This window comes from Apium graveolens, chromosome 1 (assembly GCF_009905375.1).
Source record: "Apium graveolens cultivar Ventura chromosome 1, ASM990537v1, whole genome shotgun sequence".
In the NCBI taxonomy this organism is placed as follows: Eukaryota; Viridiplantae; Streptophyta; class Magnoliopsida; order Apiales; family Apiaceae; genus Apium; species Apium graveolens.
The window spans coordinates 186,689,438-186,761,526 of NC_133647.1; the positions used below are offsets into that span (position 1 = coordinate 186,689,438).

General features: G+C 36.9%; 5 protein-coding genes and 1 long non-coding RNA gene across 18 annotated transcripts in view; 4 read left to right on the plus strand and 2 right to left on the minus strand.

The window, feature by feature from the left end:
• LOC141673330 (putative nucleolar protein 5-2) overlaps window positions 1-3,505 on the plus strand; it is a 4,633-nt gene extending 1,128 nt beyond the window's left edge. The window contains exons 4-9 of the mRNA XM_074480066.1: window positions 1-58; window positions 159-323; window positions 917-1,117; window positions 1,838-2,335; window positions 2,429-2,563; window positions 2,875-3,505. The exon at window positions 1-58 is cut by the window's left edge and continues 122 nt beyond it. Coding sequence (XP_074336167.1) covers window positions 1-58; window positions 159-323; window positions 917-1,117; window positions 1,838-2,335; window positions 2,429-2,563; window positions 2,875-3,252 — 1,435 coding nt within the window. The 3' untranslated portion in view covers window positions 3,253-3,505. The remainder of the gene's footprint in view (window positions 59-158; window positions 324-916; window positions 1,118-1,837; window positions 2,336-2,428; window positions 2,564-2,874) is intronic.
• A 915-nt stretch (window positions 3,506-4,420) lies between these two features.
• LOC141713292 (protein LIGHT-DEPENDENT SHORT HYPOCOTYLS 6-like) lies at window positions 4,421-4,957 on the plus strand. Its single transcript, XM_074516639.1, has one exon. It carries the CDS (start codon window positions 4,421-4,423, stop codon window positions 4,955-4,957), a length of 537 nt encoding a protein of 178 aa, XP_074372740.1.
• Window positions 4,958-5,727: 770 nt separating this feature from the next.
• On the plus strand, window positions 5,728-8,658 carry LOC141713299 (uncharacterized). The gene has a single exon (XM_074516649.1). It carries the CDS (start codon window positions 5,728-5,730, stop codon window positions 8,656-8,658), a length of 2,931 nt encoding a protein of 976 aa, XP_074372750.1.
• Window positions 8,659-32,420: 23,762 nt separating this feature from the next.
• Window positions 32,421-49,893, minus strand: LOC141673341 (pentatricopeptide repeat-containing protein At4g21300). Of its 13 annotated transcripts, none has more exons than XM_074480102.1 (10): window positions 47,238-49,893; window positions 46,447-46,527; window positions 44,936-44,976; window positions 44,755-44,827; window positions 43,921-44,012; window positions 42,596-42,669; window positions 41,881-41,973; window positions 39,397-39,674; window positions 33,106-33,383; window positions 32,421-32,477 (listed from the first exon to the last, which is right to left on the minus strand). In XM_074480102.1, the coding sequence occupies exon 1, from the start codon at window positions 49,813-49,815 to the stop codon at window positions 47,287-47,289; it is 2,529 nt and encodes an 842-aa protein (XP_074336203.1). In that variant the 5' UTR covers window positions 49,816-49,893; the 3' UTR covers window positions 32,421-32,477; window positions 33,106-33,383; window positions 39,397-39,674; window positions 41,881-41,973; window positions 42,596-42,669; window positions 43,921-44,012; window positions 44,755-44,827; window positions 44,936-44,976; window positions 46,447-46,527; window positions 47,238-47,286. The 13 variants fall into 13 exon arrangements, with proteins under 13 accessions (XP_074336203.1, XP_074336184.1, XP_074336185.1 ...); XM_074480083.1 differs by lacking the exon at window positions 44,936-44,976 and adding an exon at window positions 43,794-43,828 and having other exon boundaries at window positions 46,447-46,576; XM_074480084.1 differs by having other exon boundaries at window positions 46,447-46,576.
• Window positions 49,894-54,609: 4,716 nt separating this feature from the next.
• On the plus strand, window positions 54,610-55,141 carry LOC141722912 (uncharacterized). Its single transcript, XR_012575913.1, has 2 exons — window positions 54,610-54,656; window positions 54,867-55,141. It is a non-coding gene; the product is annotated as an uncharacterized LOC141722912 (long non-coding RNA).
• A 10,177-nt stretch (window positions 55,142-65,318) lies between these two features.
• On the minus strand, window positions 65,319-66,084 carry LOC141713312 (uncharacterized). Its single transcript, XM_074516672.1, has 2 exons — window positions 65,952-66,084; window positions 65,319-65,870 (listed from the first exon to the last, which is right to left on the minus strand). Exons 1-2 carry the CDS (start codon window positions 65,973-65,975, stop codon window positions 65,319-65,321), a joined length of 576 nt encoding a protein of 191 aa, XP_074372773.1. The 5' UTR covers window positions 65,976-66,084.
• Window positions 66,085-72,089: the final 6,005 nt, after the last annotated feature.

Genomic DNA, 72,089 nt, shown 5'->3' on the forward strand with positions numbered 1-72,089 from the left:
TGGTGAAACATTAGCTGTGGCTGATTCTAAACTGGGAAATGCAATCAAGGAAAAACTTGTAAGCTAATTTCCTTGTCATATTATAATTGCCAGGCCTCACTTGTAATTTATTTACTCAATCTGTACTCTCCTAACTTGGGTTATTAATTTTTTCACAGAAAATTGACTGTTTCCACAACAATGCTGCTATGGAACTGATGAGGGGTGTGAGAAGTCAATTGACAGAACTCATTTCTGGTTTGGGAGCTCAAGACTTGGCTCCAATGAGCTTGGGTTTATCTCACAGTCTCTCCAGATACAAACTTAAATTCAGCCCTGACAAGGTGAAGTGCACATTGGCATTATTTTTTTGCTTGCTTACCAGCCCTCTTGCTGATTAGAAGCAAAAGATAAAAATAAAAGCTAGTCATGAAGTCCAAACAGTTTTTGTAATCGAATGATAGGAACAGATTATACACAAAAGTCTATGAGGTCCCGTTCCCTGATAAGCTTGTAAGTATGTGAAATCATTGTGACTCTGCCAAGATGTGGGATGAGAAACTGATGTCAAAATTGATTAGGTTGTAAGTATGTGGAATCATTGTGACTCTGCCAAGATGATATGAGACGGGAAACTGATGTCAAAACTGTTGTCCACAATTTCCATTGAAGAGTCCATGCTTAAAGTTGTTTCTTTAAATTTTTTCGAATGAAAATGATGTCAAAACTGTTGTTCACGATTTCCATTGAAGAGTCCATTGTCAAAGTTATTTCCTTAAATTTTGCCGAATGATCCTCGGGCTATAAGTCATGAAAATTGGTATTTTCTTACTTTGCAAAAATAGGTTAAGGAAGACTAAACGGCCCACAATACAGAATGAATTCTGTTGTCTATATCATTATACTTAATTTCCTTGTCCAATTTCTGCATTACCAGGTGGATACAATGATCATCCAGGCAATTGGTTTGTTGGATGATCTTGATAAAGAGCTTAACACCTATGCTATGAGAGTCCGGGAATGGTATGGTTGGCATTTTCCAGAGCTTGCAAAGATTGTGCAAGACAACATTCTGTATGCAAAGTCTGTGAAGCTGATGGGTGATCGTACAAATGCTGCAAAACTTGATTTTTCTGAGGTATACTCTAGGGCCATGTCTGTTTTTGTTGTAATTATAACACCGAGACTGTAAACTCGTTGCTCTAATTTTTTTGATATATATGATCCATTAGTTATTTTGTTTACTAAATTGTTTAATTTTTTCATTCATTTTTATGGCAATAATAATCTATAGGTAGAGAGTGTCAGTAGTAACCCTAAAATGAATTAGAAAGTGATTAGCGCATTCAGGTCCCTAATATTGCCATAGTATACAGCATATAACTTCATAGGACTTTCTTCCAGTAATTAGTTCAAAAACTAGATTTTAAAGGAAGCATCTCTTCTTATTTCCGTGCAGTAAGCGTCAATGTTATGGTGTACTATGAATACTCATTCTCCGAATGAGATTGTTATGGGGTACTCTAAATACTTCTTACATACTCATTCTCTAGATGAGATCATTATAGTGTACTCTCATGTTGATGGATAAAATCCTAACCTTCTCTTGACGTAGTTCAATTGTCTTGAAGTGTAAATCGGATATATCAGTTGTTCCTTTTGTCTTGCATGTCTTGCATTATCTATTTTGTGTGATGTAACCGAACTCAAAATTTGGATCTATTTACATCATATCCTCGAAGCTAGTTAATGCTATTCTCTAGACTTCCCTTTTTTCCGTAACATACATTTACTTAAATTGCAAGTTGTTTGGAAAGGTGTTCGAGTCTAAAATACAGCTGATCATGAATATTTACAGGTCTTATCTGAAGAGGTTGAGGCTGAACTTAAAGAAGCCGCCATGATTTCTATGGGAACTGAAGTTAGTGATATTGATCTGATGAATATTAAAGATCTTTGTGACCAAGTTCTATCTCTTTCAGAGTATAGAGCTCAATTATATGATTATTTGAAGAGTAGGATGAACACTATCGCTCCGAATCTTACTGCTCTTGTTGGTGAACTTGTTGGTGCTCGTCTCATTGCTCATGGTGGCAGCTTACTGAATCTTGCAAAACAACCAGGGAGCACAATTCAAATTCTTGGTGCAGAAAAAGCTCTTTTTAGAGCTCTCAAGACAAAACATGCAACTCCAAAGTATGGACTCATCTATCATGCTTCAATAATTGGTCAGGCGGCACCAAAACACAAAGGAAAAATCTCACGTTCCCTAGCTGCTAAGACTTCCCTGGCAATCCGTTATGATGCTCTCGGAGATGGGGAAGATAATTCTATGGGTCTGGAGAATCGAGCTAAGGTACTCTACTACTAACTATAGTTTTTTGTTTGTGATCCTTGTTCGCCATTCATTGCTCTTATATATATGTTCTTGTACTTTTGACATTTGTAGCTTGAAGCACGTTTGAGGAATCTGGAAGGTAGAGAACTAGGTCATTCTGCTGGTTCAGCTAAAGGAAAGCCAAAGATTGAGTTCTACGATAAGGACCGCAAGAAGGGAAGAGGTGCAATGATAACTCCTGCTAAGGTTTGTAATGTACATGGGCCTTTATTGCAGTACTTTTTTCATGAACACATAAAATTACCATGTCAACTTTTTGAAATCATATTTAAAATTCTTAAACCTAGCATGTTTCTTGTTGATTCTGATTGATAAAAGCATGGATTCTAGGGATATGTGGTTTGTTGCAAATAATGCTTGTCCAAATTCTATTATCCCAAATTAGGTTATATTTATTTGTATCTTTTTTATTAATTAAAAAAAAATTAAATACCACTACAGCTCTAGTTTCTTCAGCTTGAGTAGTTCAAGAATAACAATTTATACTTTAAATGCAGACGTACAACCCATCAGCCGATTCTATTCTTGGAAAGACAGAACCATTGCCTGAGAAAAAGGAGGAAGAGGAGATTGTCGTGGGAAAGAGGAAGAAGAAATCAGAAGAAAGTCAGACTGAAGAAGCTCCTGAAGATAAAAAAGAGAAAAAGAAGAAGAAAAAGGCAGTTGATGCAGGTGACGCTCTCTTGCCAGAGGCTGAGGCTGAAGATGCAGGCAAACAGAAGAAAAAGAAGAAGCGCTCAGCTGAAGAGATTGAGGTTCCGAATAAGGAAGCTCCGGAAACGGTTGAAAAGAAAAAGAAAAGAAAGCATGCTGTTGAAGAAACTGAAACTCCTGCCAAGAAGGATAAGAAGAAAAAGAAAAGAAGTGAAGAATGAGGAAACCACTTTGATATTGTGTGGGTGCTCATTAATTTTTGGTATGTATGTTTACATGTAGTTGAGTTTGTTGGATAGAGTGGATTTCAAAATCTCAAATTTGTTGACAAACTCCATAGGAGCAGCAGTTAGTAGGGGGTCCTTCAGGCACAGGTTATGTATGTTTACAGTTGATATTTCAACAGTAAAACACTTGAAATTAATTGCAGAATTATTGTCTAATATGTACTTTATATAATCCTTTTTGCCTGAATCTCCCTTTTATTTTTTAATTTTTTGGGTTTGATTAACAGAGTTAGCTGCCGAAAAAACAAAAAGAAGGGACTTTGATTTACGAAAATTATTTGATTTCTTGGCATGTCTATAGGTCTAAGCGGGTGAGGTATGGACCTCGATCTTGGCATGCTAGGAAATGAGAAATGTGCCGGAACATTAAGAAGCAATTGTGACGGTATGTTGAGCAATAATTTCATACTGAATGTCTTAATATCTTGTAATCTTTCCGTATGTGTAGTAACAAGTATAAGGCTAAGACAGCGTGGGTTTTAACTTTTAATTCTTACACCCAATACATGCTCGAACACTTCAAAGTTAAAACAATTAACTTGATTAAAAAAATAATTAACCAATGTTGAGCCTATATGTGCAGCAACTTAACAATTTAAATAAAGAATGATTAATAGTATACTAGTAGTAGATTAGTATCCCAAAGAAGCAATTCATTTCATTTTTTAAACTCACTTAATGTACTAAAGAACACGCTTGTTCATTAAACTCTCATTTCAAATAGATAAAAGCAATAGCGTATAACAGCGGTTAGGGTCAGCGTGAGTATGAAATATAGGCTGTTTGTTTTTCATATTTGTGCCCAGCAAGCATCACACGTAACCGCGTTTATTTATAAACTACTACTTCCCCCATCATTAACAACTAATTATTCAAACAACCCCTGAGCCCTCTCTACATATATATAAATACTCTCTCTCTCTCTCTCTACAAGAATCCCTCCCTCTCCCCCCCTCTCTACAAAAATTGTTGTCATATCTCTCCGAATTTGAAAGCATATAGTAGTATAAAAATCCTCTATAGAAAAGATATATCCCATACATTTTTATGCTTCCTAAGCATATTACAAAAAAACACAACCATCCTTGTTATCCTTAAAAGAATGTCAGCTGCTGCCGTTGCTGCTGCTGCCTCAGCAGCCGCCCACGCCAAGCGTCGTAACTCCACCACCACCACCACAAAAAAAACCAACCACACTCCCTACATCCATCATCTTTCATTTCCATCATCACCGCCATATCATCACAACCGCTACGAGATTTATAAACGCCAGGACTGGAATAAATTCGTGCAGTACTTGAAAAACCACCATCATGGCCACGGTCAGCCTCCTTTCTCCGTGCGTCGGTGCAGCGGGTCCCACGTGCTTGGATATCTCAAGTACTTGGACCAGTTTGGTGAAACCAAAGTTCATAATGTTAGTTGTAAGTATTATGGTCAGGCTTATTCGTCGGTTGCATGTTCATGTCCGCTCAAGGAGGAATGGAGCAGCCTCGAAGGCGTTGTCGGACGACTCCGAGTCGCCTTCGAGGAGCACGGGGGCTCTCCGGGAACCAATCCATTTGGTTCACCGGTGGTGTGGTTGTATTTAAAAGAAGTTAAAGTTTGTCAAGCTAAAGCCAGAGGGCTAAGTTATTGATGCTGAAAATGAAGGAAAAAAATGGTTACCTAAGTTAAGCTAAATGATTAAATTCATTACTTAAAAATGATTGAATTGTCAAAAAAATCAAAATCTTGATTTCATGATTTTGATAAAATCATAATGCTTGGTTGCTCTAGCTAGCTCCAAGATTGTGTACAGTGATGTCGATTGTTCGAACTCTTTACGTAAATATCAGAAAATGGTGTAATCAGAACAAATGTTTATCTTTGGGCAAAAAAATCTGAGATTCCTTTGGAAGTATCGGATGGACCATAAATCCCCTAACTAAAAGTTGATATTTCAAAATGTTTGGCAACTCATTTGCAATTTACAAACGTTCAAATCAATTTAAGTTGGCACTGCTAAACTCGAATGTAAATCTCAAAGAATCTGAGTTGTAGAATTGGGAACTGCTTGTACAGATATACTGTAGTCTCAAACTGTGTTGAAGTTGTTGGAACACATTGTACAAATGCACAAGTTTGTAATGAAGAATGTTATGTGTTGGACCAAGACAAAGCGGCCCAAAGAAGTTATAGTTAGAATAGTTGTAATATGTTATGTAAAACCCAAGAATGCCCAACTTGTAAGGAAAAAACCCATTTGGGACTTAGTATAAATAAATGACAGCAATCCCATTGGAAGGGGTTGACAAATTAAGCAAATAAGATCATTTCCTAAAATTATAATCTAATAGTAATAATAATATTATTGGAACATCATTTGGCGCTAGAAGGAGCTTTGCTTTAACAAGATCCAACCAGAAGATGATTGTAGAAGAGCTTGATCCGGGAACCGCCGGACCGACTCAGGTAAAGGAGTTGACGGCAGAAGTTGCCGCCGACCCCTCGACCCACGGCGATCGCGAGCTCCCTAAACAATCGGCATTGAAGCCGAAGTGTTTATTCCCTCCACATGAGGCTCCTCCAGAAGACCAATTTCTGGGCTTGAAGGACTCACTCCAAAGGGACAGAAAAAGAAAAATTGTATCGGATCAGCGTTTTAGAGTTCAAACATCTAAAGGAAAGAAAGTTCTCTCGAGCGACATGCGATTGCATTTGGAAAATAAAGAAAGGCTAAAAGCCCAAAACCAAGAAAATCCAGAAGACTCACTTGATTCAGATGAAGAGCTCGAGTTTCTAGAGCACGAAGCTCAAAGATTGCAGGCCAAGCTTGAGCGAAAACGCGAGATTCACCGTCTTCGTCGAGAGCTCCAACAAGCCCAAGTTCAAAATGAGGGTCAAGACGATGAGTTTTATGACGAGGACGATGCCGAGTATGAATATGAACCGTCGGCAGAATCGACATATTCACAACCACGCGAACGTCGACAGAGGACAGTGTCATCTGCCGACGTTTCGCGTCAAACAGAATCCACAGAATCCATATCTCACGAGGAATTCGCTAAAATGCAGGAGGAAATAGCCCAGATGCGTACCTTGATGAGAAATCAGGTAGGCTTTGAAACCGTTTCCGAAAGTCCCCTATCATTAGTGCTCGAGAAGGCGCGCATCGACAGGTCGTTGAAGACACCTGCTCTCGATCATTTCGACGGATCCTCGGACCCGTTAGCATTCCTCAACACATTCGATGGTCGCATGGCTTTCTTCGGCCATTCGGAGATCGCTAGGTGTCAGTTCTTCTCCACATGCCTCCAAGGCACGGCTTTGCGATGGTATAGTAACTTGCCACCTCGGTCAATCGACTCGTGGACAACTCTGAAAAGCAAGTTTCAGGCCCGATTTTCTAGCAACTACAAAGGAATCAAAGTTACAGCATCCTTGATGACAATGCACCAACGCTCTGGTGAAAGTCTAAGAAGTTTCCTAACCAGGTTCAGAGAAGAGATAGCAGAAATTCCAGACTTAATAGAACAGATGGCTGTCAATTTCCTGACAGCCGGCATTGATAAGTCTAGGCATGGCCTCCTTTTAGAAGAGATCTTTGAAAAAAGGCCGAAAACTTTGCAGGCCGCGTTCCAGATTATAGAACACCGAATGATGCTTCAAGAAGCGGTAAGCTGTATACAGTCTCCACGGAGGTCCTCAAAATATGAACGACGCCGAAGCTACAGTCCACGTTCCCCCGCGAGGGAAAGGCGCCGAGAGCGCCGTAGGTCTCCTCCACCACGCACTTCGGACCTTCCCCCGAGGGATAGAAGTGAAAGAGATTGGCAATCTCATAACCGGTCGGAAAAAGAGTTCACTAAACTCAACACCGAAAAAGCGACAATTTTGGCGGTGTTAAAAACAGAATCGGATTATCGCCCTCCAAGACCCATGAAACCAGGAAGACCCCCAAGCTCCAGATATTGTGAATATCATGAAGACACTGGTCATACAACGAAGCAATGTTTCCAGCTTAGCAACCTCATTGAAGGAAAAATTCGTCGAGGACAACTAGTCCATTATGTGCAGCATGATGATGAACCCAGACGCCACCATCGAGACGAAGATGATCGAGTAATCGACGTTATTTTTGGCGGCGTAGCCGCCGGAGGTCTTTCCCACAACTCTCGCAAGATTTATGCTCGAGAAGTCTTTAATGTCAATCCCATGACAGCTAAACGCCCTCGAACGAATCCCTCCCCAGTCATCTCTTTCTCCGATGATGATTATCGTCCCGGTCTCATCGAAGGCCATCAAGATGCTCTAGTCATCACAACACGTGTGGGAAACAACACGGTTAAGAAAATGTTGGTCGATAATGGTAGCTCTGTCGACGTGTTATATCATCACGCCTTTTCCCGAATGGACATAGGAGATCGAAGGCTTGAGAACTCCCGAACCCCGTTATTCGGGTTTACAGGCAATGAGGTTCACGTGGTAGGAACCATCGACATGCCAGTACTTTTCGGTTCCCCACCATGTCAGATTTGGAAAATGGTCAAATTCCATGTGATTAGTGCTTCCTCAAGCTTTAACGCTATTTTGGGACGAACAACGATCACCGCACTCCGAGCTATAACATCTATCTCCCACTTAAAAATGAAATTCCCCACAGATTTCGGTGTGGGAGAAATGATTGGTGATCAGGTAACACCAAGACAATGCTACCTAACCACAGTCTCTCCAAGAAAGAAAACAGAGGAAGAGTTGGAAGTCAATCAGGTACTTGACATCGACCCAAGAAAATTGATCGACCCATCCACAAGCAATTCATGCTCCCCCCTCGAGGAAACAGAAGATATAGAAGTATTTGAAGGAAACCCCGATAAAACAACAAGAATCGGCAAGAATCTCTCATCGGACCTCAAAAAGGAAATCACAAACCTCATCCGGGAATTCTCCGATATTTTTGCTTGGGCCCCAACAGACATGTCTGGCATCCCAGAGACCATTGCTCGACATTCGTTGCACATCAATAGGGACACCAGGCCTGTGCGACAGAAACAACGCATATTCTCAGCCGAGAAAAGAGCAGCCATCGACCAAGAGGTCAACAAGCTCCTCAACGCCGGTTTCATCGAGCCCGTGCAATTCCCCACATGGATATCAAACGTGGTTCTGGTCAAGAAGAGCAATGGGAAGTGGAGAATGTGCATTAATTACTCAGATGTGAATAGGGCATGCCCTAAAGACTTTTACCCTTTGCCCAACATCGACCAACTCATCGACGCCACAGCGGGAAATGAACTCCTGTCCATTATGGACGCCTTTTCGGGATATAATCAAATTAAAATGGATTCCCATGACTAACAACAAACCGCTTTCATCACTCACAGGGGGGTCTTCGGATACAAAGTAATGTCCTTCGGGTTAATCAACGCGGGCGCTACTTTTCAGCAGACGATGGATAAAATTTTCTCCACGCAGATAGGGAGAAACATGCTAATATACGTCGATGACATGATCACAAAGTCAAAAGTTGCCTTCGACCATGTGACAGACCTTCGAGAAACGTTCACCAACGCAAGGGCAAGTAACATGCGACTGAACCCTATAAAGTGTTCGTTCGGCCTTACTACAGGAAAATTTTTGGGGTTCCTGATTACCCAGAAAGGAATCGAAGCCGATCCAGCTCAGACAAAAGCTATTCTAGAAATGAGCAAACCAAGGTCCATTAAAGACTTACAAAAGCTCACAGGGTGTATAGCCACTCTTCGAAGGTTCATCCCTCAATCTTCGAAAAGGTGCCTACCATTTTTCTCTGCAATGAAAAAAGCTTCCAGATCATCACAGTTTAAATGGAACGAAGACTGTGAGAGAAATTTCACGGAGTTAAAGATGTTTTTGACAAACCCTCCAGTTTTAACACGACCCTTAACAGGTGAGCTGCTACGGGTATATCTCTCAGCTTCCGACGAAACTGTCACGGCAGTATTGGTTCGTGTCGATGAGGGAAAAGATGTCCCTGTGTATTACATCAGTCACTAACTCCGAGATGCGGAAACAAGATACCCTCAAGTCGAGAAACTCGTATACGCTCTCGTTGTCGCGAGTCGTAAGCTACGTCATTATTTCCAAGCAAGAGAAATCCATGTTTTGACCAATCTCCCCCTGAAAAGAATCCTGCACAAGCCCGACATAACAGGCAGGCTCGCTGCTTGGACCATCGAGTTAAGCCAGTTCTACATCGAGTATAAACCTCGAACGGCGATCAAGGCCCAAGTTCTCTCAGATTTCGTCGCCGAATGCCAGTTCCAATCCAAGACACACAAACCTGAAGAGGATCAGTCTCGTCCGTGGCTTCTGTTCGTTGATGGTTCCTCGACATCCAACTCTGGAGGAGCAGGGGTCATATTAATCAGCCCAGGAGGATTCAAAATTCAGCAGGCTCTCAAGTTCAGGTTCTCCGCCACAAACAACGTGGCCGAGTACGAGGCACTCATTGCCGGGCTAAAGCTCACATCCGATCTCGAAGCAGAGGTCATTGACATATTTGGGGATTCTCAGTTGGTTTACAAACAGATAAGTGGCGAATTTAAGACACATAATGAAAGGATGGCCCGATATTTAACAAGAACACAAGAGCTTCTTAGCAAATTCCCTTCATGGAAGATGTCAAACATCGACAGGGAAGAGAACCAGTGGGCCGACCCTCTAGCCAAACTAGACTCTTCCAACCTCCCCACTAATCTCAGCCCAACATACGTCGACATTTTGGAGACCCCCTCCGTCGACGAAGAATCAATCAATCAGATCCAGGCTAGGTTCGACTGGCGCCAACCCTTCCTTGAATACATTATCGACAACAAGTTGCCTGATCTTAAGTCCGAAGCCCGCACTCTTATGTTCAAAGCCAGGAACTACTGCGTTGTGGGTTCGGAGTTATATCGACGTGCCCTCTCTGAGCCTCTACTCCGTTGCTTGTCTCCAGAAGATTCCCTCCAAGCGATCGTAGAAATACACAAGGGAATCTGTGGTGAGCACCTAGGAGGGAAAACATTAGCCCTCAAAGTTATCCGACAAGGCCTGTTCTGGCCTACAATCCGGAAAGATTGTGAAGATTACGTCAAGAAATGTCAAGCATGTCAGCTTCATGGAAATGTAGATCGTCGACCCACGACTGAGCTAAACTCTATTCTCAGCCCATGCCCCTTTTTCTAATGGGGAATAGATATTGTGGGTCCCTTTCCAAAATCCAAAAATCAGTGCCAATACATCGTAGTCGCCGTGGATTACGCAACCAAATGGGTCGAAGCAAAACCCCTTGCTAAAATTCGAGAAAAAGAGATGATAAAATTCTTTATGGAATACATTATCTTTCGCTTTGGGATCCCCAGAATCTTAGTCTCTGATAATGGTACTCAGTTTGTTGGGAAACAGTTTGAGGAAACACTGCTTGAATTAAAAGTCCAGCACATCAAAGCATCTGTAGCATACCCTCAAGCAAATGGACTAGCAGAGGTAACAAATAGAACCATCCTACAAGGCCTGAAGAAAAGAATTGAAGAAATACCCCGATGTTGGGTCGACGAACTCCCGAATGTATTGTGGTCGTATAGGACAACTCCCCGAAGTGCGACAGGCAAAACTCCCTTCCGACTTGCCTACGGAGTCGACGCCGTCATACCTGTCGAGATAAGTCTCACTTCACCATGGGTCGACGTATTCGATCCTGCTCTATCTCTCGCGGGACTTCGCCTTCACAATGATCTGTTAGAAGAAACAAGGGAAGAAGCCCGAATGCGGATGATCGCCCAGCAAGAAAAAACTGCAAGGTACTTCAACAAAAAAGTCAAACCCAAAGACTTCAAGGTCAACGACCTTGTCTTAAGAGATTCCGCAGCATCACAACCCACTGTCTCAGAAAAATTCAAACCAGCATGGGAAGGCCCTTATCGGATCTCGAGACTTGTAAGTGCGGGGACCTATGAGCTTGCTCACCTCGACGGGAAACCCATCAAAAATGCTTGGAATGGAATTCACCTCAAAAAGTTCTATCAGTAATTTAATCTCAGTTGTAATTTGTTATCTTGAGGCAGTGAATGCCATTTCAAAGACAAACCCTCGATGTAATGGGGGTCGTTACGAGGCTCCCACCGAGGGGTGTTTAGGTTATGATGAACAAATTCCTTTAATTTGGAAAAAGCACAGACTTTCACTTTCTTCGCTCCTTACTTAACTAAAATATATATATATATATATATAACTCAAATAATCGGAGACTCGAAAATCATTCATTTCTAGGCAAATATTTATACAGCCTCTTCACGTCGACGGTCTGGGCAATAAAATCTCTCTCATAATGTAAACACTCGACCACGAACTTGATAAACGGCTTAATATTTCAAACTCGAGACAAATAGATGTTAAAACCAGCCAATATGTAACTGCTTACAACATGGAAATAAACTTAAACAATGGATCGCATACCTTAAACTTGATACAAATCCATCATCCGGTGTTATCAATAAAACCCTTAAACACATAAAAATATTCAAATCCGATTACAAAAAACCACAGGGCATACCCTGCCTTCATGCGTTATCACCCTTCGATGCCAGGTCACGAAGATAGTCATCAAAGGTGTTAGATATATTTGATAATGTCATGGCTAATATGTTTTATGTTTAGATTTCAGATCTTATTTGAACAGAACAAATCAGTACTTAACTGATCAGTACTTATACTGGACGTCAGAACTTAAGGGATATCAGTACTTATGTTATCAGGAGATAAGCATCAGGAGATAGATATCAGAACTTAAGTGCTGAAGGACGATCAGATAAGGACAGTAGCTGATTAAAGTTAAGAAGATCAAGATAAACATAAGAAGAGATATGCATGAAGAAGGAATTCCATAAAGAATGGAATACTTGGAAGGAAAGATATCTGATTGATATATATTAGGAAGCAGAATTATATTCCATATCAATTAGCGATTATCTTGTAACTGTGTAATATATAAACACAGACATAGGGTTTACACTATAAGTGTTATCATTATCGAGAATATTATTTACTGTAACTCTAGCAGCTCTCGTGATATTTTGTTCATCACTGAGAGATAACAGTTCCAGATTGTAACAGAGTTTATTGTTTCAATAAAGTTTGTTTTTCTGTTACATAAGTTCTTGAAGTTTGATTTGATTGTAATAAACACTGTATTCACCCCCTCTACAGTGAAAGTGTGACCTAACAAGTGGTATCAGAGCCTTCTGTTAACACACATACAGTTAAAGATCCAAACACAATCATGTCTGACACAGAAACTCCAACTAAGCCTACCAAAACTGAGGAATCATCAAAGACATCAACTCAGAGTCGATATGAGACTATCAGAGTTCCCATATTGAGACCATCTGAATATCCCATATGGAAGGTAAGGATGACCATGTTTCTGGAAGCAACAGATCCAGAATACCTTGATAGAATCAAGGAAGGGCCTCACAAACCTACCAAGCTCGCTGTTGTAGTTGCAGGTGAAGCAGCAAAGACCGTACCAAAGGAAAAGAGTGATTACACTGCTGAAGATATAGCATCTATTGCTAAGGATGCCAAGGTACGACACTTATTGCATAGTGCCATTGATAATGTAATGTCAAACAGGGTAATCAACTGCAAGACTGCTAAGGAGATATGGGATGCACTGGAGACAAGATGTCAAGGAACTGAAATAGTTAAGAAGAACAGGAAGACAATACTCACTCAAGAGTATGAACACTTTGACTCTAGGACTAATGAGTCATTGACTGATGTATATGATAGATTTGTCAAACTCTTGAATGACTTGTCATTGGTTAATAAGGAGTATGATCTTGAAGATACAAACCTTAAATTCCTGTTAGCTCTTCCTGAATGTTGGGATTTGAAGGCAACAACAATAAGAGACAACTACAATCTTGATGAAACAACTCTTGATGAAATCTATGGAATGCTCAAGACTTATGAACTTGAGATGGAACAAAGAAGCAAGAGGAAAGGAGGAAAGTCAAGGACAGTTGCTCTCAAGGCTGAAGAGGAATCCCCCAAACCACCTTCCTCAAAGAAAGACAAGGGTAAAGCTCTTATCATAAAGTCTGATACTGAGTCATCAAGTTCTGAGAGTGATGATGACTCAGATTCTGAAAGCTTGCCTGAAACTGATGCTGATGAGGAGATGATGAAGCTATGTGCTCTTATGGTGAAAGGAATCACAAAAATTGCATACAGGAAGTTCAGGAAGGGAAAGAAGTTTTCCAGGAAAGGCATAAGTTCTGATAAGAAGAATTTCAGAAGATCTGAAGGAAGAGGAGGAAAGTCTGACAGAGGAGATTACGCTAATGTTAAATGTTATAATTGTGGTGAGAAAGGCCACATATCTCCTGATTGCAAGAAGACCAAGAGTGACAAAGGCAAAGCTCTTGTCACAAAGCAGAAAAGCTGGACAGACACCTCAGACTCTGAAAGTGAGGAGAACTATGCATTGATGGCAAATGCTGATAAATCAAGTTCTGAGAGCAGTTCTGAAGCTGCTGAAACAAAGGTACCTCAGACTACTTATGCTTTTCATACTGATGATATTAATGAGTTGAGAAGATATCTTAAAACCATGTTTGTTAGTTATAGAGATCAAACTTTAACATGTGAAAGATTAACTTCTGAAAATCTTGCTTTTAGGAAAAGAAATGATTTCTTAGAAAAAGAGTTAGTCATGTTCCATCAAACTCAGAAGGATAGAGATGATGCTTTTTATGTTAGGGATGAAGTGCTAAAAATGAATGAATCTCTAAAAACTGAGTTAGAAAAGGAGAGAGAGATTATCAGAACTTGGACTAACTCTGGCAAAACAACTCAAAATTTGCTAAGCAGTGGAAACTGGAAAGAGGGCTTAGGTTATGGAGAAAATAAAAATGAAAAAGGAACTGTAGAAATTAAGCCTGTTGATAAGCAAAAGCCGAAGTTAAAACCTGTTAAGTTTGTAACTGAAAAATCTAAAAATGAGAAATCAGAAGTTAAAAAGGAATTAGCTTCTGACAAACTAAAACAGGAAAAGACAGCTGAAGTTAACATAGGCTTAATGACAAAGAAGCAGCTTAAGCATAAGCTGAAAGATGTTAAGAATGCAAACAAGGTAAAATCACCTAGGAAAAACAGGAATGGAAAGGAAGGTGTGAATAAAATCAATAACTATAAATCTGTTCCTGATGCTCCTAGAAAAGCGTGTCATAACTGTGGAAGTTCTAACCATCTGGCTTCTTTTTGCAGGAAGAATAAGAATATTAACTCCTTATCTACAAAATCAGGAGTTAAGAGTCAGTCTGTTAGATACAAACCACAAAATCCTTGTTTTCATTGTGGTAGTTTATGGCATTCCATTTATACTTGTAAGGAATATCATAGTTTGTACTATGATTATTATCAAATAAAACCTTCTTTAAAGAAAGTTTCTGTTGTTCCTTCTAGTGTAAGTTCTGATTCAAAGTCTGGTAGTATAAGTTCTGATAAGGAAACTGTTAACATAAAATCTGATGCTAAATCCGCTGCAAATGTTAACAAACCTAAAAAGGCCAAAGGATCCAAGCAAGTCTGGGTCCTTAAAACTAATAATTAGTGGTCTTTTTGATTGCAGGGCAACAGGAAAAATATTTTAGTTCTGGACAGTGGATGTTCAGGACATATGACTGGAAATAAGGCCCTGCTATCAGACTTTGTGGAGAAAGCTGGCCCAAGTGTTTCTTATGGAGATGGCAACATTGGAAAAACTTTGGGATATGGCAATATCAATCTTGGGAATGTCATCATTAAAGATGTAGCTCTGGTCTCAGGACTTAAACACAACTTACTGAGTATAAGTCAAATCTGTGACAGAGGTTATCATGTTGATTTCTTTGCAGAACATTGTGAAATAGTTAGTAAATCTAAAGAAAAAATTGTTCTGAAGGGATTCAGGCGTGGTAACATTTATGAAGCTAAGCTTTCAACAAGTTCTGATGGTTCTGCAATCTGTTTAGTGAGTAGAGCCTCAACTGAAGAAAGCTGGAATTGGCACAAGAAACTCTCTCATTTAAACTTCAACAAGATAAATGAACTGATCAAGAAAGATCTTGTGAGAGGACTGCCAAAATCAGTGTTTGTTCCTGATGGTCTTTGTGACTCATGTCAGAAGGCTAAACAAAGAAAATCTTCGTTCAAGAGCAAGACTGAATCATCAATTCTTGAGCCTTATTATCTACTTCATGTTGATCTATTTGGTCCAGTGAATGTCATGTCTATTGCAAAGAAGAAATATGCGTTGGTCATAGTAGATGAGTTCACCAGATACACATGGGTGTATTTCTTGCACACAAAAAGTGAAACTGCATCTATCCTGATTGATCATGTCAAACATCTGGATAAATTGATCAAAGATTCTGTGAAAATTTTGAGGAGTGATAATGGCACTGAATTCAAGAATCTGATAATGGAAGAGTTCTGCAAAAATCATGGAATAAAGCAGGAATTTTCTGCTCCTGGAACTCCACAGCAAAATGGAGTTGTTGAAAGGAAGAATAGAACTCTCATTGAAGCTGCACGAACAATGCTTGAAGAAGCAAAGCTTCCAACCTATTTCTAGGCTGAAGCTGTGCAGACTGCTTGTTTTACTCAAAATGCAACACTCATTAACAAGCATGGAAAAACACCATATGAGATGGTGAAAAATAAGAAGCCAAATCTCAAATACTTTCATGTATTTGGATGTAAGTGTTTTGTTCTCAAGACTCATCCTGAACAGCTATCCAAGTTTGATCTAAAAGCTGATGAAGGAATCTTTGTTGGATATCCACTTTCTACAAAAGCCTTCAGAGTCTATAATTTGAGAACAAAAGTGGTCATGGAATCTATCAATGTCTCTTTTGATGACAAGAAGATCACTGGACTTGAAGATTGCATTAATCATGATCAGCTGAGATTTGAAAATGAAGATTCATATTCTGATACCTCAAGTCCTGACAGTCTAAGTCCTGATACTGTAAATTCTGATGGATTAAACTCTGATGTTATTGAAACTGTGGTGACTACGTCAAAGGAAGATGCACCAATGCAGGGGGAGCATACTCAAGATATTATCACATCTCAAGAAGCATCAGAACATACATCTGGCTCTTCAAATTCTGATTCGTCAAGTTCTGATAAGCCAAGTACTGACAGTACTGAAAATCTAAATACTGAAGGATCCAACTCAGAGAGCATAGTTTCAGGGGGAGCATCAGAAAATGAAACCGAAGACAGCATGAATCATGGGGGAGCATCCAGTTCTAGAGAAAATCTTCCATCTGCAAGGAAGTGGACAAAATCACATACACCTGATTTGATAATTGGAAATCCTGAGGCAGGTGTCAGAACTAGAACAGGTACTTCGAATGAATGTCTTTACAATTCTTTTCTCTCTCAGTCTGAGCCAAAGAAAGTGGAAGAAGCTCTTCAAGATGCTGATTGGGTGCAAGCAATGCAGGAAGAGTTGAATGAATTTGAAAGAAACAAAGTCTGGACCTTAGTGCCAAGACCTAAGAATAGATCGGTTGTTGGTACAAAGTGGGTATTCAGAAACAAAACTGACAGTGATGGCATAATTGTAAGGAACAAGGCAAGGCTGGTTGCAAAAGGATATTCTCAACAGGAGGGAATTGACTATGATGAAACATTTGCGCCAGTTGCTAGGTTAGAAGCCATAAGGATATTCATGGCTTATGCTGCTCACAAAAAGTTTACTGTCTTTCAAATGGATGTGAAAAGTGCTTTTCTCAATGGAGAATTGGAAGAGGAAGTATATGTTGAACAACCTCCAGGCTTTGTAGATTCCAAACATCCAGATTATGTCTACAGGCTTGATAAAGCACTTTATGGACTTAAGCAAGCTCCTAGAGCATGGTATGAGACTTTAGCTCAGTTTCTTCTGGAAAGTGGATTCAACAGAGGAACTATTGACAAAACACTGTTCTATCTCAACCATGGCAAGGACTTACTTTTGATCCAGATTTATGTTGATGATATTATTTTTGGGTCTCCAAATGACAAACTTTGCAAAAAGTTTGCCAAACTAATGCAGTCAAGATATCAGATGAGTATGATGGGAGAACTTAGTTATTTTCTGGGCCTTCAAGTCAAGCAGAGTGAAGAAGGAACTTTTATTTGTCAATCTAAGTATACCAGAAACTTGCTGAAGAAATTTGGAATGCAAGACTGTTCAAGTGCATCCACTCCCATGGCCACTGCAACAAAACTGGATAAGGATACTGGTAATTCAGTAGATATTACTGATTACAGAGGTATGATTGGCTCACTTCTCTATCTAACTGCTAGTAGACCAGATATCATGTTTGCTACCTGACTTTGTGCAAGATTTCAAGCAGATCCAAGAGAACCTCACTTAACAGCTGTAAAAAGAATCTTTAAGTATCTTAAAGGAACAGCTGATCTAGGATTATGGTATCCTAGAGAATCAGATTTTAAATTAATAGGTTACTCAGATGCAGATTTTGCAGGTTGCAAAATTGACAGGAAAAGCACAAGTGGTAGCTGCCAATTTCTTGGAGGCAGATTGGTTTCTTGGTATAGCAAGAAACAAAAGTCAATTTCCACATCAACTGTAGAAGCAGAGTATATTGCTGCAGGAAGCTGCTGTGCACAGATTCTTTGGATGAAGAATCAGTTACTGGATTATGGGTTAACATATTTCAAAATCCCTATTTACTGTGATAATCAAAGTGCTATTGCTATGATAGGTAATCCAGTTCAAAACTCTATGACAAAGCACATCAGCATCAGGTACCATTTCATCAGGGAACATGTGGATGAAGGTACAGTGGAATTGCATTTTGTTCCCACAGATCAACAAGTAGCAGATATCTTCACAAAACCACTGTGTGAAGCTACCTTTACAAAATTGGTAAATGAACTTGGAATGATTTCAGGTTCTTTCTCTAAATCTGCTTAAACTTGTTCTATGTTATCAGACTTTATGATCAGTATTTACAGAATTAATCTCTTTGTATATTCTGTGCATTAATTGATAAATGTTTTTAAGTACTGACTGTTGTCTGATACATATCTCTTAACTCTAATAAGTGATATATTTGTTTAAGTAATCATTCTATCCTATGAGGATAATTGTGCTCGATACTGACCTACTAGTCTTCAATAAACAAATGATCCCATGAAAGAAGTAATTATTTCTGTGGAAATCTTATGACACAAGCAAATTCTGATACTTGAGCTTAGTTTAGTTTACTTTATTCATCTTATTACTAAGTCCCAAATTAGAATAATGCTACTCATCTGTTTAAGTTCTGATTCTAGTAAAACTGCTGAATGTACTAAGTGCTGATAAACCTCACTTATCAAAAGAAGAAGAACAAGAATCAAAGAATAATATCAGGTACTCCTTTGAGATCTAGAGTAAAAATGTGAATGGGACGACCCAAGTGCATAGCTGGTATTAAGTAAATATGCATTAGAAAAGCAAAATATTTTTCTTGGTGACTGTTCACACTCTATGATTACTGGAGAAATACACTGATAATAGCATAAATTCTGATAAGCAGTCGTGACTCACTTACACTGAGAAGCCACTATAAAAGAGAATTTCAAAGATGCATAAAATTAGCACAAAAACAGTTGAGGTGGACTCATGCATGAACTCATTTATCAGTAGGTTTCAGGATAATGACAGCTCTTTAGCAAAATTTTAATTATGACTTATTTCTAAGATGTACTGAAGTAAATCAGACTTTACTCTTTATTAGTTATTTAGCTTAATGCACACACAAATCACTCCATATGAATGATGAAATTTTTGTGGTGGTCTATGTTCTTTTAGACAAACAGTCACTGTGTCCCTTTGCACAAATTCTGAGGACACGTTCTAGTTATATGGTCTGATGATTAAGTCCTGAAGACTATAACTCAGAACTTGTATGAAAACTTACTAAGATAGATATTCCTTGTTCGAGTTAAGACATTATGTTCTGATGACTGTTAAGTTCTGGTATAGGTCTAAGTTCTGATTTTTCAGTCTAACCCTTTACTTGACTTATCTGTGAGTAAAATTTGGTAACAGTCTCAGATTAATTTCGAAATATTGAAGTGGAAGATTAATAGTCTATGGTTAAAACATAATGGCACTCGTCCTTGAACAGTTCACTCTTGTTACATGTGCACATTCCTTTTCCAATGACTATTATTCTTTTTCAAGTCTAGGGAGACGAGGTAGACTTAACTCTATCTGTCAGCATTAACTATCTTCGCGTCTCCTGGCATTCTCTTGCCTATATAATCAGCCACTTCACTTTAGCCCTTTCATCAATTTTTCTCACAATCGTAACTTCATATTCTTTTTCAAAAGCATCATGGTTCGATACAACATGTTTTTGAATTACCAAAATTTTCATATGGAGCTTAGCTGCGCCGACTGGCAGCAGGAGTGGCATGTAACTGCCATTCCTCAAGAGATATGGGGCTCTGTCCCACAGGCGGTGCTGAACCAACTTCTGTTCTTCGAGATGGACTACCAGCTTCATCTTGATCGATTGGAGGCGGAACGGCGGGAAGCTATCCGTCAGCAAGAGCGAATCATTCGACTCGCTATCTTGTTTGTCGAAGATAGGAAAAGGAAGATGACTTAATCTCGTCTTCTTCCTGTTCTTCTTCATCCTCAGCGTTGTCAGGCTTCTTAGCTAGGACTAAGGCTGTTGATGTTAGATTTAGAAGCTTAGGACAAGAATGTAAAAGTTCTGATGTAATTTCAATTTCATCAATGTATTATTTTGATATATTAATGGAATTTGTTTTAAGTCTTATGATCTTGTCTCTGAGAAATTTTGATACGCATTGATAAATCCTGATAAATATTCTGATGATCGTATAAATTGTGTCTGATTTTAAGTTCTGATAATGTTTTATCAGTACTTACTTAACTGATTGATTTTACTCATTCTCACACACAGTTTTTTTCTCGGAATATTAATATTGCAGAATAAAATATTTGAATTAGTGGGAACAGTTTCAATTTTAAATTAAAACTGATTCACCTTGATTAATGGAATCTAGGTAAGTGAAACGGTTTGTTTTTCCTTGAAAAACTGCAAGTGGGTGGTACTTATTCCTTATTTACCGTGCCCATTACTTTTTGCTTTCTCTATGTAAAACAGGTGTCAAGGTATTTCCCACTACTTTTAAATGCATGTCTGCCATGTGTCCTCAACGGTTACTTTTTGTGTATAAGTAAAAGAGAGCAAAGATTGTCAAATCTTTTATTTACCATTATATTTTATCTCTCTCTTTACTTTTAAACTCTCTCATCTCCTGACGATTTTCTTTTCAGAGGCATTTTCTCAAACACATTACAGGTTACCGTTTTCTTATCAAAACATAATGGCACCCAAGGACATTCTCTTTGATGGAGCAAAGTTTGTTCCTAATAACTTCTCTGCGATACTACACACTACAGAGGCACCCTCTGAATTTCATTTTATTCAAGACTTTCTCACAAGTTCTGATATTGGGTTTGCTCTAACTGAGCCTACATCAATTTCTGGGGTTCAAGTACTGGAGTTTTGGAGGAGTGGAGTATATGACAATGGTGGTGCTCACGGGTCCCCAAGTTTAATATTTTCATCAGGGGAAAATGAGTATGTTGTGACTCTGTCTACGGTTAGACAGACATTACAGCTTCCTGAGGACTGTGTTTATTCTACTGTTGATGACTCAGTTCTTCAAAATATGATGGTTAGTCTGGGATATGAAGGAACATTGACCAAGCTTGGACAGTTGAAGAGATCCTTCATACGGAGGGAATGGAGTTTCTTCTTTGATTGCATTACCAAAGCTTTCGCCAACAAATGTACAAATTTTGATGCAATTCCCATATTCAGCCAACAAATCGGGTATGCACTTCTAAATCACACTGATTTTGATTATGCACGTGCAGTTTTGGGTTCTATTGGGGATAGGATGACAGAAGATCGCAATACTGTATATTTTGCAAGATTTTGTCAGCTTATTTATAATTTTTATTGTAATTCCCCCCAAAATTTTGGTGATCTCATTCCATCTTTCAGAATAGCTAAGAGAGCTTTTACTGATTTATTATCTTCTGATAATAAAAAGGCTGTGTTAAGACCCCTCTTAATACCTTTATCTGTCAAACAAGCCTTAATCACCTATGATCCTGTTAAGTACACTGCACTTTATCCTGATGTTCAAACATCAGAACCTGGTTCATCAGCACCTACCATCTCTACTCAGCCACCTCAAACCTCTCAACCATCTCTCAGAACATATCTCAAGTCCTATGTGAAACCTACATCTTCCAAGCCAAAGAGAACAAAGACTGTTTCTCACACACCTCAGAAGAAGAGGAGGATCACCTTGAGAGATGACTCAGATTCTGAGGAACCGATTCTTTCTTCAGAACCTGTGGTAACTGCAGCTGAGAAAAAGATTTCTCAGAAGGATTCTGAACTTGGAGGATCTAAGCTTCTCAAGAGGCTTAGAAAAATGACAATTCCTGACACTTCCAAGGACTCTAAATTACCAAGGACATACAAGAAACATAGGGCAAAAAGGCCAGTTTCAGATGATGATGAGGAAGCAGCTAAGGAAGGGGATCAGGAATCTCTGATCTCACAAGAAAAAGAATTTGCTCCAGTTACTTCTTCTCCATCCACTCCATCTCAGGAAACTGTATCTGACAAGGCTAATTTCCCATCTGTGTCTCTTGGTCATCAAGGCACAAGTGCTGATAATGCTGATCAACACTTAGTTGTGCCTCGAGTAATTTTCTTAGAAGCTCCAACAACAACAAATCTTTTGCCAACAACTGTTACTGATGCTATTAAAACTCCGGAATTATCTAAGTCACCTTCTCTGCATCTAGACACTGATGATCAGACTTTAGGTGAGCATCAGGATTTGGCTGTTGATCAGAACTTAGCATCAGATCAGCAATTAGAGGATGCTGACGCCTCCATTGCTACTCACACTGCTATTATATCAGATGATACTGATTCTATAAGTTCTGATGCTGCACATGCTGGAGATACTGGTGATGCTGCTCCAACTGCAAATACTGATGCAGCAGGTCCTTCAGGACACATTCCTCTTTCAAAGTCTGAACTAGTAAAGAAGTATGTTACAGAGGAACCACCAGTGCCTTGGAGTGAAACTCCTGCAGGACAGGAGTGGACTAAGGAATGGAACTCAGTCTCATGTATTCCATCTGCGTTACATCTTACTGAGCACTTTACTAAAGCTGATGAAATGTTAAATTCTGATGATTTCAAAGCTCAGCTTCGTGTCACTGCATTGAGTACTAAAAATCTACAAGGTCTTCATTCAATTACTCATGCCGAAATACACAAGATTCAGGAGAACTTTACCAAACAAGAACAAGTTTGGAAACTTGATAAGAAAAAGTTCTTTCAACCATCTATGGAAAGGATTGCTTATATTGAGAAGACTCAAGATCGACAACAAGCACAGATTGATAAAATTCTGCAAAATCAAGCTTCTCAGCAATCACAACTGACAGAAATCCAATCTTCAGTGGAATTGCTTATCTCTCTTCTACTTCCTGCTGATGCCAAAAAGGGGGAGAAAGTGATTAAGTCCAAATGCAAGGATGATAAAGGAAAGGATGATGAAAAAGATGACCAAGGAAACTCTGGAATGGGTGGAGGTCATAGTCAAAATAAAAGATTCTCATCAAGAAATGCTGAAATTGCAAGTCACAGGATAAGTTCTGATACTGGGAAGAGATTAAGTTCTGATACTGGTAAAAGAATAAATTCTGATGAACTTCTAGATCTTGATGAAGAAATGTCAAGACAGTTATTTCTTCAAGAAAATCCAGGAATGGACTTGGAAAGTTTAAAGGAAGAAGAAGCTAGACTTAAATCAGAGAAAGTCACATCTAAATCCGAAGCTTCTGGTAAAAAGTCACTTCCAAAACTGAAAGGTATTGTGATTAAAGAAAAGGCACAAACTGAAGCAACATTTGCTAAATCACAACCAAAGATAGATCCAAGATCCAAGGGTAAAGAAAAGGTTGGTGAACCTGTTAAAGTCTATGTACCTCCTGAAGATGAAGAAATTACTGATGACAAAGATAATCTTGCTCTGACTTCAAGAAAAGTTCTTAAAACAACCTCTGACACAGCTCAAGTTGTTCAGAGTCAAGAAATTAAAAGTTCTGATATTCAAAAGAAGCAAGTAACCTCTGACACAGCTCAAGTTAACTTGATATCAGAAGGAAGATCAAATACACTCCTACCAGGATTCACTAAAGCAAAACAAACTCAACCTTTGAAGACTACTGCAAGTCGTTTTGAAGCTAGAGTAGTTACTGGAAAGAAAGCAAGAGATAAAACTGGATTGGGAAGTGCTGATGAAAGAAGAGTACACAACACTACCAATGATCCAACTTCCTTGTGTGAACCAGGAATTGGAGCAACTCCTGAAAGATTGAATCAATTGGAATCTGTACAAATGGTTTACCATACCTACTTGAAGGAACACATCTTGTTGTATTTCATGACAGATGGTAGGGTTTATCATATAAGACAAAATGCCATTCCATTGAAGTATTTTGAAGAATTGGAGCATGTATTATTCTTACTTCAAGTGGATGACAGATTGACAGGGACTGCTGCAAATTATTTGAAAGAACAGATTCAGAGACAGAAAAGACTTTATTCTGTTAAGTCTGACAGCATATATGTTCCAAAGTACAGAAATCACAATGGTGATATTGTTGATATGAAGCCTAATACTGCACAGATCAGAACATATCTTGGTATTAAGGGGCTTGAATTCAATCTAGAGTCTAACAAAGCTTATGTCATAAGACTAGATCGGGAGTTGAGAAGAGCAAAGATTAATGATCTCAGAGCTGCAATATTTCAAACTGGTAAAGATACTGCAGAGCTTAAAGATGTCAAACGGAGAATGATTGATGAACTCAGATATGCTGAGAAATGTTTGTTGAAGAATTATCTCAGAACAACTCCTGACATCAGAGAGATCAGAAAATGATGAAGCCAAGTCAAAGATCTATAACTACTTAAATTCTGATGTGTATACAGACTAAAGTTGTTATCAGAAGTTGAATTGGTAAAAGCTTTAAGGACTGTAAGTTGTAGTTATCTTGTCTATTTCTCATGCATTTGTACTTAATGTTTTTGACATCATCAAATATCTGTTAAACTTGTATATTTTGCTAATTTACAAGTTGGGGGAGATTGTTAGATATATTTGATAATGTCATGGCTAATATGTTTTATGTTTAGATTTCAGATCTTATTTGAACAGAACAAATCAGTACTTAACTGATCAGTACTTATACTGGACGTCAGAACTTAAGGGATATCAGTACTTATGTTATCAGGAGATAAGCATCAGGAGATAGATATCAGAACTTAAGTGCTGAAGGACGATCAGATAAGGACAGTAGCTGATTAAAGTTAAGAAGATCAAGATAAACATAAGAAGAGATATGCATGAAGAAGGAATTCCGTAAAGAATGGAATACTTGGAAGGAAAGATATCTGATTGATATATATTAGGAAGCAGAATTATATTCCATATCAATTAGCGATTATCTTGTAACTGTGTAATATATAAACACAGACATAGGGTTTACACTATAAGTGTTATCATTATCGAGAATATTATTTACTGTAACTCTAGCAGCTCTCGTGATATTTTGTTCATCACTGAGAGATAACAGTTCCAGATTGTAACAGAGTTTATTGTTTCAATAAAGTTTGTTTTTCTGTTACATAAGTTCTTGAAGTTTGATTTGATTGTAATAAACACTGTATTCACCCCCTCTACAGTGAAAGTGTGACCTAACAAAAGGCATGACCCTCGACGGCAATACCAGCCTCTTCCATCCGTCGGAGACATCGTCCATAACCGTCACCCAGAGCATCAGCGATATCTTCAACAACTTTCTCTACTTCTTTCTTCAAATCTTCATTTTCCTTCACGATCAACTTATAGGAGCCATCCATTCCTTCGACCTGTCGGTCCAAGCCTTGGTGCTTGCTTCTTTCCTCTTCAAGCTCCCTTTCTACCTCGAGAAGTCAACCCTCGAGTTCTCGTATCCTCCCACTCGACACCTGCTCAGCAGCCTCCATCTCAGCAACCTTTTTCGACAATGCGGAATTTGCCTTAGACAAATCAGCCACCCTATGCTCGAGTTCCGCAAAACCCACCGCAATCTTCTTCTTTTCCCCCTTCAAGGCAGCAACCTCAGCTTCGAGCTTGGAACAAGCCTCACCATCAACATCAGCCTTGTAATCCTCCAGTATATGCATAAAATCGGAAAGAAACTGCAAAAAAAAAAGGACATGAAAACAGGGTCGACAACTATGACTATAAACGACTATGACCGAACATGAAAACAAAGGTACATGCACATAAAAAAGAGAGAGAAGGGAATGCACGTACCCGCCCAGCCCGGCTCTTACATCGATCAACAAGGTCCTCACGCTTCCTCCCATCGTAAGCAACCAAATCCTGAGGTAAGTTAAAGAGATTAAGTGCTCTCAAGGGCACGGTTGATCCACCCGTCCATCGCTCCGTGGGCTGGATCTCGACCCTCATCACCTCTTTCTTCGATCGAGGGTCGACGGTCTTTCCATAAACCCTTTCCCCGACAATGGCCACAGTTTTGTTCACACCCTCGACTCCGCCCCCCCGTCCTCCAACAACTACCTCATCATCCTCCCTCCGAAACCGCTTTCGAGGATTACCTTCCACGCGGACGAGATCTGAAACAACCCTCTCATTGTCTTCAATTACCTTGTTTCCCTGGTCATCGAGCAACTCAATTGAAACTGAATGAGGAACCCCCGACGGTCCAGCCCTGGCCGCATCAGCAGGCTTCCTCGCGGCACGCTGCAGCAACAACATCATTGCCTTGTCCATTCCTCCTCGAATCCCACCGTCTAAAACCTTTTTAAGTGAAGCACCTTCCACTACAAAGAAATAAACAAAACAACAAGTCAGCCACCCTATATATAGGCACTTACGAAAATTAAAATAAGCAAGAGCCGACGATGACAAGTACAAAAACTAAGTACATGAACAAAATAAGGGCAATAACAAGTAAAATATCCCCATTACAATCGTGCATCTCTAAAAAACCAGAGTCCTTCAAATCTAAGTGTGTATACCACGTCCTCGACCCATGAAACTCATCGAGGTAGGCAGTATCGTGTTTCTCCATGTTATTTAAATAATCAATCGTGCCCTGACTAACTTTCCCGCAAGGATTTACAAATTCCAAGTCAGGACCCCCAACGTACAGCCATTGGGAGTGATAACCGGAGTTCGATGACCTAACACTAACAATCTTCATCCTTCGATGTCGGGAGTCGAAATATACTTGACCGCCATAGTACCGCACACCATAAATAGAGAAAAACAATTTCAGAGTCGGTGATCGACCCTTATCATAGCACAGCGCCACAAAACCACTTAACTGAGCAACAGAATTCGGGGTCAGCTGCCCTAGACCACAACCGATAGCCTCATACATCGTCAGGAAGAACGGATGCATCGGCAAACGAAGCCCAAACTGAAACATAATCATCGCAACCCCATGCATCCCGAACTCGGGCATCATCCACACCCTCTCATCTGCTGTCGGCACTCGATACCGATATCCATTAGATAAATTCATGTAACTCTCCAACTTACTCACGGGTGAATCGACAGTGATATAGTAACTAAGATAATTCAGACTAGGCTTGCCCTCGAATTCGACCCTACCTAACCGAAGACTTTCCTCGACCGTTCTATTCCTAAGTTCCAGGGTACGAGGACTTAGGGGTGGAGAGGGCATAGGACCTGTAGGCACCCCCTTCAAAAACTCATCGCTCCCTAAGAAATCAAAAGATCCACACTGACCTAGGTCCGGGATCTCTAGATTATCCAAGTTCAAAACAGACTCCTCGTCACCCTCCTTTAATGGTCGCTTCTCGGGGTCCCGATTGGTGGCACTATGCGACGACGACGACGAAGGTAAGTTGGCCATTATAAATTGGTAAACTAAAGATAAACACGACCGACCCGCAGATAAAAAGGAAAAGGAAGAGAGAGAGTAGACAACTTACAATGCGAGCCAAGAACGCGCAGCAATCCCCTTTTAGATACCTGGAGAGGAAGTCGAAGAGGTTAGCCCGACAATCTGCAAAAAAAAAAAACCTGGAAAAATAAATTAAAAAAAGCACATGAACGGATATATATGTCCCAAAAAAAAAAGAGGAGAAGAGAGAGAAAGAAAACAACAACAAGACAAGAAAGCTTTGCATTTATTTCTTTCCTTCCTTCAGGCACACACGGTTGACTCCTATCCCGAAGTTTCAGTTATTTCTTTTTCCTTTTTTGTTTTGTTTGTTCGTCTTTTCCCTATTATTCCCTTACATTTTATCACCCTGTCCAGACACTGACTTTATCCAGGTATCAAAACAAAAATCCCGAGATCCAAAACGCAAAGGCGAAAAAGCAGGAAAACGCAAATCTAAAGATATTGCGCAGAAACAAGGAGGGGGACAAATGTTGGACAAAGACAAAGCGGCCCAAAGGAGTTATAGTTAGAATAGTTGTAATACGTTATGTAAAGCCCGAGAAGGCCCAACTTGTAAGGAAAAAACCCATTTGGGACTTAGTATAAATAAAGGACAACAATCCCATCGGAAGGGGTTGGCAAATTAAGCAAAGAAGATCATCTCCTAAAATTATAATCTAATAGTAATAATAATATTATTGGAAAATCATTATGTCAAATGTATATATTTTACTGATTTTAATCGAGAAGCTAATGCTGTGTCTACTCAGTCCAAAAAAAAACACTTGAATACATACAATTCAATAATGAAATTTGTTGGCTCCCCACCACTATAAATGTCGACTGATCAAACAAAATTCTTATGGAAGAGAAGTACTACAAGAAATCTCATTTTTACCAACAAAAGTTGCTGACGGAAATCTATCCGTTAGCAATTACCAACGAATTGCCGACCAATTGCAAGCTTTTGAAAAGTCGATATAACATCAACGGTTTCGCAACGTGTTACTTATGAAAAGTTGCCAACGAAATTTTCCGTTGGTTAGACCAAAAGTTATAACAGAATTACTAATGAATTGACAACAAATATTTAACTACAGAATACTAATAGAATAACAATAATTTATTAACAGATTACTAACTCAATACTAACCACATTGTTCGTTGTCAGTTCCACCTGTCCAACTTGTATTCGGTTAGTAATCGGTTGATAATTATAGATCGGTCATCTGTTTTTCCTTATTAATCTGTTATAATTGTAGATCGGTTATATTTATTCTGTTACTAATCTGTAGCAATTCTAGATCGGTCGTGCATATTTTTGTTACTAATCTCTTGTAAAATTTTACCATATATATATATATATATATATATATATATATATATATGTCACACCCTATTATATCACAACTATAAAATCAATTACTGTGCACACCCTTATTCATTTTCTTTCTCTCACATCTTCTCTCCCACCTCAACACTATGCATCCAATTCAATTTCTGTATTCCCAAGTAGGGGTTTGAGTTCTAGCGGCGAATCGATTAAGTTCCTAGCTATTTATCGGCAGTTTCATCTTCCTCATTTTTTGTCCCCCTCCTTATCACCCTTGCACACACACAAGTTAAAAAATATTGACATATTTTTGTTGGGCGTCATTTTACAACACAAATCAAGAATTAAAGAAGTTGTTCTGACCATTTGATTCAGTTACAGAAGGTAATCATTTATGACTACAAATATATTGATTGTAACTGTAGTTTTGGGTTTTATATATGACTAGTAACTAAATATTGTTGCAGCTAGACTTACACCGGATGAAAGAGCACAAATGCGAGTTGGGTTTGGTTTCGTGACATCTGAAACAAAGATTGAAACTCAGAATGCATTGAGTACTCATGTTGTTATTATCAAGCACTAGTATCAAATGGTTGAACCAATTTTGTATAAAATATGAGTATCTTCTGAGGAAGTCCTAAGTTTTGTAAAATTTTATATATTGAGAGTGTTGTATGTAATTTTTGGTGTTAGAATTAATGTTTGTAAAGTTATATTTGACTGACTGTAAAATATCTTAATTTTTTTGAATCTTTCATTTTACCTTACTGTGAGTTGTAATTATAAATGGAGTTGAATATTTTGAGGGCAAAATGTTCTGCGAATATAATATTAGAAATTATGATTATTAGGAAGGTCTCCCAATTGATTAACTAGAGATTTCTCGGCAAAGAATTCAGACCAAAATTGAGGATGGTAAAAGGGTTCAGTTGTCAAAATTCTGATAGTATTTTGTTATTTTGTTACCAAATGTAACAACAAATTTTTTGTTAGCAATTTGTCATTAGAATTACCAACCAAATATTCTGTTGGTATGGTGGTGTTTTTTGATTACTTTATAAGTGTTATTAGTCTGTTACTATTATGTTGCTAACTTAGTTACAGACAGCTAAATCGGTTAGGAAGGTGCTTCCCAACTACGTTTCCTCTAACGGTACAGTTTAGTGGGCAATCCGTTAGGAAACGTTTTTACCAACAGATTTTGTTAACTTACCAACAAAATATGTCATTGATAATAATGAAATTTCTTGTAGTGGTATTGTTGTAATTTTCCTAATTTTCTTTCTTTGAATAAAATAAATTTCAACAGAAATGGAGGGGATGCTATAAATGTTGGGGCACACATGTTTGTATAATTTATGGAATTGTCAATTCTTCATGATAAAACGTTGCTCTCAATCAGTCTGTAACCACACACGTCCATTTTTTGTTTCTTTCTACTAACTGATATTTTTTAATTTTCTTTTATCAAGTTAGTTATCTTAGTAGTAATTGTTATCAGTACGAAAGGGTTGATAAGAGCTCATAAACTGTAATGTAATAACGTAAAAGTTCGATACGAGACTACTCAGACTAGTACTCCCCTGAATTTAGAAGCAACCGCCTCCGGCAACTGAAAACCGTAAAAAAATCTATAATTTTTCAGAACAAACTTTCGATGACGAACCAGAACATCAAAAAGTCTACAACTTCTTACAAAATATGGGCCGAAAAAACACTTAATTCGTATGAATTATGATGTGTACTAACCAACCAATCAAAAGAATGAATAGATTGTTTTCACAGTAACCCCCTATAATTATGAGACTATAAAACATACCGAATATCCCAAGACAGATTGAATAGGAGTGGACTGCATACAGAATAAGAACATCAATAATACAAAAAAGAAAAGAAAAAGAAAAACCAACCTTTTCTTTTCGTAAAGGCAAATTATTATAAGAATAAAGTAAGTTTCCAGCCGAACCAAACAGAAAATATTAGGTTTGTATCACTTCAGTATCTACTTGGCAGATATCAGAACCGAACATATACCAGATAGATGAGACAGACCTTTTCATAAATAACTGCAATTTCTCCGATTCAGCAAAAGAAGAACAAGTTAAATTCTCTGTCATTTTCTTAACATTTAAACCGATTTATAAAAATTAAAAATGTCATTTTTTTAACTAAATATATTAACTATGGTTAATAGGGCTGCTGAAATACGACAATTTTGAACACCTATACGAATATAGACAGATCCGTACCTGAAATATCCGGGTGAAGAACAAATTTAGCCTATTTTTACGTAAAATGAACAAAAATAACCAATTTCTGAAAATTTGGCCAATTTTAGCCGATGGAATACCAAACTGTTAATGGATATTCCCTTTATATGAGATACCCAAGTGTCAGTGGAGTGTTCCTATATAAAATACCCAAGTGGAGTGTTCCTATATAAAATACCCAACTACCTAGAGTATCTTATACAAATTAAAATACCCAACTGACATTAGAGTATTCAATCGACTAAAATTGACCACTTATGTCTATTTTGGTTAAATTTATTCAAAAATTGACTATTTTTATCATTTTTTCAAATATCCTTTTGACAGCAGGTCTACTGACTAATAGGCAAAGTAGACGTAGAATGTCTATATCCCTACGACAGAATGTGATGCAAAATACTCGTTGGAATCAGTTACATGCGTAGGAAGATGTACATATGAATTAGATAAGCAAGTAGGCTGTCATCAATCATCATCATCGTCTCCAAACTTGACAACTGATTGTACACTATAAACTGTAAAAACTTCTTTCAAACAAACTTCGTTCGTTAACGTCACGCAACTAAATTGTTGCACAACATTATTTGTATACGTCGTTGCTATTTTGGATGAATAAGGTAAACATTTAGGGCATTCCACCTCTTTATTTAAAAAAATAAATAAAGAAATCTGTGACTCCTTTTTTCACACTCTTAAAACAGCCAGTAAATAGACTGCACACATCACAATCGAACATAATATAAGAAATTAAGAAATTTGCGACTTTCTAGACTCTCAAACGGAGTAAATATACCTGCAGATGTACACTATCAAACAAACACGATGAATCTCACACGGAAGTATGGTCTGTGAAACGTGATGAACAATACTTTTTGATTTGATAATTTCTGCTTAACCTTTGAGAACAATACAATGCATCTTGCTAATAGCAATTACAGACAGTTATGAGGAAGATTATGGATATTACTCGTGGAAACTTGAAGCATAATTTGGAGGTTGATAATGCCAGCTGCTCCTGGTTAAAAAAAACTTGTGTCCATCGTCTTCCTTCAACCAAGCTGCAAATTCCAAGTAAAGCTTAAACATGATACATCCTGATGATCCATGGTGAAATGAGGTGACAGGAAAAAAACCATGCCTGCCAAATATTGTAAGTAAATTCTCACAGCTAAAAACAAACACGCAAACTCCTCTGTTTTAGATCCGAATAAGTGGTAGTGGGATGGCGAGGCAGCTCGAGTTTAATTGCTTTAACTGGCCAATACTTGCATACCCATCCCAAAAAAACAATTAAATGTGTTCACTCTGGTCCTCTTGGAGCATGTCTGCCCTAAAAAAGTTGGTGGCGTCGTCTCGCTGGCTCGGGTTTGTAATATAGGTCCCCAAAAGGCCAAAATTGTACACAACATCTTCCAATTCCACCTGAACATCACTGGATCACATAGGGAAACATTATTGATGTAAATATCCTAGCTTTTATTCCAGCTAAAGGAAAGTTCAAAACCTGGTCTTCGGATATGGTAAAAATTGTAAAAAGTATCTCATAATATAAGTTCAAGCACATAGCTATTTTACTTCTATTTCACTTTTTGTATGCACAGTAAATTAAGTGTATCTGTTTGTCACAAATTATTAATATGACTGTCATGGGAGAGTCATATCAACTATCAAGTGAATAGCACGAAGTAGAAAACCTGCTTGGAGGCTACAACTGTTGTAGACACATAATATAAATTAATGAGTAAACTTAATTTTAAAACCTGATTTCAAACTATCATGTAATAGGGAATGATTTGCTTAAGTGAACAAATCATTCATTTTTTATTTTTTATTTTTAAGAATATTCATGTTGAAAATATTAGTTAAAAATGGCAGATCTTGCCTCGTGGCAAGGATAGAAGAGACATAATTGTTGTAAACTTCACTAACAAATATTGCAACATGGAGGCAAGTGTATAAAGAATTTAGCAAGTTCAGGCCAAGACCACAGTCAACAAAACAAAGCATGCATGTAAATAAAATTAGTAACTGAAATAACGAAGAGAGAAAGGAAGATGTACCCGAAACCATAGCTTTCATCAGTGTCTGAAAATAATGGTACATAGATACAAAAAAACCAAGAAAATATGATCACAGCTGAGTCACCAGGCCTTGCTCGAAGTCCTGGCTGCTCTTGAAGAGAATATTGCCCCCTACCTGCTGCGTTTGGGATGCGTGCAATATCTCCACCAGGATAAAACAGCTCGGAGTTGATGTTAACAGCAACAACAAAACCTCCACATCGACCAGCACCTCAGTCGCCGGAAAAACCAACCTACAGCACTTCGAACTTGTGTTTCTGGGAGAGAAAATGCAGAGAGGGAGAAGAGAAGAGAATGTTGTGTGGTGTGTTTCATCAACAACTTAGGCCCTCTATTTATAGTAGAGGCTAAGTGTAATTTACAACCTTGACATTAATAGACTTTAATATAAATTAATATCAAAAATCAAAACTGCTCATTTAATACATAAATCAAAACTGCTGATTTTGAATTTAAATAAAATGGGGTTAAATATCAAAATGGTCACTCAACTTAAGGTCATATATCAGTTTAATCATCAAACTTAACGGGGTATCATTTGAATCACTAAAGTAATAATAAATATCAAACAGATACCTCAAAATATGTGCTCGAGAATTAAAATTTATTTTATGGAGTTCTAAACATTTTTTTAAAATCTTATTACAACCAAATGAAAAGTTATGGATTCATAGTATTTTAGATGATTTTTTGAGATTTTTAAAAATTTATCTACTAATTATTTTTATTTAAATAAAGCAAATGACTACAAAATTAAAAATAAATAGTAGATAAATTTTAAAAAATCTTATTATATTATAGAAAATACTAGAATTCATACATTTTCATTTGATTGTAATAAGATTCAAGAAAAATATATAGAACTCCATAAAATAAATTTTAATTTTCGAGCACATATTTTGAGGTATATGTATGATATTTATTATGACTTTAGTGATTCAAATGATACCCCGTTAACTTTAATGATTAAACTGATATATGACGTTTAGTTGAGTGACCACTTTGATATTTAACCCAAATAAAATGTAACAGCTTTTGTATTTAATCCACACATTAAATCAGTTTTAATGTTTTTAATTATGAATCTTTATTTATCAGTTACATGTCCAGATTCATTGAATCTGACTCAGCCCACTTACAAAGTGTCCAAGCCCAACAGAGACAATAACCCAGCCCGACTGATAAATTAATTCTAATTAAAAAATTAAATCACAAGTAAATAAAATCCTCACTTTATTTATTTTCAATGTGGGACAAATGACACATTCTCCATTTCAAGCTTTTACAAGCTACTAGTTTTAACTCTATTTCTCTATGGTTTTCATTAAGAAAAATTCTTAAAACCATACATGAAAGTTTAAGTTCACATATCATGGAACAACTTCCAATCATTAGATTTTAGGATTATTATCAAGAACATAATAAAACTATGATCTAAAAATCCAATTTTTCTAACAATCCCCCACAAATCCATACAGAAATGCGATCAGGTTTTTCATCATGACTTGTTTTTCAGAGTAGGTACCCTTCCGGGTTTGAACCCTCCTAAGTCCTCTACTTCAATGGTTACCGGATTCAGATGGAATGTTTCACCTTGAATCTTAATCCGTTTAGTATAACCATGTTCCATAGACGACGACAAGTCAACGGCTATGATGCCAATCTACGGCTTTGAGACATTAAAGGTCTTGTCTCGATCCTGTTCGTCGAACGTTTCAAGGAATAACCCTTTCCTCTAATTGCGACCACACAATTACATTCGCTTAGCTGGGCATCTCCAGAGATATACTGCCTCTATCTCGTCAAATGACTTGACCTCATTCAGAGTTATAACACTCTTGCTTTTCTAGCAGTGTCAGTACCTTCTAGGTTTACAGGGGATAGACTCAGATACTATAGTATCAACTATGTAGCAAAGGTACTACCAATTCATCCTTACAGCTTGTTATTACCCATTGAATACACTTCGAGGGATCTCCTCTCATGTGTATTGGGTTCCCACTGTTGATGAATTATGATGGGTTGACAGTCCCATCCCCAACCTTGACTTAAGGACCACTGCAGGTTCCAGTCCTTTAGTAAGAGGATCAGCTATATTATTCTGAGTTCCTATGAACTCTATAGCTATGATCATATCAGTCACTAAACCCCTTATAGACTTGAGTCTAACTTGGACGTGTCTCTTAGTTTTAGCATTATGCTTTTTACTGCTAATCTTGTCCATAGTTGTTCGACTATCACAGTGAATAGCAATAGCAGGAAGCGGTCTGCTTACTACAGGTATTGCAGACATAAGTCTGTGTAACCATTCAGCCTCCGTCCCTGTGGCATCAAGTGCACACAACTCAGCCTCAAAAGTAGACGGAGTAACTATAGACTTCCAGGATATTGCTCCACCAGCCAAGGTGAACACGTATCCAGTCACTCCATTGGAACCAGACTTCTTAGCTATCCAACTTGCATCACTGTACCCTTCAAGCACACCAGGAAATCTCCTGTAGTGTAAACTAAGGTACATTGTGCCTTTTAGATATCTAAGTACTCTATCAAGAGCATCCCAATGAGTTCTGTTTGGACAGCTTGTATATCTAGCCAATTTAGACACAGAATATGAAATATCTGGTCTAGTACAGTTAGCAAGATACTGCAAGCTCCCAATAATCTGAGAATACCTTAACTGGGACACAGGCACTCCTGAAGTATTCTTGACAAGGGCAACTTTCGAATCATAGGGTGTACTAGCGATTCTACACTGTGAATAACCATATTTCTCAAGTATAGATTTCTCTATATAATGAGATTGAGTCAAGGTTATTCCTTCAGTGGAATGAATCAGTTTGATTCCAAGAATTACACTTGCCTCACCCATATCCATCATTTCAAAATGCCTTTTCAAGAACTCTTTAGTCTCGTTAATAATCTCAATATTGGTTCCAAACAGTAAAATGTCATCCACATATAGGCACAAAATAACACACTCATTACCTTTAACTTTAGTGTAGACACACTTATCACTTTCATTAATCTTATAACTGAAAGGCAATACAGTTTCATCAAACTTTTTATGCCAATCTCTGGGAGCTTGTTTCAAGCCATAGATGGATTTGATCAACTTACATACTTTCCTTTCATTGCCTGATGCAACAAATCCTTCAGGCTGATCCATATAAATCTCTTCTTCAAGTTCACCATGAAGAAAAGCCGTCTTTACATCCATCTGATGGACGATAAGACCATGGACTGAAGCCAATGCTATAAGCATTCAGATTGTAACCATTCTTGCAACCGGAGAGTATGTATCAAAGTAATCAATTCCTTCCTTTTGCTTAAAACCCTTAGCTACCAGTCTAGCTTTGTACTTGTCTATTGAGCCGTCAGGGTTCAACTTCCTTTTAAAGATCCATTTGCACCCAATAGTAGAACACCCAGGAGGGAGATCAACCAACTCCCATGTTCCATTAGAAACAATAGAGTCAATTTCACTCTTCACAGTGCCCTTCCAGTGCCTTGACTCAGAAGAATCCATAGCTTGTCGGAAAGTTAAAGGTTCGTCCTCGATATTGTAAGTGATGAAATCACCTCCAAAATCCTTGACTACCTTTGCACGCTTACTTCTCCTTGGTTCCTCTAGTTCCTTAGGAATAGAGCTACTACTAGGTTCTGCCCCCACATTTGTCATCTTTTCCACATGATCAGGAATAGAACTTGATGTGTGAGTAGGATCTTCCTCAGAAGTCGTTTCAGGTATTCCAGTCTTCATATGGTAGACATCCTTAAAGAATGTCGCATCTCGAAATTCAACTATCGTGTTTGCCACTATACCATCTTTGTCAGATTTTAACACTAAAAATCTCATAGCTGTAGTGGTTTCAAGATAGCCCAGAAAGATACAGTCAACAGTCTTTGGACCTAGTTTCTTTTTCTTGTGTTCAGGAACAAGCACCTTAGCAAGGCACCCCCACACACGAAGATACTTAAGACTAGTCATCCTACCTTTCCATAACTCCAAGGGTGTCTTATCCATGTATTTCAGAGGGACTCTATTCAAAATATGGCAAGCCGTATTTAGAGTCTCTCCCCACATGTATTTAGGCAACCCATAGTTAATAAGCATACTATTAATCATATCTTTAAATGTTCTGTTTTTTCGCTCAGCAACCCCATTAGACTCAGGTGTGTATGGTGGAGTAACTTCATGAACTATACCATTGTTTGCATAAAATTCATTAAAAGCATTACTCGTATACTCACCACCTCTATCAGATCTCAACCTTTTAAGTAACTTACTAGTTTGTTTTTCTACTTCAGTTTTATATATAATGAATTTACTAAGTGCTTCATCCTTATGTCTAAGTAAATAAACATAACAGTATCTACTACTATCATCTATAAAAGTAATGAAGTATCTAAACTGGTCCTTGGTCAACACACCACCAAATTCGCAAATATCAGTGTGTACTAAATCTAACAAGTCTGAATCCCTAACAACGTTATGAAAAGGTTTCCTTATTTGTTTAGCAGACACACATACTTGACATTTAGAATTCTTTTCTATGATATGTTTTGGAATCAAATCTAAGTTCATCATGTTCTTGAGAGCACCAAAGTTTAAATGACCTAGTCTAGCATGCCATATATACGAGGATTCAATACAGTTAACAGAAGGAATAACATTATTATTCAAATTTCCCAAAACGGGATCCGCATTAATAACAAATAAACCATTTGACAAGTAACCCTTGCCAAAGAATGTACGAGTGTGAATAAGAACTACTTCATTACATTTGAACGAAATTTCAAAACCACTTAAAACTAAACAGCTTCCACTTATTATATTTCTACGCATGTCAGGAACATGATGCACTCTCGTCAGAGATAAAATACGTCCTGAAGGGAACTTCAGATCCACGTTTCCAACTCCATGTACTTGAGCAGCACTAGCATTCCCCATCTTCACAGTCAAGCTATGACTCTGTTGATAAGATACAAATAAACTAATATCAGCACAAATATGCACATTAGCTCCAGTATCTATCAACCATTCATTTGACAGATAGGTAGAAAATATCACAGGGTTGTAGGATACATACCGGTCAACGTCGGTTTCAGAAGCCGTAGCCTCACCAACGACCATGTTCACTACAGGCCCACTTGCGGTTCCAAGCACAACATTCGCTTGCGCTACCTCGATTTTCTTCGCTTTCTTCGTAGGGCAGTCCTTACTCCAGTGCCCAACCTGCCCACAAGACCAGCATGGTTTGTTTGCCTTGGGTTTCTTGGCCTTGTCCTTGTCACTCTTAGGTTTATTACTATTAGCTTTCTTAGCAAAAGCCTTCCTCTTCTGTCCTACAGTTGCTATGTTTACCTTCGAGGTACCGTGTTCAGTTGGCATCACATGTCCCTGTTTGGACTTGTGTTGTTCTTGCACCGAGATGTCCAACATAAGGTTGGTCCAGGTGATCTCTCCTTTCTGTCTTTTCGGGGAGAGAGAGAACTCTTCCCAAGACTTCGGGAGCTTTTCAATCACACTCATCACCTTGAACTTCTCCGGGAGATTCATTCCAGACTCCTTCAAAGCATGCACTATCATCTCGAACTCATGCACCTGCTCAGTCATAGACTTATTGTCCACCAGCTTGAACTCGAGGAACCTTACCACAGAATACTTTTCTAGACCTTGTGAGTCAGTATTATGTGTCTGGTCCAGCTTCTCCCATAAGAGTTTTGCAGAGTAGGCATCAGAAGAATAGACATCAAACAAAGTGTTTGTTAGTGCCGCTAGAATGGCCGCCCTAGCCACTCCATCCTTCTCAACCCACTTCGCAAAAGCCTTAACTGTGTCAGCCTTCTTTTGATCCACTACTGGTTTCTCATATTCCACAACCGGCCACAGACCCTTTATAGTCAGCCACAACTTCATCCTTTTCTGCCAGCGAGAAAAGTCAATGCCCCCGTTGAATTTCTCCGGTAAACCGGTTAGTTCAACAGCTTGTGGGAAACTATAGGTGGTCCAATCAATGGCCCCAGCAGTTGCACCCGAACCGCTACCACCACTAACGATAACCTCACTTTCGTTAACCATTATGCTAAATTCTAAATAACTAATATTCTCTTCAAGAATGTTGTAAACTTCACTAACAAATATTGCAACATAGAGGCAAGTGTATAGAGAATTTAGCAAGTTCAGGCCAAGACCACAGTCAACAAAACAAAGCATGCATGTAAACAATATTAGTAACTGAAATAACGAAGAGAGAAAGGAAGATGTACCCGAAACCATAGCTTTCATCAGTGTCTGAAAATAATGGTACATAGATACAAAAAAACCAAGAAAATATGATCGCAGCTGAGTCACCAGGCCTTGCTCGAAGTCCTGACTGCTCTTGAAGAGAATATTGCCCCCTACCTGCTGCGTTTGGGATGCGTGCAATATCTCCACCAGGATAAAACATCTCGGAGTTGATGTTAACAGCAGCAACAAAACCTCCACCTCGACCAGCACCTCAGTCGCCGGAAAAACCAACCTACAGCACTTCGAACTTGTGTTTCTGGAAGAGAAAATGCAGAGAGGTAGAAGAGAAGAAAATGTTGTGTGGTGTGTTTCATCAACAACTTAGGCCCTCTATTTATAGTAGAGGCTAAGTGTAACTTACAACCTTGACATTAATAGACTTTAATATACATTAATATCAGAAATCAAAACTGCTCATTTAATACATAAATCAAAACTGCTGATTTTGAATTTAAATAAAATGTAACAGCTTTTGTATTTAATCCACACATTAAATCAGTTTTAATGTTTTTAATTATGAATCTTTATTTATCAGTTACATGTCCAGATTCATTGAATCTGACTCAGCCCACTTACAAAGTGTCCAAGCCCAACAGAGACAATAACCCAGCCCGACTGATAAATTAATTCTAATTAAAAAATTAAATCACAAGTAAATAAAATCCTCACTTTATTTATTTTCAATGTGGGACAAATGACACATTCTTCATTTCAAGCTTTTACAAGCTACTAGTTTTAACTCTATTTCTCTATGGATTTCATTAAGAAAAATTCTTAAAACCATACATGAAAGTTTAAGTTCACATATCATGGAACAGCTTCCAATCATTAGATTTTAGGATTATTATCAAGAACATAATAAAACTATGATCTAAAAATCCAATTTTTCTAACAATAATTGTAATGCTCCATAAATTAACTCTGCAATTGTGTTAAAGTTTAAAAAGAAAACTAACTCCTGAACCCGTGCAAAGCACGAAATTGTTCTAAATCTGCAAACATAAAAATATTGTTCTACGGTTATAATCCTTACTGACCCGTCTATAAATACAAAAGTACATATAAAAGTTAGAAGTTAGATGAAATGGATGGAAAATTTGATCTGCTAAACAATCAAATGAATTTGTTCCACTTATAAGAGGGAAAAATGTGTGGTTGTGAAGGGGAAGCTAAAATGTACTACACAGGCTAATTAAAGATTTCTGGATGCCCAATGGAGGATTTACTAATTCATAACCGATGCTTGGTGGGGAGGAATAAGATCTATCAATTGGTTGCTAATTGTAGCTGAAGAATGTACCCATAGTTTCAGCCCAGAGGAGTTAGAGAACTCGCAGAACAAAAGTTCAAGCGTGTTGGAAATAATAATTCAAAATTATTAAATTATTTTTTGATATTATTTTGATTATGTTGTTAGAAGTAGTTTTTTGAATATACATTAGATAATATAGTTTTTGAATTGTATATCAGATTTTAGTTACTAGGGTTAACTATTTTTAAGGTGTATTTATTGAATGTATAGCCTAAATAAAGAAGCTTACAACAAGTATTTTATAATGACAGAATCAGATAATAAAATAGGTTTGTTTTAGAATACTTTAGTTTACTTTTTATCAATTATCATTTACTTATAAAAATCTAACATAGTATTCGAGCTATGTTCGATTGAGTAACTGGGCGTCAAAAATCTGTTGCGTATAGATGAATATATGGAAGATAACGATAGTTCTGATGGTATTTCTTCAAGAGATCCTCGTGGTCATGAAGAAACATAAGTGCGTCTCAAGAAAATCATAGCATAAGTGATTGTGAAAACAAACAATTTTTTTTTTTTGAGTTATTGGTGATTATGTGCACCATTAAGTTATTAGTGATTATGTGCACCAAAAAGAAGCTATTGGAGAGAAGTGCTCCATGTGTTAGTTGGTGAGAACTGCATCAACATGAAATAGGAAGAGAAGTGATGCCGGAAGAAATTAGGGAGACAAGTGCTCCTTGAAGAAATCGTGGAGAGAAGTGCTCTACAACAATGGTGATGGTGATGAGAAGTACATTACTGGTTAAGTAAATTTTAAAATTTTGAATTAAGAGGGAGTGTTGGAAATAATAATTCAAAATTATTTGAACTGTTTTTTGAATTTATTATGATTATGTTGTTAGAAGTAGTTTTTTGAATATAGATTAGATAATATAGTTTTTGAATTGTAGATCAGATTTTAGTTGTTAGGGTTAACTATTTTTAAGGTGTATTTGTTGAATGTATAGCCTATATAAAGATGCTTACAACAAGTATTTTATAATGATGAAATCAGATAATAAAATAGTTTTGTTTTAGAATACTTTGGTTGACTTTTTATCAAATATCATTTATTTATAAAAATCTAACAAAGCGCCCAATTGACTACACCGTATTCTACAGTGTGAAGAATGCATATTTAGTATTACCAAAATCCAGAATTTACCTTGGTCATAAAACAACGGATCAGGCAGCAACGGTCCCCGACATTCATTTGTGTGTCAAGACATATGAGTGATCCCTTTATGTAGGCCTTAGCCTGCAATCAAATGAAAATTATAAATAATATGGATTTTTTTTATCACAAATAGATCTCATTCTACCTTTTATGTAAATATATTTGTTTTCATTGGAAAAGTTCTATGGAGTCTACTATTTCATCAAAGACTTGGAGACCACGTATATGTTCTGCAATCAAAACACTATAAAATATATTATTTTGTTAAATATGTTCTAGAAATATCACTAATTCATTAAAATTGTTAAAGATGGTTTAAGTTTAATAAGTTGAATGCGTACTTTCTGCAATCTGAACCGCAAACTATGCATGTTTCGTAGAATATAACATTGTGTAATGTTCTACGTGCAATACATATATGATATTCAAGATTTTGAATAAATTAATAGCATGATTCAAAAAATAATACATTTTGCAATATTTTTATGCAATATTTTACGTGCAGAACATAAGTGGTCTCCATAAAAAACGTGGTCTCTATAGAACTTAACTCTTGTTTTCATAAATCAGTTTTAATAGTATCAGTCATTTTAATGCGGTAAATGGCATACACAAGAATCTGGATTAATTTATGGAGGTCATATTTTATTAATTCGAGCAGGAATCAACAGGGGAGCTCTTAAGACTAAATCGTCAAACATACATGAACTTAGGAAAAATCTGGTGGAGGTTCTCAAGGAGAAAGCTGTCTTTACATCATATGATATATCCTGGTCCCTGGAAAATCCAGAAAAAAAGAAAAAGCAAACTGAATTAACTAACAGTCCTCACTCACACTCTTGCAAAACGTATGCTACTTGATTTCAGTAGCTCTTTGTATGATAAATCACGATGCCATGGCTCTTTCACAAGCAATCAAGTCCCTCGCAGCAAAACTAACACTAGGTGAGTCAGGAAGCTTAAGAAGGCTGTCACATAAGGGTTCAGCACTAAACTCTGGCAGGAGGCTTATTGATTATGTATTTTACCCATGACTTTCTGCTTCATATCTTTTTCTGGCTTTCCAATTAACCCAGGTCCTAACCATGTGCAAGATGGCTTTATCATACAATATGGCTCAATACAATTTCCCGAGTTCTTAGGTTCAGCACCGTATATCTAAGCAAGAGATGAAAATCTGAAAGCAGAATGTGCCTAGTATCTTTCCTCAACAGTACATTTTCTGGTTTAGAGTCTGTAATGATCCCCAGGACCCCATCTAGAAGCAGAAACCCAACATGACACTTTAAGTCAAAGCAAACAGCTTTTAGTTTTAGAGACATGCCAAGGGTGTTTGTAATGAGTTCGACACAACAAAAAAGTGTGTGTGTGTGTGTGTGTGTATATCTGTAGATAACACTTAAGTAACTTCCACATTTTTTGAGATATATCAAGAACATGGATAAATCTAAAATTACCGCTTAAAATTGTCGCTAATTAAACATAACCAACACATAGTGAAATGGTTAGAGTGACACCTTTTGTTGAGCAGGATTTTAGTAATATGTTGTCAAAATTTTCTTTATTAATCTCCAGTACATAGGCTTCAAATAAAACATTTTTTTCTAATTTATTGCTCTCGTAGCTGACAGCATGTACATACATTATGAGAGAAGATTAAAACGCGTAACCTCTTCACTTTTTTAGATAAAACCCCAGTTGTGCTTGTTTCTCTTAAACATTAGCATCAGCTAGTAGAGGATTATAACGGTATCATCTTTCTTAGCACATAATTATAAGTAAGCTTCAACGCCCCTCCATAAAAATTACAGTACCAAGCATTTTTACACTTTAATCAAGCATGAAACAGGGGTTGTCAATGTATAACATATTTTAATATATATTTAAAATAAATTTCTCACATCAATTTCAGGTTCCGCTGACACCTCCTTATAATCTGAAAATGTGTATTACCTTGAAGTTGATTATTATAAAATTAAAGTACATTAATAGAACAGAATATAGGAAAATAGTGCAGGCTTGTGGTACCTCGTACTTATCGAGTATAATTTTTCATGTGCACCATAACATGTTGGATACTGGAGCAGATAAAAGAGGCCTTAAATATATAAAGCCTGCAGCTGAAGATAAAGCGTAAAATACAAACAATTTAGTAGTTCCCATCTTTAACTGATGATTAAGTTATTATGAACAGATGTAATTTAATACAATAAACCCCCCTCTCCTAACTAACCTAGAACAATCTACATAAAGATATATTCTATACAGAACGTGAGAACAATATGGGTCGGTCCTTCGATACAGAAGAATCTACTATCTTTTCAAGGTTACAAGTATTAAAAAGAATTCTAAAGCAACAACATACTTTTTTGTAACAAAGAAAGATTGCCACAAAAGGCGGGTAGTTTTTTATATAAGATAATATGGTGCATTCTCTTGACAATTGTTTTGCTATACGATGCATATGGACCGTGTTGATCAGATGAAGGGACCGTGTTGTTTCGCTGGTAAAAGCAGGGTTTTACACATCAGAAGCAATTAAAAGACCTGATGACTGAACACTAAATTTAAATTGCACCATACTGAAGGATAGCATAAACAACAAAAATAAATTTCATGTATCAAATATATGCAAAAATGTTCCTAGTGTACCAAGCAGTGGAACTCAGTCCAATTAGACCGCTCAATATTCCTCAGAGTTTGCTCTAAATGAACAAATATTGAGATTTTATCGGCTAAAGCATTTGGTTTTGTTTTTAGCCTAAGAAAAAAGGCTAGATTCCTTATTTACCTAATTGAATTTTCAACTAAAATTTGATTAACCACAGAATCACTGACAACAAAAAATCCAATCAACCATACCTCAAGTATTTTTCATAAAGATGGTCTTGAACTACCATGGACATCCTTCAAACTCGGTTGAATCTGCAGTGTCCTGCATATGTAAATAAAAAGCAATTAGCAAAGTATAAAAAATGTCATTCGATCATAAAACAAAAAGATACGTGTACCAGTGAGCAAATTTGTGTTCCCTATTACATACTTGTTATAATTTTTTCCCAAGAAGTGCGCTAATGTTGATATCTGATCAAACATTTAAAGAGTGGATTTTAATCAGATGTATATACACATAGCTAAGTATTAGGGTTTTTTCATATTTAAATAGATGCCACATTTATTTAATAAAGAAACAAGTACAATCAAACTGATATAACACACATAAGAGATTATGTTGAGCAAGTACTTTTAGGTCGAAAATTGCCTCGATTTTTACAATTCTAATTTTTACCTACGAGAGCTAAGTCAAGCTATGTTTTTGACTATGATGAGCTAATTCTATATACTATGCTATGAACAGGTACTTGGCTGTAATTTTCACTATTTAGCCTTGTTCTGTTGCACCCGATGGAGTGTCTTCACACATACATACACGCATATAAATCCACCGATTTTTTGATTTCCAACTTGCACCATGTGTTATAATCAAATAAGCACCTTTTTATCATTTTCAGAAAAGAAGTGATCTTTTGCTACTCATTTGAACACCAAAGGGCACCACAATTCAACAAATACAATTTATAAAAGGACACCATGATTACGAAGCCCCAATGTTTTAATAAAGGATTTTTGCAAAAGTTTTTTATTCGATCGAGAGGGTTTGATAAGGAAGACGGTTAAGAGGTTCTGGGAGGTTTCAACTACGCTGGTGTAAGAGGGGTACTGAAGAGAGGGAAAAGATGAAAAGACGAAGAGCATGGAGGACAACAGGTGAGAGTTTAGATACGAAACTCCTCTTCGGGTATATAGAATAGCTCTTGTGAAAATTTTAGTAAGGAAAGAAAACCACATACACAATCTTATCTAACACAAAAACACTGCAACTGCACAGAAGGTTAGAAAATCATGATATGCTAAGCTAAGCATTAATTAAAAAAAAGATGATTAAGTAACTAGTTCTGATAATACAAACTTCAAAGGGATGGACATGACATGAGACTCTGCACTCGAAGACTAAGTGGATGATGCACTCCGAAGTCCTAAGATAGCCACAACAAGTTAAAGTAAAAATAGAGCAGCAATGAAATCCACAGATTGTTCCAAATTACTACAGCCGGCTTTCTTTAATATAGGAAGCATTTAAATCACTCATCAATCATAATTTAGGTAATTTATTCACGATTATATTATGAATAAATTATTGGTGGCCCCTGCAATATCAATTCAACACATGCAGCTAAATTAATAAATCAAACTTAATCTTAAACCATTTTCCAAACCTCAATAAAAGTATTAGTAATTTACAAAAAGTAGTTAATTTTTAAACTTTATATATCGATAAATATACTGGTGGACCCCTAGAATATCTACTCGCAAGGAGGGTAGTTAAATTGTCTAAACTAAACTAAAAATTCAACTCAACACAAATTCAACTTTTTACCCCGAACAATAACAATAATTTAAGTACAAGTAGAATGCTCTCAAATTTTACATGGAAAATTACCGAGTCCGAGTCAAAAAAAATGTTGTAATTCAAAATCAAGAAAGATTACATACCTAGAATTTGCAAACACAAAGAACCTTCTGGTGTTTGAAAGGTAATCACAATATTCACAGAACCTGAAGTTCCGGAAGAGACTGCAAATAGTCAGGGACTACATTCAGAGACACAACAGTATCTGTATATCTGCAACATATACAGTATGTCATAACTTAAGTATAATATGCCCCATACAGCATATAGGTGTATCTGCCAAATTATGTGTAAGGACAAATAAATCCAGCAGAAAGTACGTCCGCTTACAACCCAGCAGAAGGGATCAAAATTATCTCAGGTCATCAGATATAAAATATATATATATGAACACCAAAGGCCTCTCTTGTAATTTTTTTTATATCCGTCTTCACACACCCACTCAAGATTATAAATATTTTTCAAGGTTATGCCATTTATATCTCATAAAGGTCCATGTTTCAATTTTTTATAACACAAACTGAACAGTAAGGAACGATGAATTAGTGGGAATAACTACATGAATAAAAAGGCATTCAAACTATGAACATCTATACAGTTCTTACTTCTTGGGATAACAATTTATGTCAATTGCAACAGAACTAAGATATAGTTTATTTTTAATTAGTCTACACCCGTTTCTGTGATCTCATTTCTCCACATAAGTAGAAATAATGTAGGTGTGGTAAAAACAAAGATCTTGTATTTTTCTGTTGTTAATATTGATTAAGGATCCATCACATAATGCAGCCTTAAGACTCAACAAGACAACTAGAGAGAAAATAGTATAAGTTGACGAGCATAATATTGCCATATTTGAGGTTCTTCCACTTACAATGATTAACAGGCCAGCCCTATTTGCCACCCAGATAACTGTCAAGTGCTCAAGTAACATTATGCAAGTAAGTTAATTTACTGGATTCCATGTGCAGTGGTACGTAAGGCTGAGGAACATATCCCTCTTTCCTCAGTTCCAGAAGAAGATGATTCAGTATGAAATAGATCTCAGCAACATAAGAATGGCTGGTATCTGCAGCAACAAACATGTGGTTGTAATTGTTTACTTCAATCCAGCTGTATCCTGGTATTTTTTGTACTCCTCTTTCTTTCATCATGCTTCGCGTTTTAAGAACCCTTTCCCATTTCCCGGCATCCGCCTGTATATTTGCTAGTAGTACGTAATAGCCAGAATTTTGTGGGTCTAAGTTAAATAGATTTCCAGCAGCCAATTCTGCAAAGACAACATTTCCATGGACACGGCAGGCCCCAAGTAATGTCCCCCAAATACCTGCATCTGGATCAAAAGGCATGCGCTTTATGAATTCATATGCTTCTTCTAGACGACCAGCCCGGGCAAACAAATCAATCATACATGCATAATGCTCCATCCGAGGAACAATTTTATGATCTTCCTCCATACATTTAAAGAAGTGTTTTCCTTCTTCAACACAACCAGCATGCCCACAAGCAGATATTATGGCAAGAAAAGTGACATGATCAGGCTGGAATCCCAGCTGTTTCATTTCTTGAAAGAGAGCAAGAGCTTCCTTCAGACGACCATGACTTCCATACGCAGCAATGATACTACTCCATGAAACTTCATTCTTTTCTTGCATCGTATCAAATACACAGCGTGCTAATTCTAAGTTTCCGCATTTAGCATACATATCTATCAGGGCACTCTCTGCAAAAATATCTAAGCTGAATACTCCTCTTATCATGAAACCATGAATCTCCTTGCCATAGTGAAGCGCTGATAAACTTGAACATGCAGAAAGAGCAGCCGATATGGATATACCATCATAATCAACATCTTCAGTACCCATTCTACGAAAATGATCAATGGCCTCTACTGGATTACCATTTTGTGAACAGCTTGAAATTATCGAGTTCCAGCAAACAGCATCCCTTTCGTGCATCCTTAAGAAAAACTGGCGAGCAAGATCTAATCTTCCACATTTTGCATACATATCGGTTATTGCACTGCCTATGTGACAACTTCCCTCCAGCCCATGTTTGAGGATATAACCATGCAATTCCTTACCCAAATGAAGAGCTGCCAAACCAGCGCAAGCTGGCAAAAGACTTGCCAGAGTTACCACATTTGGCTTCATTTTCTCATAAATAAGTGACCGGAAAACAGAGATTGCATCAATATTCATCTCGTTAATCACATATCCAGAAATCATGGCCGAGTAAATGACAATATCTACTGCAGAGTTATAACTAAAAACACATTTTGCCATCTCCACATGTCTACATTTAAAGTACATATCAATAAGCGCATTCTTGAGAAACACATCCATAATCACACCATGTCTTATTATATAACAGTGAATTTCTCTACCATGGTTAAAACTTGCTGATTCAGAAACTAATGGGAGGAAACTTGCAAATGTGATTGAGTCAGGTTTGACACAAGCAGAAACCATCATCCGAAACAATTCCAAACCCTCAGGCATATACCCATTCGACACATACCCTCCAATCATCCCATTCCAACTCACCAAATCAACTTCCGGTATTGTATCAAACAACTCACGAGCATCTAACAAACAACATGATCTAGAATACAACGCAATTAATGTGTTAGCCACATTTGAATCCATTTCCAACCCACATTTAACAACAACTCCATGAATCTGACTACCAAGTTCAATCATCATTTCCGAAGCACAAACAGACAAAACACTAGTATACGTCACCGAATTAGGCCTTAAATCACTGCACCTCATCTCCCTAAACAAACCAACAACATTACCCGAATCTCTACACCTCACATACCCATTAAGCATCACATTCCACAAAACACTATCCTTAACCGGCAACTTATCAAAAACACACCTTGCATCCAAAATACACCCGTTCTCCGCATACAACTTAATCAAAGCACTACTCACATAAAAATCCATCTCGAAACCTCTCAACCTAACCATATCATGAACCAATTTCCCCAATTTAACAGCATTTAAACCACCACAAGCTTTAACCACATAAGGAAAACTATACTTATCAGGTAAAGTACCAAAACTCAGCATCTTAAAATAAACTAACAATGCAAAATCAAAACAACCCATCATAGTAAAGCCTCTAATTATCCAATTCCAAGGTGAAGCATAAGACAAATCCAGCTGAAAAAACAATTTTTTAGCATCAAAATGCTTGCTTGAAAGAATATACATACCCAAGATTCTTGTACAAAGAAGACCCTTGATTCCATTTACAACAATTTGGGTATGGACTTGTTGGCCTTGTTTAAAAACACAATGGGTTGGATTATCTGAACAAGATTTCAAAATGGGTGCAAGCTTTGTTGCCAAGAGTTCTTCTTTGTTTCTCAAGAAACTAATTGGGATGGTTGAAGATACATGTAAGAATCTTTTGTGAGTTCTGTGTATGTATTTTGTATACATGTTGATTCTAAAAAATGCATACTTTGCTGTTAATTTCAGGCCTTTGGTGGCTCTGCAGACTCTGCTTGCGCGCTCCAAGCAAAGAGGTGCCGAATGGCCAAAAATACCTTTTTTTTTTAGAAAATGTAACAGAAATACCCGTTTTTGAAAGATACGGTCAAAAATACATTTCTAATACACATTTCAAAAATGGGTAAGGCTATTACGCATTTGACAAATGAGTATTATTTAAAAAAAACAAAAAAAAAAAAAGTAAAATCATGTAAAGACATGATACGCATCTCACGAATGCATGATACGCATCTCACGAATGCGTATCCATAATTTTTTATTTTTTTTTTAATTTTTTTTATACAAGTTACCAATTTCTAAAATGCGTATTAGTAATACCCCATTTTAAAATGCGTATTAGGTAGGTATTTTTGGCCAAACATTCCAAAAAATGGTATTCTTGTCACAAAGTTTAAAAAAAGAGGTATTTTTGTCATTTTTTCTCAAGACAATTTCAATATTTCGATATAAAGAGGGCATTATTTTTAAATTGTACATGCGAGTTGAGTTTTGTTAGAAAATAAAATGGATATTTTTTTATAATCTATTTGAATTGTATTATAAATATTATTTAAAATAGATTATATACTTAGAGATTTTTAGAGTGTCGAGTAATGAAATATTATGTACCATTTACAATTACTTTTTTTGTCTTTGATTTATTTTGGGTATGATATATATTTTAGTTATATCTGATCTTTGAGTTAAAAATATGTCGATACTAATTTTAATTTATATAGATTCAATATATGTGGGTGTAAGTTAAATGAATTTGTTGTATTTAGAATCGACAATATCTCCGTCTAAATCCGGTGATCTTGTATTAAAGTGTGAGTACAAGGTTGTTACATTCATGACATAGGAATGTCAAATGAGATTTAGATATTTTAAAATATATTACAGTGTTGGCCGTGTCGGTATATGTCATACATGGATTGTTTTCATTTATTGAAATTAATACAATGTTATCTAATCGTTATCGACTTTTATTCGTTAGTTATTTCAATATTTTTTCATATACTAATTCAATAATAATGTTTATTTAATTTTTACCCGAGTCTTTTATCTGATCAGATAGGTTAGGGACCACGTCGAAATCAGTTGGATCCATAGCTTCTGTCGGCCAACAGACATCTTGAAAGTCTTGATAATCAACAAATTTTGTGACGACTTGTATTATATCAAGTCCAAGAAATAATAACTCATTTTTGGTCAAGTTAGTTAATTTGATACATATTTTTTGTTGAATTAAATTTATAAAAAAATTTAAACACATTCTATTTATATAACATATTACAAATATTCCGTCTTATCGATCAGTCGTCTTTGCCGAACTCGTAATTTAAATTACTAAACCTACGTAATGAATCAGTTTACATAGTCAAATGATGAATACTTTATAAATATGGATCACATTTCAAATTCAAATTAAGCTGGAGTATTTCAAGCATTTTTTTTTAAAAAAAATCGGTTGAAATTATGATTTCGAATTCAACTAAAGTTCATGAACTCTTTATAGTCGTGATATATATACAATGGTCCGTTAATATATTATATTTGAACTTATATTTAAATTCAATTTGTTAAAATTAACTTCATAAATCATCCAATAATTATGCTTGAAGTTAAATAAAATGTGTTGGTATTAAACGGCACTCACATATTATATGTCTGATGTAAAGCACAAGTCATAGTCTGGTGTAGTGGTATAAAAACATATTGTTAAATAAGTGGACTTAGGTTCGATTCCCAATAACAACATTTTTTAAAAATAATAAATATAAGGGCAAATCTGTAATTTTACGAGAATAAATGTATCACAAATTTTGTCTCATTGTTCTCCTATTATATATACTAGCATTATAACCATTGCGAGGGTCATTTTCTATATTTTTTTATGCATCATGCAAATATAATTTTCTTAGTTGTTTTCTTATTTATAAATGTTGTACAATGTCTAATGTATATCAAATATAAGTTAATTGTTTATCAGTGTGTATTATCTTCATACAAGACATTATCAAATTACACAACGTTTCTAAATAGCTCATTAAGCAAAATGTATATATTTGTGTTTGTGTTGTATAATTTGTATTTAATGAATGCATATAAACAGGGTAGTCAGTGTACGTTTAAAAGAAATGATTAAACCTAATCTACAGAATGACGTTAGTATGTTTACAAAAAAAAAGATAAAAATTAACATATATGTTGAATACAGAGTTGACCAAAAATTTTGAATTTTATTTAAATAAATTATATGTACTGGTCTATATTATTACTGAGTTCACTACTAACTTGCAATTAACTTACTCAATTTAAAAGATAAAAAATGCATAACCGAAGTCAGAATGACTTGCAATCATTATATATAATAATGTAAAATTTACACTACTGTTAATATAAAAGTTGATTTTAATGAAAAATGTTAATTTTTGAAATTCAATGCATGTATGGAAAAATGATAGTTTTTTATTTACACTACTGTTAACAAAGTAAGATTAAGTTATATGTATGTGTTAACAAAGTAAAATTAAGTTATATGTGTGTGTCAGCATGTAAATTATCGTATGTTACATTTCTTAGTAAATTACGATGGTTTCAATTATTTATATGCTAAATATCTAATTTATGTACATGTATAATCATTATTAACATCTAGTGAGCCAATTAATTACTTAAATAACACGCATTTATAATTATTCAAAAATTAAAATTATGCAATAAATAAATTACAATAATTTATATATGGTATTCACATTATCACTGACAAACAGTCCATATTTATTTTTTACGCAACCGATTACAATCATGGTTGTAACATAAAAAAAAGTTATATATTGTAAAGACTTATTATTGATATTCATGATTTTTTTTCCAAAAATTTGAAGGAAAAATTGTAATTATATCGTTATTTAAACCGTTTTTAAGTTTCTTACATTACGACTCTAATATTTCTTCATCTTATAATTTGATAACATTGTATACTATTATTCTAAAATTAAATATTTTTCAGTTTGATAAAGTTTTATAAATATCAATTGAACTGGTTAATTCCTTCAAATTATTGAACAATATATATTTTTTCTTTAAATTGTATAAAATGCATTAAATCAAATGCTACAATATAGTAAAGTGTTATTCCCATATAGTCTAACAATAGAATTACAGAAAGGGGTTGAATGTAATTCTAGGTTTTTTTTGGAAATTAAGAAAACTCTTTGCCAAAATATATCTCTGTTTGAATATGCAAGTTTGCGGAAATGAAATATATATGTATTCAAGACACAAAGTAATTAAACACAGTGATTTAAAAACTTTATGGTGGATTGATCTTTTCCACCAAAGATATATATTGATTGAGAACTCTGTGATGCCAGAATGCACACAACTGCTTACAAGTAAAGTTACAAAGAAAGAACAGAGAAATTCCTAACAGATGTAGCCTTTTCTATTTCTCAGTTCAATTGATTGATCATGATCTACTCGCTACTATTGGTTTATATATCACCAAGTTACATATGACAAAGACAAACATATAAAATAAAATGTCTAAGTCTAATCACATGTTTCTTCATCTCTCTATCCAGCTTCTTTGTATTTCTTCAAGTAAGTATGGAAATGGAAATGATTCCTTATTCTCATAAACCTGCAATAGGTTGCCACATTCCTTTTGTATACAATCAACCCATGTGACTGTAAAGTCACTACACTACTAGAAAAAGTAGAATAGACATCGCCTCTTTTACATCGGTTGCTTATTTCACCGATGTAAAAAGTATTTTAGACATCGGTTTTGAGCAAGCGATGTCTTTTATGCTTATAAACATCAGTTTATTAGAAGAACCGATGTTAAATGTTCGTTAAAAAAAATTCAGCAGCGCGCCTTCCCCATTCCCCTAGCCAAAATTTCATTCCCTCTTAAATTTCCCCCGTTTTGCCTTAGATTATTTTCAACTCTTCCCCCTCTTTTAACTTTATCCTCAAATATACATTTAAAAAAAACACAAAATCAAAAATCAAAAATCAAAGCTATCACAACTCTCTCTCTGACGGAAGAACATCTCCCTCTCTCCCCATCACTCTTACTTCCCCTCTCCACCAATCTTTCTGAACTCTCAACGCAGAAGCCTAAATTCAAAACCTAACTTTCCAAATTGAAACCAAGAACTCACAATTAAGATCCCTAATTTGAATTATGTCTTTCAATTACATGAACCCTAACTCTTGTTTTCAATAAATCGTTCGATTTGTGTTAACAATCGGCATATCTATGTTGTTATTTATCCTTATGCCGCTCGAATTAGTAAGTGGTTTTTAAATTTCAATTTTAGCTTTTTAACAGATTTGTTGTTGTTTTCAGTTATATAAATAACTGATTGTATCTCTTTTTCTTTTATTTTTATTTTTACACATTTGTTTTAGTTTTTTTGTTGTGTTTTTATTTTTTATTGGATGTGAATTACAAAGAACTAGTAGTGCTCACGGTGATTACTGTGAAGAAAGCCCGTTGCCTGTTATCTGGGACGCGTTACCTTCAATTACGGTCGTCGGAGGACAGGGTACTCCTCTTTTCTCCTTGTTTTTTAGCTCTGTCCATAACATTATCGTTATATTCAAGACGAATCTGTGAGCTATGATAAGTCAGGTTTTTCGATTAATGCTGAAGATGTTCCATATGATATCAAATCAGTTTGGTGACTGCTTGTCATATTTAACTGCAGAAAATCCATCTGCTATGGGGATGATGACAAGATTTTTAACTCCGAAATTGATGAAAGCATCAAGCAGTAAGTTCTCATTACCTCTACCAACATATTTAAATAGTGTTTACTTTGGAGTTTGGACTCTCCTTTATTCTAGTTAATTTTCTTGGTAATCATATTTTTTAACATTTTTACAGCAGAGCCATGCTACTAATATTACTTTTTCGTAATAATTTAGTTATAATATCAGTAAAAGATTATAGTTAAAATAAATATGTTGGGATACAACTGCAGGCAGTTAGGCGACAAGGCTACTCTGGAATTTGTAAAAGAGGCAGGACACCTTGTTCAAAATGATCAGGGTGCAGAGTATAACAATCGCGTCAAGAAAATACTTTCTTCCTTGCACAAAGGTTAAGATATAGGAATGATCAATGACTCCACTTTCATTAAACATCTGTTAGTGATATTATTTTGATTTTGTTTGTGCTTAAGTTGTTGTTGTATGATGTTATATTATATAGACTCAACCTGCTTTCAGAAATTATATGCAGTTTATTTACATCTTATTTGTTGATGGGTAATTTTTTTTAATTTTTGATATTATTGTTAATTTTTTTGTTACTGTATTTATCTTGTACTTTGCCCAAGAAAAACTATTTATATCTATATTTCTAGGCTATTTAGCGGAAGCATAAAGCTGATGATGTTTAGTTTTATTTACGGAAGAAGTTGATTCTTACCCTTTACCCCCTCTATTATTTGTAAATGTTTTTTGTTTTTTAATTCTAAATTTTGATCAAACATTGTAGTACTCTTTACCTCTCCTATGATATATATCATTTAAGTATGTTAATTGAGTTATTACAGGAGTGGAGGATATTGATCTATGCAGAGTGTGTTAAGACCTGATCAGGCCTGATCATGGGGCTAAAGATATCGAAATAGAGGAGAAATCGAGGTTCTCCAGATGTGTTTTCTCAGGGAATTTTAAAAGGTTTTCATCTGGTACAAATATAATTCTCGATGAATATCATGAGCGCATTTATTCCACCAAGATAAGAATATATTCTGCCAAGTTTGTTAGGAATTGGGTTCTGAAAGTTGAATAGTTGATTATGCTGCTTGAAAACAAAAATGTGGTAGAAAATGAATTGAGATCTTCTTTTGTAAACAATATTTTAATGAGGAGGTTTTGCTAAGGAATGCTTCAAAAAACTCACTGATTTATGTAATTACAAGATTAAATCATTACCCTGTCTCGATTGACTTTATGACACAATCTTGTTGATATGATGTGAAGAGAGTATATAGAGTTGCATATTAAAATATTACACATCTTAGTTTGTCGTATTGTAGTTCTATAAAGGTATGCCATAATAAGCACTTAGCTACTGAGCTATCTCTTGAACATAATGAAGGTTGATTTGCAGTTGTGTGGATTAGATACCACAAACAGCCATTTGACATTTAATTGAAATTAGTTGTTTTATTGGCATAGCTTAAATAAATTACTGGAATATGCAAGAAGCTCTGTTATTTTTTACAAGGACTATGGGTTCCAAAAAGTTCATTGTTAGAACTTCAAGGGCTTGATGCTTTAGTTAGGGATTACACCCTGTATTTGTTTAGCAAGAGTCACTGCATTAATACAAGTGATTTACATAAAATAGTAAATTAAAAAATGCCATAGTTTAGAGAAATTGCAGAAGTTGCTTCCTGCAGCTATCATGATTCCCGAAAGCAGGCTCGAGCATTTAGTCGAACAAGCTCTTGATGTGCAAAGAGATGCTTGTGTGTTTCACAATACTTTGAACAGTGAACTGTCATTGTATACATACCATCAGTGTGGAAGAGATCAGATTCCTTCAAAGACATTATAGGTTAGAAATGTGATTTTAATATTCCTGTGTATTTATTTTGCTTCAGAGTAGCTATCTTTTGTTATGCAAAAGTTGATACAAGTTAGATTTCTGCAAGTTATGCTTACATCTCAAATGGGATGCACTATCATTACAATACTTTTGATTTTATCAACTAAAAGGGCTCTCTATTACTTAAAATATATCTTCCAAGTTTTATGTGCTGTAGTTAATTTCCTTAGTTGAAGTTTATCATTACCATCTATATACCCTGCGCAGTGTTACAGAACCCTCTAAATACACTACCTTGTTTTTGTAATGATTAAGTTTCCAGTTTGAGTTGTTTAATTTGTTAGATCAGACATTACAAGAACACAAGGATGAAGTTTGGTTTCTGCAATTTTCTCATAATGGCAAACATTTGGCATCTTCCTCCAAAGAACAGACTGCTCTTCTGTGGGAGGTATTTACAACTTCCTACTTTTTAATTGGCTGCTTTGTTTGATATTTCCAGGCGATATTAACATTAGATGAATAGATTTTTGACCTTGACATGCCTAGAAAAATAACACTCTAGGGAAGACAGATGCTCATATTTTTAGGACTCAACGACCCAACTCAGCTGCATTGATACTTGAAGAACCAGTGACCAGAATATATTCGTTTGAGCAATGTATGGATAATATTTCGTTTGAGCAATGTATGAATGATATTATAGGGGTAGCTATGAGAATTATAAGTTTTTAGTTTTTTCATTGTTGTAAGACTTGATTGGTTTGATTTGGTAATGATAATTGGAGTTTGATTTTAATAGTTTCTTCTTTTGATAATTTTTTTGGTATCTATATTTTTAAAATGGGCAACATGATTTATTTCAATGAAAAATGATGTTAATTTAACATAATAACATCAGTTCTAGTTGACCATTGACATCGATAACAACTGATGTTAAATACTACAACAAAAGAAATCTTAAAACAAAAAAACTGATGTTATTAAGCTTCATAGACATCAGTTTGCTACCAATAGACATCGATTACCAATGAAGAACCGATGTTAAAGGTATCGTCAACATCGGTTTTTGATGAAAACTGTTGTTACTGGTACTAGTAACATCAGTTTATTATTTAAATTGAAAGATTTTGCTTAACTCGCATATATTTAAATTGATAAAAATATCATATTATGATGATATATGAAGATTAGATATGCATGGGAAATTTAATATCAAGATACAGAAATCGGTTTTAAATATGGAACTGATGTTATATGCTCTATTTAACATCAGTTTAAAACCGATGTTAAATGGGGGGTCTTTAACATCACCCACGAAGACATCGGATTTTTACATACATAGACATCGGTTTTTAACCGATATCTATTGACGTTTTTCTAGTAGTGCTATCAACTGCTATTTGAATTTGTTATCCGTTGAGACTTTGTAAATATTCTGTTGAGTCTCTATTGGATCATCCGTTGATAGTATCTTGAGTCATCCGTCGAAGCCTTGTAAAATCATCAGTTGAAAGTATTTTCATAGTAGTTGATACAATTTCATTTATGCAAAATTACAAGACATCTAATATTTACAATTAGCCAACTTATTTTGCATATCATTCTATTAGTCAACATGACTCAGAATATCCTACAATCTCTAATTCTCTAAGACATTACTATATACAGGAATGCGCTACAAAAACTTATTTAAACATAAGCTACTCTATCAACGGATGAACAAGTGTGGTTATCCGTTGATAGTTACAAAATCACTTAATTAAATCTACTAAGGTGTTTTGGTGAATTATCATCAAGCCTACAACATATTCCTAACATAAAGATATAACTTTTATTTGAATAATTCAAAATAATTGTACAATATTATCTTTATTAGTGAATATTACTTATCTAAAAGAATTATTTGTTTAAAAACTAGTTTTTTAAAGTGAAAAATGAAAAATAAATTGATTTAATATATCATCGTTGTTTTTCTTAATCTCCCCACCGAACCCCAATATGAAAAATTCAATGGCACGAAGGAAGTAACAAACAAATTTTGATACATAATTACAAAAATCCGAATGCAACTAGAGTTACCTCTTTTGCGGAGTTGAGGATTATATATATATATAATACAACGACATGGGGTTTGTTAAACAAATTAATTCATATGACTATTATGCCCCTACTTAATATCTGTATAATATTTATTTTATATTTTTTCTCAGAATTAATATTTATTAGTTGACTATTAATACCTATATAATACTGATAGGGATAAATAAATTATGATAGTATAATTTATTTACTGCAAGGTGTGGGCTGCTAGGCCCAATAAAAAGATATATGATACTCAGACCAGAAAGGTTAAGCCTGATGGACCAGATCAGGCCCGATGAAATAAAGAAGGCCCAAAAGCCCTGATTATTAATTAATTTCGTAATTAATTAATAAGGGAAAAATCAGCTATTGAGAAGAGTCCCGATAAGGATATAAATCCTTATAGATTAGCCTCAAGGGGACCTAAAAGGATAAGGAATCAGTTTCCTACTATCTAGGACTCCAAAGTCCATTCTAATTATGAGACTTACCCACCAAGTCTCCTATACCAAGTCCAATTCAAGGACTCCCAACATCTATATAAGGGGTCTCACCCCCACCAATCAGAACTACGCTTTTTGGCTTGATTCTCTAATTCACAGAGATACGTAGGCATCTCGTAAAGGCAGAATTGAGCTACGAAACACGAGAGCAGCCATTAAAGGCCTTGAGCTCCCGAATCTTAGTAATAAATACAACAAATAATAACCTTAGTTTTTTATCCATAACATTTGGCGCCGTCTGTGGGAAAACACAACAACAACCATGGCAAGAACACGGAGAACAATTGGAGCTCTAGAGGAAGGAACGCCATCAGAGACAACCCAGGTGATTTCATCAACCGTGGAGGTTCCTCCCCATTCAACTTATGCATCTACTCAGGGGGAAGCCCAGCCAGGGGCAACTCAACCTCAGCTACAAGGGACAACTCCCTCAATTATTCAAGGTACGAATCCTCAAGTTCAACAAGTACATATACCTGTGAATTCTCGACCCGTCGGGTATGAATATTCAACTGTTGTTACTACTAACCCCCCTTATGGGATGCCCCTTCGCCCTGAGGTTGGAGGAAGCAGAGCTGGGCGAGGCGAAGCACGAGGGCAGTCACCCCCCTATATACGAGGTTTGGGTCCTATTCCTGAGGATCGGGAATTTTCTGGTCCTTACACTGAGAGAGACTCCGAATCTTCGGATGATGAAGTGGCCCCGAGAAGGAGGCGTCCTGGAAAAGAGCCAATGGCCGATGGAAGGCAACGCCCCCAAAGCACCCCAGGGGCGAATCCCCAAGAAGTGCAGGAAAGGATCAGGGCTCATGAGGCTGAAATCCAAAGGCTGAGGCGTGATTTGGAGGCTCACCAGGCCACCGGACCCCAGATACCTCCTAGGGGGAGAAATCCTCCTCCTGTCATAGACCTGGATGGTCCGGTAAGAAGAAGGGCTGCTGTCCCAAGAACTGATCCAAGCAATCTCCTTCCCCTTGGAGATCCTGATGATCCAACTCCACCCTTCACAGAAGAGATAATGAATGCCCATATCTCAAGGAAATTCAAGATGCCCACTATCAAAGCCTATGATGGCACGGGAGACCCCGCTAATCATGTTAGGACATTCTCTAATGCACTGCTGCTGCAACCCGTGAATGATGCTATAAAGTGTCGGGCCTTCCCTCAAACCCTGTCGGGTATGGCTCAAAGATGGTACAGTCGCCTGCCCCCAAATTCTATTGGATCGTTCAGAGAATTAAGTCAGGCTTTTATTAAGCAATTCATTAGTGGAAGAGTCCATGAGAAAAGTTCAGCATCTCTTATGAGTCTTGTGCAGGGAGCTAAGGAATCCTTGAGAGATTACCTGAATCGTTTTACAAAGGAGGCTTTAAAAGTCCCAGACCTTGATGATAAGGTAGCCATGATAGCACTGCAACAAGGAACTAGGGATGAGTTTTTCAAGATGTCTTTGGCCAAACGACCCCCTGAGAGCATGTTGCAGCTCCAAGAGAGGGCAGGGAAGTATATCAAGGTTGAAGAAAGTATGAGGAAGACCGTAGTAAGTAATGAGCCCACTGGAGGCAAGAAGCGGAAAGCTGATTTAGAATATATTACAAAGGACAAATATCCTAGTTACGAACAAAACCCTGATTCAACCCCCAAGAAGGGAGGACCTGGGCAAAAGTTCACTGAATACGCTAAGCTGAATGCTCCCAGAAGTCAGATTTTGATGGAGATTGAGAAAGACAGAGATATTCGCTGACCTAAGCCCTTGAAGGCTAATCCCGCCAAGCTAGATAAGGGCAAGTATTGCAGGTTTCACAAAGATGTTGGCCATGACACCGATGAGTGTAGGCAATTGAAAGATGAAATTGAGTTTTTGATTCGAAAAGGAAGGTTGAACAAGTATACTGGAGATGGAGGGGACAGAAACAATAATGGAAGGAAGAACTTTGAAGATCGTAGGAGGGACCAAGACGATCAGGGGCGGAATCCCCAACCTAGAGGGCCGGTTATAAATGCAATTTTTGGAGGACCACGACGTCCTCGAGGACCTGTGATAAACACGATCTTTGGAGGTCCAACTGCTGCTGGATTGTCCAAAAATTCCAGAAAGGCATACACCAGGGAGGTTATGCATATTGTTGGAGAAGCCCCGAAGAGGGCCAGGACAGAAGTAACATTGGCTTTTGATGATTCCGACCTAGAGGGTGTGAAGTTTCCCCATGATGACCCGCTGGTCATAACACCGATAATAGGAAATAGCCCGGTTAAGAGGGTCCTTGTGGATAATGGTGCTTCTGTGGATATCTTGCTCCACGACACCTTTCTAAGGATGGGGTATAACGACTCCCAGTTGACACCAACCGACATGCCGATATATGGATTTGCTGGAGTAGAATGTCCTGTGGAAGGGATAATCAAATTGCCGACCACCATAGGTACGGAGCCAAGGCAAGCAACACAGATGCTGGATTTCGTGGTGGTAAAGGCTAGTTCAACTTATAATGCTATCATGGGGAGAACAGGGATACATGCCTTCAAGGCAGTCCCCTCTTCCTACCATTCAATCATGAAGTTTCCCACCCGAAACGGGATTGGAGAAGAGAGAGGAGATCAAAAAATGGCTAGAAGCTGTTATGTGGCCTCTTTGAGGGCAGATGGAGTCGGGGGGCAGGTTCTTCCTATTGAAGATATGGATGTTTGAGAAAATGACGAGAATAGAGGAAGGCCAGCAGAAGAATTGGTTTCGGTTCCTTTAGACCCCGAGAATCCTGAAAGGATGACTTTCATTGGAGCCACATTGGAGGAGCCCCTTAGAGGGAAGTTAGTGAAATTTTTGCAAGAGAATGGTGATGTGTTTGCATGGTCAGCAGCTGATATGCCAGGCATAGACCCGGAGTTAATTACTCACAAGCTAAACGTGGATCCAAGCCGGAAGACAGTGAAACAAAAAAAAGAAATTTTGCCCCGGAAAGACAAGAGGCTATAAAACAGGAAGTAGAAAAGCTCTTAGAGGCTGGTTTCATTGAGGAGATTCAATTTCTGGAGTGGTTAGCAAACCCTGTAATGGTGAAGAAGGCTAATGGAAAGTGGAGGATGTGTATAGACTTCACCGATCTGAATGATGCATGCCCCAAAGACTATTTTTCGCTGCCTAGAATTGATACTTTGATTGATGCCACTGCTGGACATGAGATGCTGAGTTTCATGGATGGATTTAGCGGATACAACCAGATCAAAATGCATAAGGATAACATTCCAAAGGTATCATTTATCACTGACTTTGGTGTTTATTGTTATCTTGTTATGGCGTTTGGTCTCAAGAATGCAGGAGCCACCTATCAAAGGTTGGTGAATAGAATTTTTAAGGATCTTATTGGTAAGACTATGGAAGTCTATGTTGATGACATGCTAGTCAAGAGTCTAGTAAAGACTGATCATATAGCCCATTTAAGGGAAGCTTTTGAGGTCCTGAGGTACCACAAGATGATGTTGAATCCTACGAAGTGTGCTTTCGGAGTAGGATCTGGAAAATTCTTGGGACTGATGGTCTCAAAGAGGAGAATTGAGGCTAACCCGGATAAAATAAAGGCGATCCTGGACATGGAACCACCAAAAACTATTAAGGATGTTCAGAAGCTTACAGGAAGGGTTGCTGCGCTAGGATGATTCATCTCCAAGTTGAGGGACAAGTGTTTATCATTCTTCAAATCGCTAAAGAGCATCAAAGACTTTGTATGGAGTGAGGAAAACCAGAAGGCATTTGAAGAGTTAAAGAAGTATATGGCCCAGGCCCCGTTGTTGGCCAAGCCAGTTCTGAGTGAAATTTTATTCTTGTACTTGGCTGTTTCAGAGAGCGCCTTGAGCGCGGTGTTGGTTAAGGAGGAATTGAAAGTCCAGAAACCTGTATACTATGTCAGCAAAATTTTGCATGGTGCCGAGTTGAATTATTCAGCTATTGAGAAATTCGCTTTAGCCTTGGTAATGGCTTCGAGAAAACTGCGTCCTTATTTTCAGGCTCACCAGATTGAGGTGCTAACAAATCAGCCCCTGAGAAATATCATTCACAGTCCCAAGGCAAGTGGGAGGTTGATTAAGTGGGCAATAGAGCTGGGAGAGTTCGATCTCAAGTATAAGCCACGTACGGCAATAAAAGCCCAGGCACTAGCTGACTTCGTGGTGGAATGTACCATACCCAACCAAGAAGCCGGGGGGCAGGAAGATGCCATACCTCAAGACAAGGGAGTCGATGATGGGGGAAAAGAGAAGGATGATAAAGAATATTGGGTTCTCTATTTTGATGGGGCATCAAAAATGAACTCCAGTGGAGCAGGATTGGTTTTGCAAAGCCCTGATGGGTTCTTAATTGAGTATGCTATGAAGCTAGACTTTCCAACCATAAACAATGAGGCAGAGTATGAAGCCCTGATAGCTGGCCTTGGTCTAGCTGGGACACTTAGAGTCAAAAACTTAAAGGTCCGTGGAGACTCAAAGCTGATCATATCCCAGGTAAAGGGAGAATTTGAGGCAAGGGATGATACGATGGCTAAGTATGTTCGCCTAGTAAGGGCTGTGATGACCCAATTTAATGAATGCCATGTTGAACACATTCCAAGGGAAGAAAATGCTAAGGCAGATGCGCTATCAAAGTTTGCTTCATCTGAGATAGAAGAAAGTTTAGGAAGTGTATACTTCCGTGTATTGAAGACACGAAGCATAAATGTTAAGCTTGTGGCTCCCATAGGCCTGGGGACGTCATGGATTGATCCCATCAAGGCTCACATTCAGACCGGTTGGTTGCCAAGTGATGCAACTGAAGCACGGAAGTTAACTATTCGAGCACTAAGGTACTCTTTGATAGATGAGATTCTGTATAAAAGATCTTTCGTGGTTCCTTACTTAAGGTGTCTCAGGCCCGATGAGGCACGCTTGGCTCTTGAGGAAGTGCATGAAGGTATTTGTGGGCAACACCTGGGGGGCAGGGCCTTGGCTCATAAGATAACCCGTTTAGGCTTCTATTGGCCAGAAATGATGGCTGATGCCAAAGAATATGTGAAGAAATGTGATCGCTGTCAGAAGCATGCACCAGTTGTTAGACAACCCCCGAGATGCTGACCTCTATCAACTCCCCAATTCCCTTTGCTATGTGGGGGATGGATATTCTAGGGCCTTTCCCTATGGCCACGGCGCAAAGGAAGTTTCTGATTGTAGCCATTGATTATTTCACCAAGTGGATCGAAGCCAAACCTTTGGCCAAAATCACAACTAAGCAGGTTGCACAATTCCTGTGGGAAAACATTATGTGCCGATATGGAATTCCCCGTATCCTCGTCACTGACAATAGAACACAATTCAACAACGAGGAATTCAAGAAGTATTGTGAAGAAAATGAAATTGAGTTACGGTTCACCTCTGTGGCTCACCCACAAGCTAATGGGCAAGCAGAAGTTGCAAATCGAATAATCCTGGATGGATTAAAGAAGAGGATCGAGAAGTCAAGAAATAATTGGGTGGACGAGATACTTCCCATATTATGGGCCTATAGGACTACCTGTAGAGTCACGACAGGAGCAACTCCCTTCATGTTGGCATATGGGGCAGAAGCAGTAGTTCCAGTAGAGATATCACATTCCTCTCCAAGGATTCAGGCTTTCAATGCAGAAGAAAATGAGGAAGGGCAGAGGTTAGCCCTGGATCTGATCGATAAAGTACGAGATAGGGCACATGCAAAGATAGTAGAATATCAGAAAAAGGCTTCATTCTACTATAACCTAAGGGTCAAAGAAAGGTTTTTTAAACAAGGCGATCTAGTCTTGAGGAAGATAGAAGCATCTGGTGTAGGACAAAAAGGGAAGCTTACCCCGAATTGGGAAGGACCGTACAGAGTCAAGAGTGTTCAAGGTAGAGGAACCTACAAGCTAGAGACTATGGATGGTTTTGAAGTCCCGAGAACTTGGCATGCACAAAACCTGAAGGTTTACCATGTATAGGGCAGCCGGATACGATTCTCACTCGTCAGGATGGCGAGTAGGTTGAAAAGCACCTTGAAGCTTTGCTTGCTTAGGATTTATATGTTTTAGTTTTATTACGAAGTTTATTAAGACTTGTGTAAGGGACGAATCCCAGACAATTTTATGAAATTCACGAATTCTTCAAAGTATGTTTGTGGCCTAACGAATAAAAACCAAATGCATGGATGCAAGCATAAAAGGTGATAAAATAAGATCATATAAATATTACAAAAAATTTGATAAATAAAGTCTCGAAAATAAGACAAGCCACGCAGGGCTGAAAAAGCTCTAAGGAGCTGAGGTGCCCTCGGCATCCATATCATCGTCCTCTCCACTCTCGCTGGATGTCTCTGTCGTCTCGGAGGAGGAGGAAGAGCTGTCGTCCTCAGCAGGTCTGGAAGAAGACTCGGGAGGAGGAAGGAGTGGATCCTGAGGAACATGGTCCGAGACAACTACTCGGGTACGAAACCTCTGTAGCAAAGCCTCGTCATCAGGGCAGATATAGTCCGCCGGGTTAATATCAGGACAAGCCTCGTTCACGGTCCCAAGGGCCGTGTCCCAACCAGTCCTAAAAAACCCGGGAAAGACTGAATCATCCCTAATCCTCATGGATTGAGCAAACTCCTCCGAGTCCAGATAGTTGTCTATAGCTTTATCTTTCTCCGCCCTAAGTACCACCAGCTCGGCGTTAGACTCTCCGAGTTCTTCCTCCTTGCGCTTGAGCTTCTTCTCCAGGGTAGCATACTTCTTCTGTTGCCTCCTGAGGGCATTATCGGCCTTATCAGAAGCCCGCTTCCATGATTCGGCTTGCCTCACAGCGCCTTGAAAGTAGGCGTTAGACTGAAACAAAGCAATTAACAAAGTATAAGGCAAGAAAATGCTACAAGAACGAAAGATAAGTTCAAAAAAGAGAAGGCATACCGAAGCCAGAGACTGAGCTCCCATGAGCTTAATCCTCTCAAGATCAGGGGTGGCCACCACATCAGTAAAGTCCTTGGGAGTCACGCTATGGTAGGACCAATCCCAAGCATGTTTCGTGGAACCAACTACGGTGTCCCCTCGGCGGAATCCCCAGAGAGGCTGAAAGGCGCCTGTGGCAGCAGCAGTAGGGGCAGCAGCAGTGATAGGAGCACCATGGCCCCCAGCTCCTTCAGTTGAAGCCTCCCCTATAGGCTCTTTGTGCTTTTTCAAAAAGATAGGCTCCGTGGCCTTTCCCCGGGTGTCTAGGCCTGCGAGCCGAGCTTTCTTCATCCTAGCTGTCTCCTCAACCAGAGGAACATTGTCCTCGTTAATCTCCTTAGCAGCTGAAACAAAGCAAAAGACAAAATAAGTGATGTTAATAATGCATGAAATGAAATAAAGTTGAGAAGGGAAGAAAAATACCCTGTTGAGAAACAGAGGATAGTCCCACATGAATCAGGGAAAACTCCTCTAAGAGAGTCCAGCTGGTGGTAGTGCCATCATCCTGAGTAAGCCCATTATAAATAATAGTTTCTTCAGGAGTTAAGTGAATGGATTTGAGGCTACCATCACTGACCTTCCCGAAGGAAGATCGGAAAAATGTGCCCCAGTCACCATTCTCCTAATGTAACCCAACGAAACTATTCCTCCAATTTTGATTATTATCAGGAATAGAGGCGCTGTTAAAGATATGTTTGCTTTTGGGCCTCTGCTTGACATAGACCCAGCCACAGATACTGGAAGAACTATTATAACACTGAAAGACCTTCCTAAAAACAGCTACAGAAAGAGGAAAGCCCTCCCTAAGACAGCAGACCATAAAACATAGAATGTTCCTCCAGGCGTTTGGAGGAAGCTGACACGGGTTGATTTGTAAATCAGCCAAAAGATGAGGAATAAAAGGATGGAAAGGAAACATAAGCCCAGCATTAAGGGCATCTGTGTAAATGAAGAGAGTGTCGGGTCTCCAGTGGCAAGTACGGTCACCACCAGAGACTGGAACTAATCTAAGAGGAGGAATGATGTTATAACGAGCATTTAGTTTATTGAAATCTATGTTGTGCCAAGTATTACAATGATTAAAAGAGTCGAGATGTGCAGTGGAGGGATATTCATCCCCCCCTAATGTTAATCATATCAATTAAAGACATGTACGAAGGACGGATCTCGATATTCTTATCTCGTTTTGAAGCCGAGGCTATCTTGACCGCCCTCTCGGAACTCTTATCAGCCATTTAGTAAAGCTGGAAAAGGCTTGGAGAGCTAAGGGAAGAAAGGAAGGGGAGAAAGTTTGAGATGAAATGAAGGGTGAAGAGTGAAGAGTGTGAAGTGAATGCACACTCCCCCCACCTATATATAGGAAGAAAAAGTGGATAATGGGCCTTAAAAAGCCCATTTGGGCCCAAAAGTTGGAAGGTTCTGGAATTATCCAGGGAATTCCTGGAAAATTCAAGAGAATTCTAGCAAAAATCAGAAGAAAACTTGAGTTTTTTTTGAAGAATCTGGAAGAATCCAGAAAAATCCAGAAGAATTTGGAGCTTGGGCTTAAAACAAAACATAGTTGAACAAAATACAAGCCTAGAAAAAGGCCCAGCTAAGTGAAGATGGCCCAAGTAAAAGCCCAGATAAAAAGAGGGGCATGAATGAGGCCCAAAAGAAAAAGGGGTAGCCCAGTTGAAAGTACTAGGCCCAAAGATTAGCCCAATAAAAACCAAGCCCAGGAAAGGGCCTAAATAATTGATGTGGGAGGCCCAGAGATCAGCCCAGGTTTAAGGGCCCAAATCTATGTGTATATTCCTGACCTGTTCGACCAGAAAACACAAAGAAGTCCTGTTCGAATGGCTTGAGCTCGAAATCATGTCGATCAGGGTAAATAAAGGCCTTAATTCGACCAGGACCAGGATCAATTCGACCAGAAAATACAAAGAAATCCTGATCGAAGCTCCTGAGGTCGAAATCCTGTCGATCAAGGTTGAAAAAGAGGCTTAATTCGACCAGAATTGAGACCCATTCGACCAGGAAACACGAAGGAATCCTGATCGAAATCATTGAGGTCGAAATTCTGTCGACCTGGGCAACAAAAGAAGCTTAATTCGGTTAAAAAGCAAGAGTCCTGACCGAAAGGGGAGAAAATTCCTAGTCGACCAAAAAAAAAAAAAAGAGGGAAAAAGGGGGAGAAAATCCTGGCCGAAATTCGACCAGGAATTGAGGTCGAAGACATCCTGCTCGAAACCCTGTCGACCAGGGCAATATGAAGGTTAATTCGACCAGGATCCTGGTCGAATGGATTCCTGGTCGAAATCTGTATAAAAAAAAAAGGAAGAAAAAAGAAGAAAAAAGGAAGGAATAAATCCTGGAAAAATAAGGAAATTTCTTAAATAATTTCTGAAAAATACTAATATTTTCAGGAATAAGGAATAAATCCAGGAAAAATAAGGAAATTCCTTAAATAATTTCTGAAAAATACTAATATTTTCAGGAATAAGGAATAAATCCAGGAAAAATAAGGAAATTCCTTAAATAATTTCTGAAAAATACTAATATTTTCAGGAATAAGGAATAAATCCAGGAAAAATAAGGAAATTTCTTAAATAATTTCTGAAAAATACTAATATTTTCAGGAATAAGGAATAAATCCAGGAAAAATAAGGAAATTCCTTAAATAATTTCTGAAAAATACTAATATTTCCAGAAGTTAAGGGAAAAATCCAGAAAAATAAGGATAAATCCCAGAAATTAGGGAAAAATCCAGAAAAATAAGGATAAATCCCAGAAGTTAAGGGAAAAATCCAGAAAATTAAGGAAAAATTCCAGAAAATTAGGGAAAAAACCTAGAAATTAAGGGAAAAAAATTCCTGGAAATTAAGATAATTGTAAATGTGTAGGTCGCTCCACACTTTACGGAAAAACGAAACTCTGTAAGGGAACGAATAGATTTAACTTCTGCGAAACCTAATCAATGTTTCCCAAAAGTTGGGGGGCAAATGATAGGGATAAATAAATTATGATAGTATAATTTATTTACTGCAAGGTGTGGGCTGCTAGGCCCAATAAAAAGATATATGATACTCAGACCAGAAAGGTTAAACCTGATGGACCAGATCAGGCCCGATGAAATAAAGAAGGCCCAAAAGCCCTGATTATTAATTAATTTCGTAATTAATTAATAAGGGAAAAATCAGCTATTGAGAAGAGTCCCGATAAGGATATAAATCCTTATAGATTAGCCTCAAGGGGACCTAAAAGGATAAGGAATCAGTTTCCTACTATCTAGGACTCCAAAGTCCATTCTAATTATGAGACTTACCCACCAAGTCTCCTATACCAAGTCCAATTCAAGGACTCCCAACATCTATATAAGGGGTCTCACCCCCACCAATCAGAACTACGTTTTTTGGCTTGATTCTCTAATTCACAGAGATACGTAGGCATCTCGTAAAGGCAGAATTGAGCTACGAAACACGAGAGCAGCCATTAAAGGCCTTGAGCTCCCGAATCTTAGTAATAAATACAACAAATAATAACCTTAGTTTTTTATCCATAACAAATACTTATTACTCATAATTAATATATATTAATTTACGCATCATTAATATGTTTCATCATTATGTATTTTATATATACATTAATGTAAATGTAAAATTTATTTAACTAAATCATTATTTGTTAAAATCTATTAATTTTGCATGATTAGTATGCACATAGATACATATCATATGTGTAGATATATAGGGTGGCAATTCATGAAGAGCTCCCTTAGAGAGAGATCCGTAGAGAACTATTATTTAAAAAATGTAAATACACAATTTTTTTCATTCTTCATCACATATAGTTGCAAATTTTAATTATCAAATTAAAAACAAAGTTGCACATATTTTTTATTTAAATAATCACTGAAATTTGATGAAATAGTTTAAAGTGGTTCTGTAGTAGAATCACAGTAAAACCACACCTATCCCAAATTATTTCACAATAGAATCAAATTTAAAATCAATTTTTCTTTTTGAAATTTCAATTGTTAAACGTTTTATTATATTTAAATATAACCATTATTCTACATTAGCAACGAATTTGTCGAAATTCTATAATAGAATCAAGGATTCTCTACGGTTCTCTATATAAGAGGGTTCTATCTTGAATAAAGGCCTACACACACATACGTGCATATATATTTATTTGAATCATACTATGGGGTCAAAAGCGAATACTCAAATCGAATACTCCACCGGGCTACTAAAATTTTACTCTTCAATCACATTTTTAGCACACAAATTAGGGTTATGTTAGGGTTAGCTCGGGTCACGTAAGGTCGGGTTTGGAACCCGTGGGCACCCCTAATGACTATTGTATAAAATTATGAAATTTTGTAATATGTCTCAAAATACGCGGTCAAATTTTAATTTTACAAATATACTCTCATTATATTAAAATCACATTAGTTTACGTGTGTCCATGTCAAATATGAATAATAATTTATGCGTACTCAATTATTTAATTTAATAAATCTTATTTAACGTTATTTAAATCTAAAATATTTTTTTACCAAATTTAAAATTATTATATGCCTTCTACGGTATAGATATTTGTTCAAACTTTATGAAATAAAATCTAATAAAATAGTAAATTTGGTTCATGAAAACCATATATGATGTTACGAAATTACAATACAATATGAGATAAAGTAAAAAAAATCCCCATTGTCTAATCATTAAATTATTTTAATATATATATACATATTTGAGAAATTATTTATGTATACATAAATGCCCATGACTCGCATGGGCTTCCATGCTAGTAATATATGAGTTGGATGTAAACTGAAAAAACACTATGTATCGAGCATACATATATGCAACTATTTATGCCTCTAATTAGATAAATTATATATACTATTGTCATGCCTTAGTTATTATATTTTTATTTTACAAATAAATTCAAATTCAAATTCAGAAAAAGATTAAGGAACTTTCATGTATATTAATACAATACAAACTTGTATTGACACTGAGTGTTATATAATTCATCAATCACATTTTTAACACAACAAATACACAAAATATTTTTGATAACATTTCCAACATACAATCAAATAAAATAATTATAAACAAATCAATAATGTATACATATTTAGAGCATACTCGTGCATCACACTGCTACAGATTGTGTTATATATAAGTAATCGACCTCCTAGATATCTTGTTATTATTTTCACGATCTTCTCAAGTATTGTGTTATTTGAAATGTATGGTAGAAAATGAACATGGATACACATATAATTTTTGGCTTATATCTTTCAATAAACATATGATTATGTTGTTTTATATTGGTGTTTGGTTGTGGTTTTACACGTCACAACTTGAAAGAATGGTAGCGACTGAAGCAGATAATCTTAGTAATGTTTTTGTATTAAATCAAACAAACGGATCCCGACATGTTCAGAATTATGTATTTGTTAATATTGAATGAGGGATGTGAAAAGTTACTAAGGTCAAAAATAAATATTCAAATAACAATAAAAAATAAAATAATAAGCGTACAAACTACTATATTCTGCAGTATCTCAAACAACCACAAACACTTTTACAGCATCCCTCTTGGATCATCCTTAACAGTGGACAACAAGAAATATCACAAATATTTCTAAAACAGCCCCCGTGGATCGCCATTAGCACTGGACAACAAGAAATACCACTTTCGGTCTTTCTTATTTAAGCTTAATGTCAAATTTCCAAGAACACGTTCAATCCAAATATCATCATACCCCAAAAATAAATCATATACACAATCAAATACGTCCTTAATCCACCACGTAATGACATACATATACTGTCAATAATTATAGTTAAAACAAATACCAGCAACAACATTGCAAAAATACTCATGCTCATATACACAAATAAATACATCATTTATCCATCAGAAAATAACATAAATATACCGTTAACAATTATATTTAGAAAATAAAATTAAATTCACGCAATATAGAGTATTCCCGTATATTGAACGGGCTATAAAGCTAGTTGTATATACACAAATAGATACATTATTTATCCATCAGACAATAACATAAATATACCGTTAACAATTATATTTAGAAAA

Coding starts and splice junctions, on each gene's coding strand:
- LOC141673341 (XM_074480094.1), bottom strand. CDS start 49,815: ATGTATACAAAATACATACACAGAACTCACAAAAGATTCTTACATGTA.
- LOC141713299 (XM_074516649.1), top strand. CDS start 5,728: ATGATTGTAGAAGAGCTTGATCCGGGAACCGCCGGACCGACTCAGGTA.
- LOC141713292 (XM_074516639.1), top strand. CDS start 4,421: ATGTCAGCTGCTGCCGTTGCTGCTGCTGCCTCAGCAGCCGCCCACGCC.
- LOC141713312 (XM_074516672.1), bottom strand. CDS start 65,975: ATGGGAGCTCAGTCTCTGGCTTCG. Junction 65,871..65,951: donor GAGCTCAGTCTCTGGCTTCG/GTATGCCTTCTC, acceptor GCTTTGTTTCAG/TCTAACGCCTACTTTCAAGG.